Source organism: Molothrus aeneus, unplaced genomic scaffold (assembly GCF_037042795.1).
Source record: "Molothrus aeneus isolate 106 unplaced genomic scaffold, BPBGC_Maene_1.0 scaffold_71, whole genome shotgun sequence".
In the NCBI taxonomy this organism is placed as follows: Eukaryota; Metazoa; Chordata; class Aves; order Passeriformes; family Icteridae; genus Molothrus; species Molothrus aeneus.
Window position 1 is genome coordinate 295690 of NW_027099223.1, and position 72089 is coordinate 367778.

At 41.4% G+C, this 72089-nt stretch overlaps 1 protein-coding gene across 1 annotated transcript; it reads right to left on the bottom strand.

Moving 5' to 3' along the window:
• Positions 1-13886: 13886 nt before the first annotated feature.
• LOC136571150 (SWI/SNF-related matrix-associated actin-dependent regulator of chromatin subfamily A member 5-like) lies at positions 13887-28584 on the bottom strand. The gene is given in 21 exon segments (XM_066571510.1): positions 13887-13960; positions 14839-14949; positions 15400-15606; positions 16725-16843; positions 17804-17936; positions 19165-19287; positions 19350-19353; positions 19906-19954; positions 19957-20014; positions 20553-20663; positions 20897-21016; positions 21401-21545; positions 22001-22137; positions 23383-23535; positions 23624-23745; positions 25186-25412; positions 26246-26355; positions 26731-26799; positions 27068-27199; positions 27316-27471; positions 28540-28584. Coding segments are annotated over 21 exon segments (2382 nt in total). The 5' UTR covers positions 28570-28584; the 3' UTR covers positions 13887-13894.
• Between the last annotated feature and the right edge of the window lie 43505 nt (positions 28585-72089).

Genomic DNA, 72089 nt, shown 5'->3' on the forward strand with positions numbered 1-72089 from the left:
CTGCTGAGGCTCTGAAAGGAGCTGAACTTCTGCAGGGAGAGATGTCCCCCCCTGGGCACAGGGGCTGCCTCAGCTCAGGCTGGGAGCACATCTGGCCACTGCCTTCTCCTGCTCTAAACCATCCACTGGATGTTCTCCATCCTGGAGCTCAGGGGGGTGAAATGGGCTCCATTCCAGGCAGCTCTGGCCAGTGAGCCCAGGGACACCATTGGGCTGAGGGTTCCCAACAGCCACTTCTATGGAATAGAACCCTGGCCTTGTCCCTGTGCTGCTGAGCTTCCTTGGAAGCTCTGCTGGCTCCTGACACAGCTGCTGTCCAAGGCAGCAGCTCTGCATGGGAATGCCCACACTCCATGGGGCACTGGGAGGTTACTGCAGCGGGAATGGAGCAGGGAATTTGGGGCTATGGGTATAACTCATCAGAACTGGCACAGCTGACAGGGAACCCCAAATCTGGGCACCACACAGAGAACAATCTTTGTCCTGCCCTGTCAGCTCCAACCCCTGGGCTGAGAGGTTTTGGAAATTAAATGGATGGAATGATACAAACCACAGCAAGTGGCATCACCCAGAGGGACAATCCAGGTCCCAGACAATTGCTCCACAATCCACTATGGGGGAAAACACCCTGTGCCTGCCAGGAGCTCTGACTCTGCTTCTCTACCAGCTCCTGAGCAGTGTCAGAGCCACCATGAGGGCTTTAAAATCCAAACAAACCCCATATCCCACACAGTGAATAATCCAAATAAAGAAATGCATTCTTGTCATCAAAGCTCAAAACTGTGTCAGGAGCTCTGCCAACAAGTTAATGGGATTCCCAGGAATCTCATTAATGCTCTTGGTTTCATTTTCATGTATTTTTAATCCCTCAGTGGGCAGCCTGTACAACTTATCCTGGGATTTAGAGGCTGAGCAGGGCTGGCTTTGGATTGACCTCCACCTCTGGCCCCAGCCTGTGCAAACACACCTTGTGCCAGGCTGGGTGAACTCATCACCTCAGCGTTTCCCTCCTAAATATCCCCTCCTTATCTCTCTGGAGATTGACTGACATTTTGCCCAAACCATGCACTCCTCACCTCCATGTGGCCTCCAAGTGTCCATTCTGTTCCTCACAGGTGCCCTGGTGCCACCGTGTTGGTCCCTTTGCCTTTCTCCAGCCCGAGGCTGCTCCTCTGCTCGCTCTCTGCAGTCTCATCCCACAGGGATCCTCTTCTCCCTTCCCTGCTGGCTGCTGCCAAGGAAGGAGGACACAGGGACTCTCCAGTGCTGCCCCCTCAGCCCTGGAGAGTCCTGGCTGTGGGCTCGAGGGGCCTGGGATTTCCCAGGGAAATTGTCTGCTGGTCTCCCTTCAATGACCTCAGCAATTCCCTCCAAAATGCCACCTCACTGCCCCTGACATCCCCTCACATTCCATTGCCCTACACAAACAGTTCTTGGATCCCCTCTAGATCACACCAGGTTTTCAGCCACATGAATGGCATCACCTGTGCCCACTGCTTGTTATTGACCCAACCAAAATCAAGAGCAAATGTTGGTTGGGCTTTAATAACAACTTGAAATAACTTTACAGCAAAATAACTCACCTTTTTCTTCTGTGGGTTTTTTTCCCTTCAGCTGCTGGGCTTCCCTGTGAGGATGTGTGCTGAGCTCTGGGTGGAGGGGACTGTCAGGCTGAATGGCTGTGGGTTTGTGCTGTTCTCCCTGGGCATCAGCCATTGCCCCAATCCCTTTGTCCAGGCTGTTCCCTGTGCCTGTGCTCAGGCTGGGGCAGCACAGGCAGACGCAGCTCTCAGCACTCCCTACTCCAAACACAGCTCTGGCCTCCACTGCAATCTGGCTCTGCTGGGAGGTTTGCTCCTAGAGAAATCCAAGAATTGCTCATAGCAATGTGGAGAATCAATCTCCACAAAGGGAGGCAAGGAATAAAATCCTGCTCTGGGAGCCCTTGGGATCTGCAGGGCTGCTGAGGGAAGGGGACATTCCCTGCCTGCAGGGCACACAGCCCCACCTGCAGCAGCCAGCCCAGCCTGCCAGCTGGGCTCTGCCAGCCCCTCTCTGAGCCCCCTCCCTGTGCTGCTCCCTCTCGGTGCCTTTGGCAATCCCAGCCTGAGCAGCCCAAAGCTCTGGCTGGCAGCCCAGGGACAAAGGGACGCTCCCAGGGATGGGGCACATTCCCAGCAAACGCTCCCAGCAGGGCACAGAGGCACCCCTGGAGCTCCTGGCTGGGGCTGGCAGGAGGGCACAGCCCCCAGCTGGGCTGGCAGTGGCAGTGACAGCAGCAAAGTGCCACGCTCTGGTGGCACAGCACAGACACCCAGGCCAGCACTGCCCGTGGCAGGGGCACAATGAATTCTGCTCCCTGTGCTGCCCCATGCCAGCAGGAAAGCTCCAGGGGCATGGAAGCTCCTGCCCCTTCCCCCCAGCCCAGATGAGCACTCCTCAGTTCCCAACACCCAGTTCTCACCTCCAGCCTGCTCCCGGGGCTGCTGCCACGTTCCTGACAAGGTGCCAAAGGCCCCTGGGCACAGGGCTCCCTCTGTGTCTCAGGGCTTGGGCACGGCAGGGACCAGGCTGCTCCAGCAAGGACAGCCTGGAACCAGAGCAGATGTCCCAGGGCTGGCAATGGGCTGGGGACAGCAGCTCTGAAACCCAGAGTGCTGAAAACAGCCCCCAAAGTGTTCTATGGTCACACCTTTAACATGGCTCCAAAGGGCAGCCGCTCTGGTGCCAGAGCAGCACCTGCACCATTCCCTGTGCCAGCCCCAGCTCACTGAAAAACAAAACAAATCAACCACACCCAGGCCTTGTTTGCACAATTCCTGATCCAAACCCTCACCTTTCCTGCCCAGCACTGAGGCAAATCTGACACAGCATTGAGAAGTGACCTTTGCTGAGAGCAGCCATCATCCCAGTCCTCCAGCCTTGGCAAGATTGTGCAGTGAATGGACCTCAGTTCTAATCCTAAACCTCAATTTCTGTCAGTTTTTGTTAGAAAGATACTGGACAGTAACTCATGCAGCAGAATTTGCAAATTGCACAAGGAATAACAAGGCCCAGAGCAAACGCAACCACCCCCATCACTGCTGCACCCCAATTCTGGGAGAAATGCTGATCTCATTTCTAAACACTGCACTTCCCTCCCACTCAGTCCTTCCCTGCACATCCCTGCAGAGCATTGACTCCATCTTTTGCTGCCAACAGCACCTCTCCAGCCCAGAGCCCACTGCTCACAGACACAAACTGAGCAAGCCTAAGGCAATGTTCCCAGCAGCAGATGCAATTCCTGAACTCCCTTTTCCCTGGATTCTGAGCCCTTGCAGGAAACTCAGCTCAGCCCAGAGTCTGTTCTGCTTTCCCAGAGGGAAATACAGCCTGCTGGGCCCCAGCTCTGGCACCACATTGCCCTTGTTCCTGCTGCCCTGGAAAGGCACAGGCAAACCCAGTCCCTCAGAGCCCATCCCTGGGCCCCAGGAGAGCTGGAGCTGCTCCCAGATGCCAGGGCCCTGCAGGGCTGTGCTGACACCAGCACAGGCTGACCCCTGTGCCCAGCACCACCCCTCACTCTGCTCCCATGGCTCCCAAATGCTGCCAGCCCTGCCCCTGCCCCTGTGCCAGGGCCGTGCCTGCCCCCAGCCCCAGCAGAGGCTGTCACCCAGCCCTGCAGTGGCTGCCAGCCCTGGCAGAGCTGGGCATGCACTGAGAGCTCCCGAAGGAAGGCCCAGAGCAGCCCTGGGCTGCACAGACAGTGCCCAAGCTGCCCTCAGGGCACAGCCAGCACCACAGCTCCAGCATCCCCAGGGAACTCTGGCACTGCCTCTGCACCTCTGCCCTTCTCCAGCAGGCACAGCTGGGGCTGGGCTGGCAGCAATGGCATTGCCATGGCAGCTCATGCCAGCAGAGAGGAAAAGGGGAGCCCTGTGTCCCTCTGACTCACCCCACAGCGTGGGCAGGACCAGAGCCCTCCAGCGCAGAGCCCTGCTGCTGAAGCCTCTTGCCTTTGGCTGCTCCAACACCAAAGCTTCGGGCAAAGATGGGAGGAGTTGGATGATTTTTCCTGCCCTGAAAGAGAGGAGAAAAGAAAATTAAGTCCACTGTGGAAGTCCAAGGATCCCAGCTCTCATAGCTCTGCTCTGCTGGCTCACTATGGGGTTTTACCCATGAGAGGTGACACCAATTCAAACACAAACGTGTCCTTTGCCAGCACTTTTATTCCTGACTATTTCAGACAATGAAAGGATGCTCATTTTTCATCTTGCATTCTCTGCCTCATTTGAACAGAACCATTTTTATCCCAGAGCCCACGTGGCAGCCATTCCATCCTTTCCCATTGGACTTTGCACAAAGGAAGGGACACCCGGGATGCTGCACCACAAGAAATCCCAAAGAGAATCCCCTCCAAAACCTCCCAGGGAAAGGTTCTTTGCTTTTGGGACACAAGAAAGGCCTTGGGCCATTTGCACCCACATGGAAAGCCCACACTGAGCACTTGCTTTTAAAGATGTTGCACTTGAAGTTACAGACATGGAATTGCTTTGGGATTTGGCATTTCCTGCACCCACACAAACACATTCAAGGAATTAAGCGCAGAGTCCTGAAGTTTGGTTATTCCAATGCTGTTTTGGTAGTGCCACTTGACACACCAAAATCCACAGCAACACTTCAAAAAATGCCAAGCAACTTTCACCCCCACAGCCCCCTTCCTTTCCATTTTGCAGTTTTGGGCTCCTCTTAAGAACAGGTTAAAGAAAAGAAGAGAAAAGGCCAGGACCTGCTCCCAGCCAGTGCCCCAGCCACCTGTTTGCCAGAGATTCTCCTTACAGCTGATGGCTTTTCTAAGAAAGCTCCAGCTCAGCCTTATCACAATCCCCTGGCAGCCCTCACCATGAGCCCCAAAGGCCAGGGCACATCTGTGTGCTGCCTCAGGAAGCTCAGTGGCTCTCTGGGGGACAAAACCTAGTTTGGGCCCAGAGCTGACTCTGCTCCCTGCTGGCTGAACTGTGCAGCTGTGGGATGCAGCTGGGTGCTGCAGGGCAGAGTGTATCACCCTCTGTGCCAGCCAGGCTCCAAAGGCAGCCCTTGGTGCCCCAGCAGCGCTGCTGGAAGCGCTGGCAGCGCTTGGCACAGATGGGATGGAGCCTTCCCACAGCTCTGTGCCCTGGCACCGAGGCTGGCACAGCAGAGAGGCTGATGGCAGCAGAACAAACGCTGGGTTTCCATGGGCACTGATGGGACTGAGAGCCCCAGGCCAGAGCTGCTCCCTGCCCAGCCCAGGAGCTCCCAGTGCTGCTGCAGGGCACGGGCTCTGAGGGAACCCTGCAGCTGGGCCAGGAACGCAGCAGCGACAATTCCCAGGCACAAAGAGATCCCCACCTGCTCCAGCAACTGAACCTCTGGGGCTCAGCCCCGCGGGCTGTCCCTGCTCCAGGCAGGAGGAGCCACACAGCCCCCGAGGCTGGGCTCACACCCTGCCCTGCCAGCAGGAAACAAGGGCTTCATGAAGCTTTGGGGACACCTTCTGTCCCCAGAGGGCTCTGACACAACATCCAGCAGTGTGGATCTTTAATAAAGACAGCTCGGACCTATCCTTGCCACAGACTCGCCTTTGTTATTGCCTCACAGTCTCTGCTTTAAAATATTTTGCTATTACAAGTGTTTAAACAAGACTGACCGTGAGCCCTGCACCCTTGCCGTGCTCCAAGCCCTAAGGCAGAGCTGGATATCCTCACACTCATCCAGCCTGAGGAAGCTGCTGCAGCATTTAAAACATTTACAAACCACCCCTGCCCTGAGGGTGTGCAGCCCTGCAGGTGCCTGGGTGCCAGCCCAGCATGAGAGATGGGACATCAGGAGAGCGAGCAGACAACGCCTACTGCAGCCTCTGCACTCTCGGCACTGCAGCTGCACGATCCTCACTGCTCAGCAACTCTCAGCTCTGATTCCAGGACTCCCGCCAGGAAACTGAGGGCCCTTTCCAGATGCAAATCCCCACAGAGCCACTGCTCTCCTCTCCACCCACCCTCCTGCTCCAGCTTTTACCCCTTTGGTAGCCACCACCCCGCCCAGGACACAGAGGAGGCTCTCGGGTGCCAACTGAGACCCAAATCGATCCAGGTGCCTCAGGAAATAAATACAAACAAACTCGTCCCTTCTAGGCTAACAAAATGTCCTGGTGCCCAGTTCCTGCTTCCTAAGGCAAAACCCACGGATCAGGGGAAAATGGCAAGTCCCAAACCCAACCAAACCCGGTTTGGCATCGGTTTCCATCAGGACTGTTCAGGTTTCCCAGTGCCCCTCAGCTGCAGCCACAGGAGCAGCTTCTCTCTGGGACCCAGGGGGGTGGGCACAGGGACACCCATCCCGCTGCTTCCCGGCAAACAGAGCTCAGCCCAGCCCAGAATGAAACATAACAAATGCAGTTCTTGCCCTTGCCATTCATGTCTGAGCTCTGGCACGGTGTTATTGACCACAAAACTCCTGAGAGGGGACAGTCTGTAACTACTGCTCTGGATCAAGGATAATCTGTCAGTTCGTGTATGCACTGCACAGCTTTCATAAACAGCACTGTAACAGACACTAGTTTAGACTGCAGCATCATAGAGACTGTGAAATGTTCAAATGCTGTTACATGTAAGGAACTCAGAAAATGGTGTCAGATAATGAGGTGATTTCCCACAGTTGGGGACAATCTTATCTGAAACACAAGATAACAGAAACAGAAACCAGAGCACTGAAAAAAAAAGGAAAAATTTACTGACCCTCGTTATCAAATAACGAGGGAGTGAAAATAAAACAGGATGGCACCACAGGAAGAAATAAAGTATATTGGTGTAATCCACAAGATGGCACGAAGGTTCAAACCAAGCAAAAGAACATCTAAACTGAAAAGGACTCTTTGAATATGTATAAACTCTAATGAATATGCACACACCACTGCAATGGAACAGAATCTAGAGAACACGGTTTAAGGGAACCGGGTGCTCCTGGCAAACAGCCAAGCACCCCAGCGCTGCCTTTTATCCCTTAACAAACGTGTAAAAATTCTAGAGAGTGAACTCTGTTTCTCACCCAATAAAACGCTGTTCCCGCAGCTGGGACGAGCCCCAGCTTTATTCCACGGCACACGATCCCAGAGAGCCGCAAGGCCCGGGACAGAGCCGTGCCACCCGCAGCGGGTCCCACGCTGCAGCGCCCAAAGCAGCCCCGGCCTCCTGTGGGTGCCCCCGGCCCCGGTGCCCCCGGCCCAGCTCCCTCCCCTCCGGCCGCTCACCTGAGGGCACCGCCCGCTGCCTCCCGGCGCTGCTGCCGAGCCGAGGGCATTGTCCCCGCTCCTGGCCCAAAGGCCACGTTCTGCGCTGCAGGGCGCGCTCCGGGGGGACGCGGGGGCGGGCAGGGACAGGGTGACCCGGGCTGAGGCGGCTGTCCCGGCGCTCTGTCCCCTCCCGGGGCTCAGGCCGGGGAGCGGAGCCCTGCCAGCGGCCGCCATTGCAGCGCGGAGCAGAGTCAGGCAGGGCCGAAGAGCCGAGTGTGGCCGAGTGGAGCCGACAACAGCCGAGTGTGGCCGAGTGTGGCCGACAACAGCCGAGTGTGGCCGAGTGGAGCCGACAACAGCCGAGTGTGGCCGACAACAGCCGAGTGTGGCCGAGTGGAGCCGACAACAGCCGAGTGGAGCCGATAACAGCCGAGCCTACCCGAACGGCCGACTCTGGCCGCGATTTGCCGAATCCATCCGACCTTAGCTGAGGTGAACTGAACGGAACGCGACGGAACCGCGTTCAGCCCAACCGAACTAGATAAGCCCGACCGAACTAGATAAGCCCGACCAAACTAGATAAGCCGAACCAACGCGAGATCAGCCGAACCCACCTGAACATTACAGGGTCGCTCACTCACCCGTCTCTCAGTGTCGGCAGGCACCCTCAGCTCCAAGGAGCTGTGCAGAGCGAGCGCTTGGTCCCTTGGGAAGCACGGAGTGATCAGCCCCAGGGACAGGAAAGTACAGACAAATGCCATGGTCAGCCCTGAGGATTCAGGAGGATTCAGAGCCAGTGGCCCAGAACCTGCCACAATTCTATCTACAATTGCAATGTAATTACGGTGGGACAGTGCAAGGCTGGAGTTCAGAGAGCTCAGCCGTTCCACCGGGGCTGGGGACATGACTGAGGGGGTTTTGTGTCAGTCTGATGGCCCTGAGCAGCATCAAGAACCAAAAGGAAATTTTACAGAAATGTTTTGAGACGAATTGCCCCAAACACTTGGGCTGCTTCTTTCAAAAGATTGAAAAAGATTTCTCTTGAATTCTTGTCAGAAAGTCCAGACCCACAGCTATGGAAGGGATGGATATGATGCACCACAGAAAGAGACAAAAGCAGAAAGGTTAAAAAGTCTATCTCCCATCCTTCCCCAAACACGCTCCAAGGAAAAAGTTTCAGACAATGAAATAACAAAGAACTGGTTCCTACCTCTGGAGTTCAGTCCTACATTTTGTCCAAGTGCTGAGTGGGATGAGTGGCAGTGCTGTGCAGCCCTCATCAGTGGAGACTCGCCCTTAAAAGCTGCCACACATCAGGTGCCAGCGGGCACATCTGCAGGAGCAAGGTCTGGCACAGAGCTGGTCTGGAAAAGTTATCACCCTGAGCAGAGGAGACAGGAGCTGCCTGAGCAGTCTGGCCATGCCTGGGCTCCTGCCTCTGTGGGCACATCCATGGCCTTGTGCTGCAGAGGACTTGGATGGGTGCCATTGCAGACACTGGCTTAAATGGTGTCATGTGCTTATCCATATGGGGAACGGCATCTACATCCCTGGAATAAAAGCATTGGCATATAAATTCTGTTTTGTAGGAGGGTAACTATATACTGAAGTCATACAAACACGTAAAACTTACACTGCCCACAGAAAAAAAAGGAAGCACTGCCATTACTGTCAATAATACAGAACATGAGAATATGCACCTCACCTGTCAACATCTAAAGGTCAGAGCATTTCCATCCTGGAAGTGCTTCCCAGATGGATCCTTGGAAGATTTATAGAAGCATGCTGAAGCAAAATACAAGCTAAACATATTTGGGGTGAGAGGACAAAAGAAGGAACTAAGACAATTATTCCAGCTGAGCCTCATCTAGTGTCACTTCTGGGTCTTAGGTAGATCTGGAGGAGCCCCATTTCTGCTGCAATCCTCTTCCTGCACGGCCTGACGTGGTGTTCTGTGGCTGCCTGGAAACTCTGCTCCTTCTGGGCTTTGACTGAAACACTGCACAGTGTGCAAGGCAGCAGAGACTCATCCCGAGACGTCTGAGTTATTCCTGTTCAGCTGGAAGCTGACATTCCTCTGACAGGCAGCTCCTACCTGCTCTATGCTCACAGCTTTTCAGTTTCCCATCTTAGGGACACAGAGCAGAGCAATGCTCTTTTCTTTTTCCTGGCTTGTGCTCTTTGTTGATTTGTGAAAACATCTCTCGGGATAGTTGATAACTTCTGGCTTTGTATTGCAGGCACAGTTTTTCTCCTGGTATCAGCTCCTTCAAAGCCTGAAAGATTAACTTTTTTTTCCCTCACTTGATAACTTCATGGAGGTCACCCTTCCTGCTACTCAATTAGATTGCATTTCTGCCATGTTGGATAGACAGGAATAGAAAGGAAAGAAAGCAGAAAGAGCCCCCAAACATGCCACTGTTTCCCATTTTTGGCACTTCACATTGCAAAGAAATCAATCAATTCCCGTAACTCCCATCGTGGCAACACCAAAAATCTGAGGCTCATCTAAGCTCCACTGAATGAGAATTAGAAACAGGGAGTTTAATTTTAATGCAATTTTAGGATTGAGACATAGGTTGAACTTAGATGAATCTGATTGTTTTCAAGTTCCCTGATGCATGAGCCTTGACTTTTCACGTGACACGAAAAGCTGTGATTGATCTTTGCTTCTTTATTTTGCCCTTCAGCCAATTAGGTACTATGAGCTCCAAATTCCAGAACTGCAGCTTTTTGCCTTAATTTAGGGTCAACAAAATTATGCTGCAGCCTCTGACTGTTTAGTAGAGGTTACTACATGAAATGAATGACACAAGTGCACAGGCAGAGTGAGATAAAGGCAAATCAAAACATTTTATCTACAACTTCTCCCCTTTTACAAATCACCTTGGAAGAATGCAAATCACCCTGCACTGCAGCTCACTTGTCTCTCAGCTTCTGCCCCATTAAACAGCGTTGTGTCCCTTGAAGTCTCTTCCAGTTCCTTCCTTCCTTCCTTCCTTCCTTCCTTCCTTCCTTCCTTCCTTCCTTCCTTCCTTCCTTCCTTCCTTCCTTCCTTCCTTCCTTCCTTCCTTCCTTCCTTCCTTCCTTCCTTCCTTCCTTCCTTCCTTCCTTCCTTCCTTCCTTCCTTCCTTCCTTCCTTCCTTCCTTCCTTCCCCCTGTGTCTGCTAGAACACCACTCTCCTGCTCCATCACTCTCCCTGCCAGACTCCTGCCTGCAGCTTTGGCAGAGCTCTGCTTTTTGCTGTAGCTCCTGTGATCTGTTTTGGTGCCCAGGGTGTCAGCTTGTTCCTGACAGGACAGATCTGATGGAAGTGAAGATCTCTGCTCCCTGAATTCCTCATGTAAACAACTCAAACTCTGCCTGTGGAGGGACTGGGAACCAGACCTTTCTTTCCTTTTTCCTTCACTGTGCACGAAGGAATGTGGGTGCTGACTCCCAGAGATGGGGAGAGAGGGACAGGTTTATATCTGAGCAAAGAAAAGTAAGGTGGGAGGAGGAGACTTTTCCTGTCTGACCGTGGCTGGACCCTGTGAGAGCGCTTGCTATCAAAACATTTCCATCTCCGATGAGTCTGAAATTATTCAGCCCCTGTGAGTGGCACAGGAAAAGGTCACGGGGATTATGCAGAGTAAGAGATTTTCTGGGCCCAGGATCATCAGATGGTTCAGGCTCAGCCCCTGTACAACACATGGGCAGTGACCCCACCCTGTGGCCCTGGAGTCCCTCAGAAACGGGCAATCAGACACTGCCTTTAGAGTGGTGTTTTGGGGATAAAATGTGCATTGTTACCTCATGCTGAACCAATTCAGAAAGTTTTGAAGATCCCTTCGTCTGTCTTGAGACAGTGAAATACTCCAGGGAATATGCAGGAACAACTTGAGGTGTTTAGGCCTTACTGAAAAGGAAGAGCCCTGGGAACCAGGAATGCTGATTGTTAAAAGGAGCACCAGGACTCACTGCAGAATTGATTTGTCCTTCCTGAGATCAGTCTTCAAGTGGTGACCCATCATCCTCAGGAGGACATCCTGCCCAAAGAGAGGGAAAAGGAAAAGGGATTTTTCTGAATGGCTACTCTAAGTTTTAACAAAAGCATGATCATATAAAAGGAGAAATACCAAGAGAGTAGGGAACTTTCTGGGGGGAAAAGAGATTGAGCATTCCAGGCCAGACACTGTCAGAACAGACTTGGCCACCAAGTTCAGCTGCAACTGCAGCAGTTGAATTTGCTGGATAGAACACTTGTACACCGAGGCTCCTTGACTTGGATTATTCTCAGTTGCAGACTGGATGCAGAATAACTCACCTAAAAATGAAAATAGTTCTTGATCTCGGTTTGATTCTGGCCCAGGGCAGGTGCTCACAGCCACTGAACTCACTCACTGATGGGAACTGTAATCAGGGAAACTTCCGGTAATGGCAGTATTGGACCAGAAATAATTTGGTTTTAATTAGTCCCTCATTTATCAGTCTAAAACTCAGTTGTCCTGTCAAGAACTTTATTTTACTTGCTGTAATGTTAGCAGATTGGTAGTTGCATATGTATGGTTGTGGGGTGCCCTCTAGTGAAGAGAAGAGAGAACTTTGCTTAAAAAGAGCTGCACTATAAGGGCAATAATTTAGGATGAATTGTAACAGAAAATGAGACTAAAACTGAGCCTAAAACCCATGATAAACCAGTAGTGATAGTCATGGAACACACTGTTTTCACATACAAAAATAAATACACCTAAAGTTAGGCAATTCCTCTCCTGAGAGTTTTTGATAACAGCTTGGTAACAACTTGATTTAGTAATTTTAGATTGACTGGCATAAGGTGAAGGGTGTTAATCTGCTTTACCAGGATCTGAGATCTGTGGGTGGATCCAGTTCAGAATCTCTGTGACTCCTTCAGCTGCAACACGGAGGTGTTCCTCTGCCCTGGGCAGTGCCTAAGTACAGTCAGACCACCAGGAATAGGGATGGATGTCTGTTTGTTTGCTTGACAATAACATCAAAATACAGGCAAATACTTATGAACAGGCAGGTTTTTTTTTCCAGATGACACTCGGAAAACACTTAAATAACCTACAAGCCAAATATTTTCATTGTTTTCCTTACTTATTGAAAGCAAACACATTTTCTCTAACTTGTAGAACACCACTTGGGAGAGTAAAGTTTAGTTCCTTTCACTTCCTGCATGTGGAATTTGACAATCATTACAAATGAAGTGCTGCTTAACTACATAATAAATCTTTCCCTTCTGTTTGCTCCTAAAGTTTTTATTTAGACTAATTTAAAACAAATGCTCATGGTTTCTTTTGGAGTTTTTTTGATAGTATTTGGTTGGCGTTTTTTTGGTGAAAATGGATGCTTTTAAAGGAAGGCTTCAGCATTAAAGCATTTTTCTTTAGGGTATGCTAAGTTCAAGCAGGTAAACTGATTTCTTCAAGGGCTGCCAGGACAATTCAATGTGTGAGATGCTGTGGCCTGGCTGTTAACACTGCTACACGTTATCATGTTGTTGGACTATTTGAAGAGCAAGTGTGATTACTCATCCTGTTTGCAGCAGGTTTGCAAACCAGTCACAGACAAACAGAAACTCATGTCTCGTGCCAGTAAGAACTGTGCTGCATCTGGGACTCCTCAGCAAAACTGACTTTTCATAATTTCTGTTTACACAAAGCTGCTGCCTTTTAGATTTGGGTTCTTACCAGGCCAAAACTGAGCAGAGCTTATGAGCATTCGCTCCATTTTGGTTTGTTTGTTTTCTTAGTAGATTCCAAAATTATGCTACGTTAGATGATGGCATCTCAGTCAGCAGATGCCAGATACAGCATCAGGAAGGGACAATGTAGGGATCACTCATGCATGGCACTGTTTGACTGGCTCAGGGCAGAATGAGAGTTGCAAACTACAACTGTGCACAGCTGGAGTCAGCACCAGTTCCTTTCACTCCAGTCACAACCGTCACTGCACTTACCACAGCTGAGTGTGTGAGAGAAGGGGTTGTTTCCCACATTTTCCTTGTTCTGTCCTGGTGGTTGTTTGCCAACAGACCCAATTCTGCCATGCTTAGGCCATTCTAATGAAGTGCAGACCTCAGCCTGACTCACCTACCTTTCTTCTGACTCAGATGTTAAGCAAAAAGTGTTAACAGTTTTGTTCCAATCATTATTCTAAAAGTAAATAACCAGCCTTTCCACAAATTTCAAGGAACTGAATATATTGGTACCATAAGTTCAGTAAAGGTAAAGTCAGAGCCACAAAATTTCCAGAAATAGAGTTTGAGTGGCGGCTGGTACCAAGAAAACACCACTAAACAGTTCTGTTTATCATCATGTTCACAGCAACCCAAGATGAAACAAACTGGGGGATGACTAAATAACTATGCATTGAAGTGGAAACAGTAGTGAAAAAAAGGCCACAAGAAGCCTTATTAATAAATGAAGACAATTTATTACTTCAAGTGTTAATGGTAAAAAAAATTCAGCACAGCTGTTGCATTTAAAAAAGTGAAACTACAATTAAGTACTATGTTCTAGTTCAATAAACAGATGAACCCAATGTTCTTCAAAACAGTTAAGCATTATACAGTACATCTTATGAAGACCTGTAAATTAAAGAACTACTTCTTAAATTTAGAGATTTAAAAAATTCTGCATTCACAACTTTAGCTTCTTTTTTCTCCCACGCCCATCAGGAGTGCCATCCATTTTGCGCTTCTGTGCCTGCAAGGTAAGATTTTATACTAAGTTGTTGTCATACAGAAAGGCTGTGAGCAAGCAATGTGTTTCAAAACAAAGCAGATGGAGAAGATCAACACCCTGGCAGCTTTAAAATATGATCAATTGCAAATGTGGCATTTAGCAAATATGCACATCTTTTCTGTTGTTTTTCATGCTCCAAATCTGGAAGAAAGTGTATAAAAAACAAGTAAGGATGGTATAAAGCTTCCTATTATGAAAAGGTATTTCTAAATACCCATTTAAATATTCTGTGAACACGTCTAAGAAACTTAATATTCCATCACTATTAACCTTACTGATTTCTGCACATCTGTCAACTAAGTTGTGCTTCTAAGTTTTTGCTTCAACAGCTCTAGGCAACAACCTGAACAAATGGAGGTAGGAAAATACATAAAGGTGATATTTTATTTACAAAATAGGCCTATTTGCATATTAGGAATACTTTGAATTTAGTCAGCAAAGAGCGCTGTCAAGCATTTGTGCTATTTTCCCAAATCTAGCTCTACAGGCCCATTTGTAAATAGATCTGTGGATGATTTAGCAGATTCTATAAATCAAAATGCCAAATACATCCCTGATGTACTTACCAGGGTAAATCTATACAGTGTACCAACCCAGTGATCCAAGACCTAACAAGTTTATCTGCTCCAAAGCATGTGAGCTACACTTAAGAACCTTTTTTCTTCTATTTGACATCCTCAACTGGACTAGATGAACACTGACATGAACTTTAGGCAGCTTTTAACATTGCTCTCTAAGTTGCTGGTTTCAAATAACTTTAGATATCACTTGTCCTAGACACTTGGAAAAACGCTGTTTTCAAGTGAGCTTTTTCACAGAAATGCCTTTTTAAATCTTACTGAAGATGGTTTTGGTCCACGTTTCTTCTTTTCTGCCTTTTCCTTTTCTTCCAGTTCCATGTTTTCTCTTTCAATGAGTGTGATTAAAGTATTACACCTCCTTTGTAGCTCCTGCATTACACAACATATTCAATCAGTACCTTAGGCAGCCACTTAATGTAAAAATCCTCTTAGAATATTAAAAATGCTGGTGAGTAGGTAAGTAGTTTGCTGGATCTTGTCAGAATAACAAAGAAACAATTAAATGTTTCATGCTACTTACTTCCTGGCTGGCTTCACAGGGATGGATTTGATTGCAGATGTTTGCTTTGTAAAAGACATTTATATTTAACTCAAATTGGAAAAGCATACCTTAGAATTTTGAACTTCTCCTCCCATTTGCCACGGCTACATTTGACACCCGTACAGTTGTCAGAAAGTTATTAAGAGGTAAAACCTTGTTCCCATGCACCTACCTCAGTATTTCAGCAGCAATTTAATTAACTTAATTTAATATTGTGATAGGCATTCATGAACAAAAAGGAGCTATATATATATATATATGTAGATATATATATACACCATTGCAGTTCTGGACTTGAGAAACCAGTCAAATCTGAATTGCGGCGAGTTTCGGATACATTGTCTTAATTCATCATAGACATTTTCAAATCCTAGTTTGTGAAGCATACAGATTAGGAAGCGATCCTCCTCTTCGGTGTAATTCTTCCCTTTATTAGTACCATAGGATATTCTTAGTTGGTGGAAAGGGGCTTTATATCTCCCAATCTGAACAAAACAAGTAAGACCACATAAAGCTAAGAAATAGGTCAGAATTAGCATGGAAGTCTTTTGTATAAAAGCATTAAATCACATGAAGACAGAAAACTATAACTTTAAGCATCTCCCATGCTAAGTCTTCACAAGAAAATGACTTTAGGTTCAGAACAGTGCATTTATCAAAGCTATCTAAACAGGCAAATTCTGGTTTCGACAATAGACAGCTTTGTCATCTTCTGACTAATGGCAGGCTTTCACTACACTTAAAAACAGGCAAGACTGGTCAGGATTCAAGTGGCAACGATCCTTTTGGACAAAAATCTTCAGGAACCGGTAAAGTCAGAGTAAGAGTAAAAAGGTACATGACAGCTGGCACGTGGTTTGGCTGCCTTCTGGTTTATTGACTCTGACACTTCTTCCCTAGAAGACAACTAACTCAGCAAACCTGAAGTGGGGAGAAAATTGCGACAAAGTGTCTTAATTAACTATAAATCTCTTCACTACCAACTACTTGGTGAAACACAAAGAACAAAAGCTTCCTCTGTTGGATTAGTCTTTTTTAAGTGCTCTCTAATCTCATGTTTCTAACTCCCTCTGTCTTCTGCCATCTCTACCTGTTTCTACTTTACTCCAATTCTCTCCACCTGTTTTCCTATGTTTCTCTCTCCCCCACTGCTCTACCCACCTACCTCTCTCCCTTCTCTTCCTCCATTTCTCTCTCTCCATCCCTCTCCATTTTTCTCTCCATCCCTCTATCTCCCCCATTTCTCCCTCTCTCCATCCCCCTCTCTCCATTTCTCTCTCTCTCTCTTAATTTCAGTTCCATGTGTCCAGAAGGAACTGTGCTCCTCCCCAAAGCCTGTACTATGTGGAGTTACACAGCACTCTGAACTGTGTGCTGTAATACAGAAGACTGTTACAAACACCAGGGTAGACCATAGCTAAGGGTGTCATCACAGCACTTCCGTGGGATGGAAAAGCCATAGGAAGAAATTGCTGAGTGTTATGCAAAGAGGCCACTGTCATGCCCAAGATGTCTTCATACATCAGCAGCACTGGCCAGACAGGGGTCATGCATCTCCCCTCACTGGCACCAGGAAAAAAAAAAAGAAACTGAGCAAACCCACCTTTGTATCGAGAGCCTTTTTTATGCTGATTCGTCTCTGAATTCTAGCTTCTCCTCTTTCAATCTGAGCCATGATCTTCTCTATGTCTTGGAGTTCATTGCATCTTTCCCAGAACACAGCTAAGAAAAGAACAACTTCTTAGTATCTTATCATGCATTGTAAAAGTCAGAGGTTTAACCTTAAAAAAAGGATGTTAGCTGTTCCTTCCTTTTACCAGAGCTTACTGCTGTGTGACAACAGACACGCCTTGAGCTGGTAAGAAACCTTCCCTTCCAGCTACCATGTGCTGCAGTAGTAAAAATGCTGTTTTGAAGAGGGTAGATATAGGAATCTTCAGTTTAAGTGAGGTACAATAGAGGCCAGTAAGACTTTTGTGTGTCAGTCTCCTCAAAGGAAACAAAGCTTCTTCAAATGAAAACGGATGTAACAGAATACAGTTTTATCAAGAGAAGCAAGAGGGCAACTGAGTGCCCGAAGACAAGCAAGTGCCTGAAAGACCATTAGGTGTTTAAATAAGGGGTTTTTGTACAAGATTTTTTCACATTTTCAACTTGCTCTATACCTCTAGAAATGTAGTGCCAGGACTTTGCAGCTGCACTACAGTGGAAAAAAAATCTCTTCTAATGCGAGGTTAAGACTCAGGTTACCAGTGGTGGCTGTAGGTTCAATCGTGATGTATCTACTGTGTTCTGCTCTCGAGGAGCAGGTAAAGGTTAACTTCTCATTAATGAATACAAGGAAAAGGGAAATCTCTTCAGCTAAGCAGTGTTTCTCAGCATTTCCCTTTGCAAAAATTAACAAGAACTGAAGACAGTGCTACCCAGTTAGATTCAGGATATAGTGAAATGGCTCAGCAGGAGTTTATGTGTGCATTTTAGTACAGCCTTAGTTGTGCAGGGGGTAATGATGGTAAAAGACAGAGCAGCAGATCCAAAATACATCAATATAATTCTACCCCAAAAATCTTAAAACAGCAGTGTAAGAAATTGTCAGCTGTAGGATGTTACCATGTTCTCAGGCAGTTCAAATGAGCCAAGCAGAGTTAGATACTCTCAGAGCTGAGTACAGAATTAAGTTACCTGAATACTCAATGACTTCCTCTGGGGTTTTTCCTTCGACTTCTCGTGCTATATTTTCAATGTCATCACGGCCCCATTTCTCATTGGCTTTGATGAACTGGTTGAAATCTCTCTTATTCCAGTTAGTGAAGCCCTATACAGCAATCAAGAGGAAACATTGCACAGAGGTTCAGGATTTGTCCATCTCCGAATTTGATTCAACTGGTTTCTTGAAATTGCCTGTAACACTTCCATCATTCCACAGTGTTAAACCTTTTCTTTCTCTGCAGTTTAATTTAGTAGAACTCTTTTTATGCTGCAGTCACTGTAGTCTCCCTATTTAAATACTGCAAAATGACTAGCACTACTTCTTTATTTACCTAGTAATTTCTGGTAAGTTTTCAGCTGAAAAATTAATCCCTCCTCCTAATAGTCTCTCTGTGGGATTACTTTCTAAGAAAAAAAAATTGCTCAAGTGAAAGTAGTGTAATGGCTTTTGTTTTGTCAAAAAGGCCCCCCAAGTGCCTCACAGACACCCTCAGCCATTGCATCATTGCAGTGACCACTGCATGGTCACTCTCCCTCAGAAGGACTAAAGCCATCTCGTGATGCTGATTTTCAGCAGAGACACAAGTAGCACTGCTGAAGTCATGAGCCAAAGTAGGTTCATTTCATATTACCAGTAGCTTTTACAAGTAGTGGGAAGTAGCAAGTTCTGCCAGCCATGTTGTGATTTAGCCACAGCTTACTGGACTGTACTGATTCCTGACCTCTGTGATTCTGGTGTCTCCACAGTGAGCTGTTCCAGCTCATTACTACGCAAGCAAGAAATCCTGTCCTGTAATTCCGATCCCCTGCCAAAATACAATGTGTAAATAAAATATCCAAATAAGGCATATCAAGCATTCACCTGGTTTTAAATTATTTAAATATACAGGCTTCCTAATTATATACCTATTCAGCTCACACCCTCTTTCAGTGAGGGGAACTATCCACTACCAGATGTGGTTTAGGAAAATTAACTGTTCAGACTTCAAGATTCACTTCCATATGGGTGTGAAAGTGAGGCAGAATATGTGCATTAAATAATGTGGAATGCAGCACACCCAGCTCTGCAGCCATTCTGCAAGGTCTCATGGAAAGACATCACAGTCTATAGTGAATGCCAGACTAGGATTCAGGAGAATCCTTGGTGCACATTCCTCAAAGATATCCTATGACATAGGCCTATGACAAACCTAATGCTAGAAACTCTTTTCAGTCAGAACCAAACTTTGCAGATGTGGTAACTACGGCACAGTGACCAAGAAATGTTCCCATAATGCTGTGAAACACAAAACAAGCTTTGGCTGATTTCAGTCTCACTGAAGACCCAACAATACCTGGGTTAGAAGTTTCTCTTTTTCTTCCAGTTCTTCATCATTAAGAGGTTCAGCCTCATCAATCTTAAGCTGCTCTTCCTTTTGTGCTTGGGCTGCATTTGGGAGATCAGGATTACGAGGTACCTGAAAGGTTTTGCACTTCGTAAAACTGAATTAATTTTTCACAGATAATTACTAATTGTCACCTTTCTGTTAATATAACCTAATAGCTTCTACAGCTGAACATGATTTTATTTCATTTAAATTACTGTGAAAGGCTGGAAAAGTACATATTCTCCTACTGTTGCATTAAACTGCTCCATTGCAAGAATTTAGGGAATAACACAGAAGGGACTGGACCTTAAAGATCACCTCTTTTCCAAGCCCCTGCTATGGGCAGGGCCACCTTCTGCTTAGACAAGGATGCTCAAAGGCTCATCCAACGTGGCCTTGAACACTTCAAAGCAAGTGGAATGTGGGTCATCCACAGCTTCTCTGGGCAAATTGTGCCAGTGCCTCACCACACTCACAGTGAAGAATTTCCTTCCAATATCCAACCTAAATCTGCCCTCTGTCAGTTTAAAGCTGCTCCCTTGTAAAAAGTCCCTTTTCAGCTTCCCTGCAAGCCCCCTCTAGGTACTGAAAGGCTGCAATCAGGTTGCTCCAGAGCCTTTGCTTCTCCAGACTGAACAATCCCAACTCTCAGCCTTTGCTCTTAAGAGAGGTGCTCCATCCCTCTGGTCAAGGAAATTCTTCAGTTACCTTGCAATTGTTTTCCTGTAGTAGAGAATCTCTTTTTCCAATAGTTCAACAGGCGAGGAGGAAAGAACTGGAAGTCCTGTACATTTGGCTGTTTTGGAGGCCGTGGAGCCTGAAACACAAAGTTTGCATTTGCTCCCTTTCACATCCAGAATCTGCTTGCTTGTAAGAAGTAATTTAAGTTTATGAGCAAACAAAAAGCATTATTGTTACAAAAATGCACTGTCTTAACTTGGGGGGAAAAAAGTCACACCATGCAAGACACACCAACCACCACAAAGAATTCTAAAAGTAAAAGAGCAGTGAGAGAAGGGGAAGAGAGGTCTTTTGGGAGGAGGTGGCTGGTGAAAAAGTCACACGTGTTTAAAGCATTAATCTTGCACAGGAAAATTTACAGCTGCTTAAATAAGAACTAGAAAAAACTTGATCTTAGCCTCCCTAACGTCTTACAAGTTTCATACTGTTCTTATTTTTTCTCACAGAAGTTTGTCTCAAGTCTTTTGGAAATTTTTTCTAAATTTAGATAGTCCCTCCACTTTATAAAAGTGAACAGAGCAGTTTTTATGACTCAAGACCTATTTGTTGCTTAGAGCTTTAGCCATTTACCATACATATTGAAAAAATTTACTTCTTTTGATTAGTCAACTCACCTTGGGTGCTTTTGGTTCACTGACTCGAAGAGCCTCTCTGAAGTAAGCATCCACAGCATAATTGGCTTTTCTTTCTCTTTTAGGTGGTTCAATCCACTCTGTAAATGCCAACTATAAAAACAAAACCCATCACCCCCAAAACCAAAAATTAAGTCTTGCAAGATCATGAGACCAGCTACAAGTTTTATGTAAAATTAGATCTACATCTACTTCATTATAAGTGTTATAAGTGTTATTTAAACTATTTTCATATATGACACTGTATTTTACCCAATACCTCTTAAATAAGTATGACTAAAACATGCAATTCAGTGCATTCCTCCAAAAGAAACTTAAAACATTACCTTCTGTTTTTCTCTGTAGTCTTCCCCTTCAAAATTATACACGCTAGATTCAGTATCCATAGTAAAATTCCTAAGGGAGCTTTCACCCATCTTTGAAAGTTTTTCGTTCATTTCCGCAGTCTTGGACAGGGGATACAGAAAAGAATAGCAGCCATTTGGATGGTACTTCATTATTTAACATCTCATTCCCAGATAGAACGGGAGCCATTTTGGAAGGCACGTCATTATTAAACACCTCATTCCAGAAAGGAGCCACTCTGAAAGGTACTTCATTTTAAAACATCCCATTGCCAGAAAGAAGAGGAGCCATTCTAGAAGGTACTTGACTATAAAACATCTTATTGACAACATAGAAAAAACAGACACGATTGAGTAACACAAAAACCCTCTACAGCAAAAACCCCTTTTCTCTCCAGCTTGGAACCAAGTTATCATCCAGAGACTCACTATCTTGCCATCACATTTAAATCTACAGGTGAGCTTCCCCTTTTCAAACCTTCTCACCTTCTTTGCCCCTCTTTCCAAAATGTGATCAATATCTTCATCTGTAATCTCACTATCCTTTGAAGCAAACACGTGTGTTGCTCCATGTCTGATCATTTACAGCATTTCATCCTTTCCAAGTTTATTCAGGTTTTGATCCACCAATCTTCCTAAAGATAAAAATGCTTGAGGATAGCAACTCACTAAAGAGTTTATGTTATGGAAGGAGCAATACAGGATTTTCTCCCCCTTATATTTCCACATACAAACTACATATTACTGATTCCAAGCAAGTCAACTAAGGTTACCTTACTTTTCTCTGTCTATTAGAAAAAGGAAAGGCATTCATTTAAATTTAAAGTGAAAGAAGAAACTGAGTGCTTTAAAAAGTCAAATCTGACTATATCCCACTAGGCAGGTAAGCAAAAAGTTAGTGAGGAAATGCCTACTCCTACAGTAAAACAAATTTCCAAGTGGATGAGGCCTTTGCACATGAACTCCCTTCAGAGCTCAGATGAGGCAAAAGCAACACTCCCACTGGTTCTTACTGGCTGATTGCACCATGATTTACAATGGGAGAAGAAGGGAATTTCATCCTAGATCCGAAGTGCCTTCCTATACTTGCCTTGCTGGATGACTATGGAATCCAGGCGCAGTTTCATTTCTGCACGCTCCACTATCCTTTCCTCCACGGTATTGTCTGTAATAAACCTGAACACACGGACAGTCTTGGTCTGCCCAATTCTGTGCGCTCGATCCTGCCCAAAACAGTAACAAAAAATTCAGCACTTGCCTTCCAGCATGACTACATAATGAGGTTTAAGATTTTCATTATTTACAGCACACAAATTTACAAAACACAACAGCACAGGTTACTTAAATGTTTACAGCCATCCATGGCTACCCAAGATATTACATTTTTATCTACATTGCAGGTTTGGGGTTTTTTTTTCAATAACACTGACAGTGAGTGTGTCTCTATGTGTCATAGCTAAAAACCAGCAGGATTTGGGGTTTTTCATTAAATCGCACAGAGGAGAAGATTTGGATGCTTCTGACCTTAAGCAACCTTCTGTAGAATCAAAGCGTGAAGAAATCATCTCTCTGCTGACCAAAAGCTGCCTTTCTCAAAATCCTTCAGTAGTGCCATGAATAGTTCAAGAAAAATACAATACCCTGCCTCTCCTGACTAGTGAAACATGAACCACTGTGAGAATCAGTATTCTCAACACACACCTGTAGTGGTAGCTGGTACTGCCTCATTTGAGCTATTAGACACCAGTTCCATCATTCTTTTGAAGTGATTTTTGCTAGAGTCCTTGAGACCCACAGGTTAACTGAAATAATTTAAGACATTTCCAAGACTTGTCTCTGAAAGGCCTCATTTGTCAAAAAAAAAAAAAACCAACAAAAAAAACCCAACCAAAAATCCAAAAATCCACTGGCAGTTTTTAGACAGCTTTGCTTTCTTAGGTGGTCACTAATGTCCTTGACATGTATCCAGGATGGAGATGCATCCACATGTACTTAAAAAAACCCCTAAGGATAGTCGCTAAAATGAGATCCTTTCATTACCATCACCATAAAAGCAGTTTTTGAAAACTTTAATTCAACTTTTCTTTATCTCATTTTCAAGATCGCAGGAAAAACAGTGAAAACACATTCACCTCCACTCCCCACAACAGCTTTATAGTTTTGGGATTAACAACCTAGATTTAATTCATTTCTGCTTACTCAAGTAGGCTATTTGCATTAAACAATACTATGAGGTGTAGCACACACCCAGCATTTCCCACTACATAAAACACTGTATAACCCAAATGTGACTGAGGACTACTGGTTCCACACAGTGGAAGCTGCACTTGAACTGAAAATTAGTCTTACAAATCCTGCTCCTGTGCTAAAATGGGAAAATACCAATTTATTTTGGAAGTACACATTTCTAGCAAAGTACTGTGAGAAAAAGAAAAACAAAACCCCATAATTTCCATCTGGAATCTTACCATAGCCTGGAGATCTACTTGTGGATTCCAGTCTGAATCATAGAGAATTACAACATCAGCAGTAGCCAGATTGATTCCAAGACCTCCTGCTCGTGTACTCAACATGAACACAAATTTTGAGCTGTCAGGATCGTTGAATGCATTAATGGAAGCCTAAATAAATGAAAAGAATGTATCAGTTAAACAAAATGTTTTACAAGTAGTATTTTTACATAAATACAATCCCTGAAGTTGTAAATACCTGTCGCTCATTGTGAGGAGTTTGTCCATCCAGTCTGCAATATTCGTAATTTCTCCACATACAGTAATCTTCCAAAATATCTAGAACTCTTGTCATCTGACTGAAGATTAGAACTCTTGAGCCTGTTTGGGTAAAAAGGTTTCTTATGCTTTCACCAAAATACAAGATTAAACAAACTCTCCAAGTCTGCACTACCAGAAAAGGAAGGAGGGCAATTCCATGTACTAAGAAGAAAAGTCGTTTGAATTTCAGACCCAAACTACAATGCAGGGCTGCAGCTGCTGCTGCCACAGCACATCCATGCCATAGGACACCTTTGTCTTACCCTGATATGTCACTGTCTAATTAATGGCTGGCTTCTCCTTTTCATTTTGTGTTGTACTCCTCAAGAAAAAGTTCACAGACATGGCAGAGTAAGATGGTAACACAAACATAAAAACATCATCAAGTATAAATAATAAAATTTTGAAGTATTTGATTGTTTTGGATTTAAGATCTCTAGAAATAAAGTGAATTCTTCTTAAGTACTTGTCAGTTTACTTACCTGCCAAGAACAACTTAAATTTAAAAATAAGGTTCAGTACTTTATGCATATACACTCAACCATTTCCAGTCTACTGGAGAAATTTAAGTAAAACACAGGATATAACAAAGTTTCTACTTCCTTTTGTCCTTTGGACTCAAGGGTTAATACTGAACTCTCTTGTTTAAGATGCTAATTTGATTTGAGACCAGTCCAGTATTAATTACAACACCTCATCAATAAACCTGATATCAGGAAGAAACCAAGATCAAAAAAGCACAGTAACCACTGAATTGCTTGGGTTTTAGTCTTGAGTTATACAGTCACAGCTGCCTGGATGATACCTAGATAGAAAGTACAGTTTACTTCTATACTACAGAAGGTTGAGGTTTGGACGTGGTTTTGTTTTTCTGCAAAGTGTCCCCACTCACAAACCCGCATCCAACTTCTTCAGCAAAGTTACTACTGTAAGCATACTCAAAAAATAGTGAGCTAAAAATTTATTCCAGTGTCAAAAACTCTGTTGCAAGTGACCTTTACAGTAACCCATTTCAAAGCTCAAATAACTTTAAAACAACTCATGAGTTCCCCCATGTCTGAGTGTTTATAGAATACACAGAAAAACCTCAGGTACCGTTCAAAATCACATCCAGCAAGAAAGACCAACGTTTCACACAGGATTTGACTTGAACTATGTATGAGGACTCTGAATCTGAAATGGTCCTTCATGGCAAATCAAAGGTGTAGCTAAAATACTACATAATTATATTTCAGATAGCTAAGAAAACTATGAAAGAAAATCTAAAGCCCCAATCAAATGATGTTTTTATGGTGTGAACTTAGCTGGGATGAAAAAATGGGAAAAAAAAAGAAATCAAAACACTTCAGCACAAAAAGCCATAATGGACTATTGATCCAAGCTGGTATCATACTAGAAACCAACAGTAATCCTGGCTAAAGTCTGCTGGGTTTTGCTCAGAATACACAAAAACGTTACTGAACCAAAAAACTCTCAAAACCCCAGAAAGGAGATGCATACCTTGTTCTTTCAACTTAGGTAGCAATTTGTCTAGAACTACCATCTTGCCACTGTTAGTGACCAAATGCATGTCTGTTGTGTAAGGTGGGCCAGGCTCTGCTCCATCAAAGAGGTACGGGTGATTGCAGCATTTCCGCAGCTGCATCAGGATGTTCAGCAGTCTCATCTTGTCCAGCTTCCCAGCTGAGTTCAGGATATCTATATCCTTCATCAGGATTCGGGTATACCTACAGCAGGGAAAGAACAAAACCCTTCTGTTCACTCTCAAATGAAGTCTAAAATGAAGCTGGGGGATGATTTACAAGCTGCATCTTTCACTGGTGCAGGGGGAGGAGGAGGAAAGGTTTGAATACATGTAAGCCAGGAAAAGCCTGTGGGAGACAGAACCTGCCCTCAGCATCATGGCAGCCATGGGACATGGTTTGGGTGTCATTCTTCTGCCTCTGGGCAAGTCAGAAATGTAGCACAGACTCACAGAATTGATTGGGTTGGAAGAGAACTCTGAGATCATCAGTTCCAACCTTAGGCTAAACACCACCATCCACTGGGTGCCACGTCCAGCTGTTTCCTAAATACCTCCAGAGATGGTGAATCCACCACCTGTCTGAGCAGCCTATTCCAATGCTTGACAACCCTTTCCATTAAGAGATTCCTCCTGATGTTTGACCTGAACCTCCCTTGGTGTAGTTTGAGGCCATTTCTTCTTGTTCTGTTGCCTGGGAGAAGAGGCTGATGACCCCCTCGGCTGCACCCTCCCATCCAGGAGTTGTGCAGAGCAAAAAGGTTCCTCCTGAACCTCCTCTCCTTTGAGCAAGAAGTTAAGCAAGTTTTCCTAAGTCTTTAGGCTACAAATACTGTCTAAAGCTCACCCTACCCTTCATTTAATCAGGTAAATCTCCCTGACATGCATGGTTCTGTCATAGCAGTGTCAGAAAGAAACAGGTATAAACTGGGAGTATACCAGAGAGAATAAATTGAGTTCTACACAACCTCCAAGTCACAGACAGCACATTCCTTCTGAGCCTGAACCACAGCCCAGTCAAGCACATGCATTAATTACCATTCTCGCTGCATTTTGCTGAGGCCCACATAAATTTTAACTTCCTTCTTTGGAGGCAAGCTTTTCTCCACATCAGCCTTGATGCGACGGAGAAGGAATGGTCGTAGCACCTGAAAGAGGTTCATCATTAAATGCATTTTGGAAACTGAAACACTGATCAGGTCAATGGATGAATGAAAGAGCAGATATTCTCTATCACAGATACATGATCTAGTGTTAGACAATCTGAAAAAAAAAAGCGCAACCTATATGGAGAAATTATTTGCTATACATAGGATATACATGTGCTTTATTTGAAAGACTCAAAGATTAGGTCAAAATGATCTTTGACATGGTTCTGTGTCCTTGGACTTAATTTTGCTTGACTGAAAAGTTGTGGAATAATCTCTCTCATCCTAATAGTCTATCATAGGAAGCATGAGAAGAACTGTTTGGGATTTAACTTAGGTAAATGTAACCCTTGTATAAAAGGCAAAAGGACTCACCATATGAAGGCGCTCCACCAGTTTTTGATCCCCTAGACAGTTGTTGGTATCAAACCACGAATCAAAAGCCTGTATCAACAAAATCATTGGTTTATAAGAGGCTTCCTTTCAAGGTACAATAGCATCACAATGGTGAACAAATACAACTCTCATATGGTCAGGAAGTAAAAGAACAAATTACCTTATTTGGCCTATTTTATGAAAAGCTTTATAACAAACATTTCCAACTCAATCTATCACTTATCAGTAACTGACACCACTAACTATACATATCCAGGTCTACTTTCAAATTGGGAAAACCAGCAAAATTAATTTGATTCAGAAACAAAAGACTTACTTCAGCTGAGTTAAAGACATCTGGCAAAAGGAAGTTGAGAAGTGCCCAGAGTTCATGTAAATTGTTCTGAAGTGGAGTTCCAGTTAATAGCAGTCGGTTGGTAGTCTTGAATTCCCTTACAATTTCTGATAACTGAAGGACAGTGAGACATGACCAAATATCACACACATATATATAAACATTACTAGTCCCTACACCACCACCTAAATAACCCACACAGATCTCTTGCTTAGTGTAAAATAAATTACCTTTGATTTTTCATTTTTAATCCTGTGGGCCTCATCTATAACAAGGTATCTCCAGTTGAACTTTTTGAATACTGACTTCTCTTTGATAAGCATTTCATATGATGTTACACAGACATCCCATTCTCCAGGCAGCAACACATCTCTCACAAAGGCAGCCTAGGTAACAAGGTGACAGCTGGTTACTGAGGCTTTGTCAAATTTAAAGGGAGTTAAGTTCCACTTTTTCCACAGGGAGAAGTCTAAGTACATGATATGATGTCCTCTGCCCTATGCAGGTCCATGATGCTGAATAAATAAGGGGAATTTCCTCAGTCAGAGACATAAAATCAGAGTGTTGCACCTATGCAAGGAGCAAATGATGTTTTGAAAAATGGGGCTCTTATACTGTATTATGTATAACACTTCTCCCCATCGCCGTTCATCCATCCAGATAAAATGGAACCTCTTTCCTCTTCAAATGTCAAATATGTAATAGATATTTGGAAATGGAAAGGATACCTTAGGGTACATGCTAATGTACTTCCTTCAATTAGGTTTTATGATTATGACCTTTATTCCAACAATAATTTAATATTTTAATTAAATTTGCAACCATTTTCATTGCTGCAAGATGTCCTTCATCTCCCTCTACTGTAATTTAATGGAGTGGTTTTCAATCACAATCAGCAATATCTAACAAGAAATTTTAATACCTCTTTTCAGGGATCTAAAATGGATCTTTCATGTTTTAAAACAAACTTCATACCAGTGCTATGGCAAGGAATAATTCCCACCTCTACTGTAAGCAAATAATACACATTTTCCATTTTGGCAACCAGATGTGGAATATTAAATGTTAGTTACAAAAAGAAAATGAAAAGACTTAAACTCCTTTAAGTAAGAATGAGGAAAGTTGAAAAAATTAAAAATTAAACTAATAATCGCACCTTGGTAAAGAATATCCATTGGTAATTACAATGTCTCTTGACTTATGACATGTTTCTGACTAAACATCAAAATCTGGATGCAGGTTACTGCGTTCAGTCTTCATATATCTTTAATATCTCTGATTTTCAAGAATCCACTTGCTCAGAAAATATCCATTACATTTGAAATAATAATCATATTTGAACACCTTTTGACAATATTGTGATCTGCCCAGCCACAGACATTCAAAGGAGTGACTTACACAAAGCAAAAGATTTCTGGAAATAGGTTACAGCAGAATATTACTTGTGCACTTACCAAAAATGCCAAAAATGTTGAAAATAGCATTTATTCTTTTGAAAACATCAGTCTAGCATTTATTCTTTGCAGCAATTTCTGCCCAAATCCAGTCTTCTTGTTTCTGTACAGATGATTTCTTTTCAACCAGGGTTATGTTGCCTACAATAACAGCAACAAGGATGTTCAGGAAAGGGGAAAAAACACCAGAAAAAATGTACAGAATATTTAATTTGCAAGAAGAAAATAAACTACTGCTTTGCATTCTTTATGTAACAGCAGCAACTCTGCACACATTTGCACAGAAGGGGGAAGCACAGCAGCAGAAACAGGAAAACAGTTAATATTAACTCATCACCTTAGAAAAATAAAAAAATAGACAGTATTTTCCTCTTTCTTGCACATAGATTTAAAATTTCCTGGAAGGACATCCTAGACTTGCACCTCTTCTTTGGGTATTTTAACACAAATCAGGGAAATCTGAACTAGTTTCTAACTAGAAAAATGTATCACCTTGGAAACAAAAGGTAGCTGAAAGGGGAAAGCAGAACACCTAGATCTGAGGAAATTTTGACAGTGTCTGCTAACATGGATTACATGGATTTTAAATTCCAGTCACAATGCCAGACCTGAAGCCAAACCTGACAGCAGCTGCTTTCAGTTCCTGTCTCTATATCGGGCACAAGAAGAGATCTATCTAGTCTGGGGCTGTAGATGTGTGGAGGCTTGATGGTGGTCAAAACCACCTGAAAGTAGCTCAAGTACAGAACTGTAGCATTTTGCAGAAGTAGGATGAAAGAGGAAGGTTTTCTGAAGCAGGGCAGGGAACAGAAATGCCAAATGGAAATGAGAAGTTTCCACGGGAGGGAAGGTGTAAAGCAGGAAAGCAATGGTACATGTGGTGACAGGAGAAAATCTGGGCTGCAGTGAAAAGGAACAGAACAGAGTCAGAATCTCTATTCGGAAAAAGTCTGAGGAGATGCCAAGAAATATAACCTGGATTTTGAGAAAGCAGAATGAGCCCTGTAATGCTGTGAGCCCTATATAATGTCAGGTAATTTTTTCCCCTGCATTCTTCTAAACCTTCTGTAGAAGGAAGGAACCTTCTACCATGGATCTCTCATGTCTTTCTTTCTTGGAAGGTGGTGAGTAAATTTTATCAGTTGCATCAATGCAGCCTGAGTTTGCACAACAGTGATGTGGGATGTGAACCTCTGGTGGGATTTGATAAAAATTGCCCTGGCTGGGTAATGAGAAAGAGGGCTGGAAATGACTGAGTTTAGTTTTATCCTGACCAAAAGCACTCAGGAATTTACTGAAGCAGTCATTACTTGTGGAACGTTCTCTATTCACTGTGTGGTCACTGCTTTCAGTGCAATTATTATTTCCAGCCATTACCTGGGAATGAATAAAGAGGATTAATTGCTGTTGTCCTTTAAAAGTTTCAACTGTGCTCAAAATTCTTTCGTGACTCTTGGCAGACAGGGAATGTTTGGCTTTTCAATGGGTTTGAGATGCATCCATATCTGTTAGCAAATGATAATCACCCCTACTGCTTCTTGATTTTAAAATGCATACAGCTCTCAGCCTGAGACTCCTTTGGTTAAGAACAGGAGTGATTTACCAAGTGTCTACGGCTTGGACTGCTCATCTTGCCCAATGACATGAGATACATGTGCTGCTCTTGACAGAACAGCGTGACATTTTTCTGAACAAACTCAACCACTGCTTTGCCTGGCCATGTGCATATTTGGATTATTTTTGTGCCAACAATGGAAAATATTTTTGCCTTAATGACAGATTTTATTTTTTATTTCTGCTGCCTCTAGTTATGAAATTCTCCAGAGAACCATTTACATGAGGCAAAACTGATTCTCAGAAAATATATCAGAAATACCAAAGTAAGGAGAATGCATAATCTAGTGTATGAAAAAGATAAAATACCTTATCTACTTTGTGTCATATTCTGGCAATCAAATTATTGCACTTGCAGCATCCATCTCTGTCAGTAGGATGGGTCACTGGCTTCTGCATTAAAAGCTCAGTTTAGCAAAATCATCACTATTTCTCAAAAAAAAAAGTTATGATCTCATTGAAGTCATGTAGGACAAATGAAATCACTGTTTTTTCAGGGAATTATTTGTCTCTCCCTCTTGGTGTGATGTTGCCCCTTTTGAAGAAATGTATCTTAAATACAGTTTATTTTCTTTCTCTTTAAACTTGCTGTTATGGCATATGCTTGCATCCCAGACACTCTTCATTAAACATTCCTGTGCTGATGCACAAGCATCATTACTCCCAGAAGAGTGGAGAAGTTTTAACTACCTCAAACATCACAGCAATTAAGGAGATCCAGAAAAGCTTTTCATTTTGAACATCAAGTCTCATTATTCATATGCAATCAGCAAACCAGGTCATTGTTGCATTTATCCAACCAAGTTCTTGTCAAAGGGTGGGAAGGAAACTTGGAAAGGCTGAACTTGGGGCTCAGGAATCTGCTCCCAGCCTGCCTTCTGCTCCAAGTCAAGCTTGAACACCAGACAGTCACTGGTTACCCTTCAAAAGGAAGGTCAAGCTAATTAGTTGAGAGGATCTATAGAAGCATTTTATAACAACCAAATTAATACGAAATGAGTTCACAATGATTCATATTATTACTGAACAATTAAAAATGACAGGGCCATTATTTTAAGTCTTGGTCCAGTTTACAGCTACACCAGGAGATGTTCTGCTGAGCTAAAAATACATTTCATCATTGGGAGCAAGGAATCTTGGGAGGAGTGGTATTTAAACCATCAGATATTTATGTGCAGCAAAAAGTGAAGCTCAATAAGTTTTCTGCCCTTTCTAACAGATAAACTTGAAAATCCTAACCCCAGTCTCTTCTGTATAAGTCTCTTACAACTGAAATTTATTTATTGATTTTTGTTGTTTCTCACCAAACTGGGAATAGTAAAAATTTCATGGTTTGCATTTAAAGTCTGAATACATTGGACTTCAGCTCCTAGCCACTGAATCTGGTTTGATAACCAGAGATAATTAGTAGCTTACATATTTAAAACAGATTTAGTGAAATCAGCAATGTAAAAAACATTCAATAGAAATTTATCTATTTTTCAGACAATTTTTTTGTTTTCTTGGGTCTGCTTGTTCATTTGTTTGTTTGTTCCATAAGGGATAACAGATTTTGTAAGAAATTGAGAACTATATCATATATTTCTCTTCAATGCAACATAACTCAGTAATTCTAAGTTATATTCTATTCCATTGCTGGTTCAGACTTTGACAATTTTTTGCAGCTCTGAATAATAATTTTAAATACAATTCTGGTGTCTCTTTCTAAAGAACACCTTTATTCTTTCAGGCAGGTGGAAGGTTAGTGCAGCCTGCCTGAACAGCAGATGGCCAGCAGCAAAGCTTTTCCCTGCTGACATGATTATAAAGGGAGCACACTGCTATGAAAGTGAGTTTGCTACTGCTCATAATCATAATCTACTGATTGATTTATAAAGCTCCACCTGAACATTTGCAGAATTTTACATCAAAGACATTTTTTCTTTCATATAAAAATACAGGAATTATTCTGAAAAAAGCATGATCCTGCAACACAGACCTTCCAAAGCATCCAAAGTCAAATCTCAAATGTTCCTGGTTTCCATCAGTAAAAATTTTTATTTTTCAGTAATACCTATCATGAAGCTGCCATTAGTTTTACCAGTTCTGATACTGATTTTCACGGCATTTTAAATAAAACTGAAACATTGTCCTCTAATTTTGCTTCTCTCAAGTAGTAGGACTAAAAACCATATGATTGTACATGTGAAAAAATTATGTTCAACTCTCAGTCACCCATTGTCCTTTCTCAGGTTGCTGTTATGTGACATGGTATTTTGTTACCATGGAATATCTCACATTGGAAGGGACACAGAAGGATCAAGTCCAGTTCTGTGCTCCTCACAGGAGCACCTAAAGTTAAGCAGCATGACTGGAGCATTGTCTGGATGCCCCCTGAATTCTGACAGGCTTGATGCCTATTATATTATAGAATATATATTTTAATGTAATTTGCATCAATGTATACTACAGGCCGATCTCTAAGTCTGACCTAATTGTCAAATATGGTATTAAGAATCTTCTGACCTATTATAAGAAACACTTTGCAGATGTTTCCCACAAAAATTTAAAGGCAATGTTAGAGATTCCAATAAAGCTTATTCATAGCAGCTATGGCTCATATTTAATTTCATATTCTTCTAAAGCACCAAGTGCCCTGGCCTATTCTGTTTTCTTAGGAGTCTGTGGAACACTACATTATTTATAAAATGTAATTAATTTTCGTTCAATCTATCCATTCATGGTGGCTTAAAAGAAAAAGCTATAATCCACCTTACTGCTTTTGTTGCATGCTCACTATTTACATTTTTGTGTAAAATCTCATTATTCAGACTGCTGATTGAATAACTTTGAAGTGTTTTGTGTCTCATTAGCAATGCTGCTCATTATGCAGGGTATGATGACTAATGGAAAGCCTTTGCCTCACAGCTCTAGGTGATGGAGATTTTTTTTTATCATAAGCTACTGTTCAGACATGAAATGATTATAGAAGTAATAATAAATAATTAAAAACTTAATTACAATTTCCTTTCAAGGACTGTCACCACTTTGCTGGTGTTTAGGTTTTGTTGTGATGCTGAATGCAGGTGTTCCCTTCTAAATGCACATAGTCTGGTATGACAAATATCAACTCCAAAAATGATACATTTATATCAGTGACACAAAGTAAACAAGGGGGAGAAACCTCTGACAAAGGTTTTGAAAATGCTACAGTCCCTAATCCTTTAGATCAACACAGGCCAATTGCCTCAAAGTGGGAATCCTAACCCTAATAATGTTTCCTTTAAACCAAATAATGCTCCAGATCGCCTCAAGATATGGAAAACTTGCATTCCTTACATTAAAAAACATAATATTATATTTTTTCTTTTTCTGCATGGAAAAATACATCCCAACAAGGTGATCTATGCAATAGTACTAATAAAGGGAAAACCTCAGCCCAAGCAGAAATAGATACAGTTACACATGCTCTTCATCAGAAGTCATGTGTATGATTTCTTCACACCAGATAAATAAGGAATCCAGTGGGGACATAATAAATGCTCTGGAAAAAAACATCATGATTTGCTTTTCCCAAAAGGTCAACCATGACTTCCTTATCCATCAAGTTTGTAATAGATTATGAAAATAAGAATTTCCAGTTGGGTTTCACGGCGTTTAGTGCATTATCCAGGGTTTCATCTCTGTGATAGAGAGCATTTAATTTTGCTAAAGTATCTCTAATTTCCATCATTAGGAACAGCTCCTTTTTAAGAAAAGAGGTGAATTCAATTTTGTTTTGCTTGTTTGTTACATATTGTAGTTTTTGATTAATAGCTACTTTACGCACAAAACATTCAGTGCTGTCCCTCTACAAAAATTGCATCATTAAATGTTAAAAATCATGGTCCCTGGAAGAATTTGTCCACTTGGATTTTATGAACTATTTCCTGAGTTAAAATGAAAAACAGGGTTAAGCTGTCAAAGAAAAATGAAAGACGTCTTGAAAAGACACAGAACTAAAAGGAGCCTATTTTTAGTTTAAAGGAAGTACAAATGTACCACACTTGAATCATTATCCTCATCAGGATGACAGGTGATGCCAGGATAATAAATAAAGTCTCTGATTAGAAATGAAATTGCTATGACAGAATCCAAAGGCCACAAAGCCTTCAGATTCCCCTCTCTGTCCTCTGCATACATTCTTCCTCTTCCTCCACAATAAACTGTCTATTGATTCTAATTCGAGGAATACACGGCAGGGAAGAATCAGCAAAGATCAACATGAGAAAACAAAGCAAACAAAAATAAGACATACAGCTGTCAGTATAAAATTTTCTAGCCACAAAGTGAGCCTAAGGAGGAGACACCAACTGTACCAGTGAGAACACAGGAAAGCCTTTTGGCAACAGTTGGTTCTGGTTTACCAAAAGACCAAAGTGAGAAGATTGCCACTCTGTGCTACAGATCTCCACTCTAAATCAGGAAATGCAATAATAACTTCAAACACACACTGCAGATTCCCTTCTCAGTAAAGGAGAGCAGCCCTGCTGCTATGCTGCTACTACAGCCACAAAAGGAGCTACCCATGTAGGTCCCATTTTCAGGAAGCAAAATGCAATTGCAGGGATATTCCAATAGCAGCAAGCCCAAGCAAATGTGTCTCAAATTATTCTTCCTTGGCTGTGTTGTTTATGACTAAACTGCATCACAAGTAGCAGTAAGTGCACTTCGAACAATCATGTGACATTTAATTAATTAACAATAACCATTGTTTACATGTAAATCAGGTACTCATTAGAGAATTAGAAAATCATTTATTTTGAAGTGGGATTATTTTTATCCATTTGACTGATAAACTTAACTCTTCCTTATATTACTCTTTGCCATCTAAATTAGTATCAGTAGGATTTGATATGACCACAAAACACAGATTGCTGCAGAAGCTAAGAACAGAGACCACCTTCTTATTTAAACTGAAGTAAGTGAAAATACTTCTTCTGTTTCTCAGATTTTGCCTTCAGGAAACACAAATCTGCAAGTTCCAATGGGTTAGATGAGATTGAAAGTATATTGAGCATCTTTGACCTAAGGTGTGGGCTTTTCCACCTATACTGCAGGGTGGCTTTGCTTATTAATTGCATTTACAGCCCTTTGTAAATGTGTTTGAGGATTGCTCATTTCCACAGTCTAGGGCTGGAGAAATGAAATCACAATAAACTGATCTTTTGTGCCTCACCAATCAATAATGACAAACCACAGAAGTCCTTGTACTACTGGAATGCACCAAGGACAGTCCTGAGCACTCAGCCAGGCTGCAGCATGGTTTAAATGGCTGCCGTGGTAAGATCTTTGTGCGTTCCTTTATTTTCCTAATAGAGACTCCTACAATATCTGAAGCTAATTTGTCATAAAATACTTGTCTTCTGTCTCAGTGTGTCTTACAGTACCCTCTTCTCTCCTAAGTATTTACACAAGTAATGATTTGAGGGGCAGAAGGAGGCAGAGATTTTCCAATGCCTTTCTTCTCTGCCTGGGTTACAGTTTCAGCCAGCAAAGCAAGGCTTGTAACAAAGAAAATTCATATGAATTCAGTTCCATTGTACTCCACCTATCAAAGCTCAGGTCCCAAAAAAATTCAACCTAATTTTTAAATATTCTCTTCAAAGCTCACAAAGCTCAGGGTGCAACTTTCTTCATTCCTCAGTTCTCAGAGTAATAAAATTCAGTGATATTTATTGGCTCGCCTGGAGCTGCTCAACTTTTTCTGCTTTGGTTGCTGTGGGACTTGATATTTAAAAAGTTTTCATTGACTTGAGTGCAGAGTTGTTACCTTTACTGGCAATAGCAATCTACAGCCAAATTTATATAGCTATGATGGTAATTTCAATAGCTAGCCTGTTTTCTCAGTTTCATAATATTACTCTGTTATTAAACTTTTATAGCAGAAACTCTTAAATAAGTATCTCCAGCATTTCTACACACCTTAGAAAAATGGCTCTCATAACAGGATACTCAATACTGTCACCTATCAGAATGTGGCATTATTATTTCTGCTTGGTTCTGTTCTATTTTGCTCTTTCTTTGTACATTTACTTATTCTACAGCTACACAAAATATTATTATTACCACCCCTCCCAATGTTGTGAATCTAGGCATTCAGTCCAACACCACATCATGTTGCTCCTTTCATGACCTGCCCATTAGAATGTAATTTGCAGTGCAATGCTGGTAAGAACATTAAGAGTTAATAATTTGTCCAGCCCTCTTTAACAGCCTAAAAATATGGATGGTACAGATATGACTTCTGTGCACTTGTTGACTGCTGAAAAAAAAAATGAATTATTGTCCTTAACGCATAGGACTTACAAAGGAATTGGAATTAAGGGAGGAATCTGACTTGGACCTGAGGCCACTGCCCTTTGTGTTCAATGATTTGGTTTGATTTTGCACTGGATGTCTAAGAGTCAGGAGCCCAATGGTGGCAGCTGAGCCAGCGGCTTTTTTTTCAGCTGACTGGGTTAACAGCATGTGTATTTTTTTTTTTATTTCAAAAAATGAGGCTAAAGCACTTCTATTTTGTAGCCAACCTGCAGAAGAAGACCATGTCCAGGAGCAGCAGAGATTCCCAGGCAGCAAACTGAGAGCCAGTGCCTTCCCACAAAGGTGTACTTGGCACACATGTGTCATTCTGTGCACTGCTGGCTGCGTTAATTTGCTGTGACTTTGCAGCCCCCTATTACAAAGACATTTTACTTTTCACACGACATCCACTTTAAATTAGTGGAGAGCAGGTCTCTGAAACTTGGAACGTTTCCCAGACAAAACACAATGCACAAAGCTGTAACTTGTTCAAGAAATGATAGCAGAAGTTAGAATATGCTCCTGATGAAGCTGTAAACTTCAGCTGGTAGACTTCTCAAAATAAGGCTCAATGCTCCTGCTTAGTGATGAGTGGGGTGAAAAGCACTTGCAGCTGTTGTATTGTGCAGAAATAACATCAACTTCAGAGAGGAAGCTCTTAACCTGTTTGCTTTTGCTGGAATGAAAATACCAATTCAGCAATTGATATTTTGGAAACAAGTCTCCAGTAATCATAATATTTTATTGGATGCCAGATGGCCTGGCCTGCTCTCCTAGTCTGTGCATCAGAATAACTAAACGCTTGTATTTCTTTACGTGTCCTTTTAGGGGTGAAAATGAATACATGAACTCATGAAAATCAGAAGCTCTGAGATGAAACCTCAGTCCTGCTGAACTCATGGACAATTCTGCCATTGATTCAGCACTGTTACATTTTCATCACTGCTACATCCCAGAGTTGAAAATACATCTGGTTTATTTTGACAATGGCATTTCCAGACAGATAGATTGTTTCCTCATATTATTGCTTCAACAGACAATCTTTAGGAACAGAGAGTGCTCTAAAAATCATTTTACGACAGTAGGCAAAGGCATGTCCAAAGTGGCAAAATCAATCTTTTTTGGACTATTATTTTGAGTGACATATTTTATAATGCTTTCTTTGTTAACCTGTCAACATACATACTGCATTCCTCCTATTTACAGGTCACTACCTATGCAATATACAATTGATAACCTGTAAACAACCAGGTGCTTTAAAAGCTTCCTGAAACAAAAGTTTCATTTCAAATGTTTCTCTTGACAATTTCTTGCAAATGAGCATCATAATCCACTCATCTGAAAAAAATGTAGTGTTTTGGAGGTGTTTAGAAATGTACCCAGATTTCACCTAAATTTTATGTTCCCTAAAGACTGGGGCAATGAAAATAAATGTGAGCATTTCATAGGCAGTCAGCAGAGTAAGAAATGTCTTTGAAAACTCCTTGCTGTCTGTTTACTGTAGAATACTCTGGAAATTCCTAGACTTTAGGAAAGAGAAAGTCAGCTACCTACATTAGTTAAAAAGGTTCTTTCTTCAGTACCTTCAGTAAACCAGTACATCTTTCTTCTTCTTTGAATTAATGTAGTGACAGTAACCACTAAATGGGTACCAATTTCTAGTGGTAAATTGCTGTTGGGTTTAATTTCAGCCAAGCCCACCTTTCCTCAGTGTAATTTCATTGGCCTGAATAGATGCACCTTTCCCTCACCTTGTATATGGCACAAAGACTGTGTGGAATTATTTCTAGATCAGAATGGTCTTACCCATGGTTCCTGTCTGCCAGGACATGTTTGGACTCACAGCGTGTGACACGTGCCAAAACACAAAGACCTCCACCAGACCAGTGCTCCCAGTACAGCGCTAACCATTATCCAGGGTGTGCCTGTGAAAAGCAAATGCTCCTGACACTGCGCTCTTTCCAAACAACAAACATTTTAATGCTGATTCCAAAGGGACTGGAAACTGGACGAAGGAATTATGCAATGAACTGCTGTCATTTTTGCCTATTCTTTCAGCTAACAAGACAGTGCTAGAGAAGGATTGTGCACATTTTCTTGTCGTGCTGCACTGTTACCATCTGGGTTGTGGTGCTGATGTAGCACTGAAGATGAGCTGAAGAGTGACTGCTGGATATTTATAAAGAATTCTGCGGCTAACTTTGCTCTAAATTGGGCATGTAATGAATGCATTACTGCAAAGCAGGGAAATAACACCTATTAGAGGCTAGACATGAATCATCACAATGGAAAATCATTTTTTAAGCTGCAGTATTTTCTCTGTTATTGCTTTGCTTTAAATTTTAGTGAAAAGCAATTACTTTATTCTTTCTCTTTACTTTTATTGCTGGTGATTCTTATGCTAATTTTTCCTTCTATGTTTGATTTGATTTTGAAAAGGCTTTTAGAATTGAAGATTAAATTGAATTGGTGATACTGCCCTACCATCTTCACCTCCTACCTTTCTTATCCTCTACCCTCACTCTGGGATATCAAGAATTCTTAAGAAATCAGACTGAGCAAACCAAAGCTATCACATTTTAAAATGTTTATTGTTCTAAATAAAGTAGACAAATCAGCATCCTCTAGTCATCAAAATAATAAAAGTTGGGGGGGGTTATATTTAGCTTATTAATTATTTAGTAGTTTCAAGAAACAAAAGTTCCCTGCATTTGAAGTGTTACCTATTTGAATTTTTCCCCTCAAAGAATCACACATCTCCTGCAATTAAGTGAAATATATGTTCACTTGTGGTACCTTGTTTGTTCTATGCCAGTGACTTAGGTCTGTATAAAACATGTAAATCTTCCCCTTACAGTGAATTTAGTCAACAGAATGTGCTGTTTTTCAGAGGCATCAATAATTGCTTCAAGTAAACAAAAGAACCTGAAAATTAACAACTTACCTTTGTATCCACAAACCTAGAGGTAATTGTTTGATCATCCTTTTTTTCTTAGGCTACAGTATTTTAGAAAAAAAAGGATGCTTATTTATTATCACAAGTCACTGTCAAGACACAGAACTAGTGAAGATTCACTTTGTTGAACACTTAGAGCAGAAATTAAGCAAAGAGCTGTCCAAGGTCCCCTGTGATCAAATGGGAGACAAACTCTAAGTGCAAATCTAGAAAATCATCTGTATTTGTGATCTTTGCATTAGTTAGAGTTAGGTGAGATTAAACTTCAGCTTCCTTTTAACCAAGTGAATTCATCAGTAGCATTCCTGGAAGAAATCTGCATAGTGTGCCTACAATGACTGCAAGGGTGCTTTCAATTTCCTTACCTCAGGAAGATCAAATGATGCAGAACCAGAAATGGAAATTATTCTTTCCCTAATGCTGGATCAAACATAAAGGCAATATTTTTTAGAAACCATAAAATGTTACAAGCAAGTAATGAAATTCCTTCCTGCAGGCTTGGGGGCAATCTTTGATGTAAGCAAACCTGAAAATGTATGAAAAAAAAACCTTTGAAAAAGGCTCCTTGTTTTTCTCCCCTTTCCTGAACTCTGCCCTAAGACACCATGTTCTATTTACAGCTGTAATGTCAGCAAACACTGGGTTTTCATTCAATTTATTTTGGAAAATTTAGAACAAAAACATATTCAGACTCCTTGCATAGGCCTCAGGCAATTGTGTCTATTTCATTATTTCAGAGCAGACATTGCAGGTTAGCTGGAAAATTGCACTAAAAATGATTGTCCCAGTCACAAAGGTGGCAGTACCATATCTTTTCTTTCTTTCCAAACAAACCCAGGTGATTTAAAAACATTTAAAAAATCCTTTAAAATTATTTACCTAACAAAGTCCAGGGACATAGGTAAGGCTTTAATTTTTTATGCCTCTGAAAGCTCAGAAAATACAGCAATACCCACACAACAGCCATGGGGAAAAAGAGAAATATGTACTTAACATTTCAAGAGCTTCTGTCGAGTAAAAATCAGACAGTATTTTTTTTCATTTCTATTAACAGAAATTGCTTTAAATGCTCACTGCTAGTTTTAAGATCAAATAAAAGACATTGTGACTGCCGATGAGCCAGGAGATGAATGATTTAAAATAACTTGCTATTCTTACTACTGATATAATGAATTTCAGCATGTTACATGGAATAACTAATTCCCAGCTTGTCTGGCCTAACAAATGAGTCACAGTTTTAGAAAACAGGAGAGTCATTTAAAGCTGTGATTCTGACTTAATGTTTCTTAAACTGATTAAACCCTGAGCATTGAGCAGTGGTGCTCAATGCATTGTCACATGTATTGAATCCACACAGACCTACTGAAATCCTATGTTTAAAGTCACACTAAAGCAGGCATTGCAGCAGGTAAGGAGTTAATGTGCAAAACATTAAGAGCCCTACAATTCCTTTCTGTCAACAACACACAGGCTGTCCTTCTGAAACCTTCCAGTTGTAAATAGCAGGTGTGACAGGAAGGGGAATGCAGCCCAGGCATCTCGCACTGCCTCTTCTGTGGGCTTGAAGTCTTTGAAGGCTGGAGGCTGTACAGAGAACTGGCAGAGATTACAGGACAATTTTTCAAAGGCATGAAGAGTTCTGAGGGACCCAGCTCCTCTTCCAAATCCATGAGTGCTGGACACCTAATTAGCAAGGGTACTTTGAACAACTCCCCCTCCTTCTCTTTTATGCAAGTTCCTTGCTATAGAAACTGTACCGAAATAGAAATCTAATTGGGAAACATTGTGACCAGGAAACAGAGGTGAGGAAGTGGATTAACTGCACATATCAGTACAAAAACTTTTTCTCAGGGACGTTTATTGCGCTTTCTGGTTGAAATCACAATCAGCATCTTCACCAGTGCGCAAATCCTTTTATTTTTCTCCTTGAATTTCAAGATTTGGACTCTGAAGATACCTTGTGTGTTATTTTTCAGCAATATTACTTTGCTTACTGTTATGTTGATATCAGTGTTGTTTTCACGAAATAATACAAAGGCCCAGATCTGTGATTAGAGGGCAGGACATGTTCAGCTTGTCTGTGCTAGGCCTGATGAAATCCTTCTTTGATGGGCACAAGTCCTGCCTGATTTGACATTACAAGGTAGCAGCTACAAGCAGGTGGATGATCACTGCATTCCCACCACCCTCCCTTCTCTCCCAGGTTTGTACTAAGGTCAAGGAATGATTGGCCAACCACAAAATTGCATCTCCATTACCTTTCAAAACGTAAACTCAAGCGCCAGCTAAAAGCAGTGTGAACTGGGAGCTGGAAGCTGGCAATAGGAGAATGGAGAACCCAAAGATGGTTTGGTGAGACCTGTTGTGTGTGTGTCTGCATTATTGTGTTACCTGCAGTAATAAACCGATCCTCTCCAGAGTTTTACATACTGCTGGCCTTGAAACAGTCATTTTTTCATTTCCATTATTATTTTCCTAACCATTCTCCTGGGCTATTTCCTACATGACATTGCAGGTGATTACTCCAAAGCAATGCATGTTGTGTGCCATCTAAGTCAGCTAGGACCACTACAATAAATCATTTGAGTCTAACTTCTCAAAGTTTTCCTCATTTTCAGGTCAGGTACTCCATTACTGAGGCTCTGATTTCTGAAGTGACCTATATCCTTGGTGACAGTACATCTTTGTATAACCACTTAAAATTGCTGAAAATATTTTATTTCTATTATTTTGTGCTCTCCTGATAAATGAGGATCAGCAGGTCACCTGACAGTAAGGAGGCTTGCAAAGCATTACATCCTTTTATTGTCATATGCTTTGAGAAAGGACTCTATTTTCTCCCTTGGGGAGTGGAAATTGAATAGAAGTGAAAACAGATCAGGCACATGGACTACAGAATGGTTATTAGGAGTTTAGAAATGGTTATGCACAAGTAGAATATTTCAGAAAAGAACCAGGAATGGTCATTCTCATGGAAATGATTAGAGGATTAAGGCTGTTTTGATGAGAAGGACAGAGGCCACAGCGGCACGTATGACTCCACAGCAGAAGAAGCTGTTACAGCCGCACCAGACGTGCTGGTAGCTGAGAGCAGAGATGGGCCTTCACATCTCCTTGGCAATAGGTATTTCTCTTGCCAGAAATCATTTTGATCCTTCATCCAAGAGAAACTTTACTTCTTTCCCTTAAACATAATTCTGCTTTTTGTCATTCTGCCAGCTGATTCAAAGTCTCTGGCTTAGTGCCTCAATATGACACATTTTCAACTTGCCAAAAAGAAAACTCCTCTATAGATCCATTTTGGCAAATAGTTACCGTCATGAAGCAGGAAAATCAAGATTTGACATATGTAACTGATTTTAATCAATGTATTAGACTCTAATATTGATAAATTGGCCAGGAATGGCTCCAACAGTGACTCCTGCCACACTGCCTGTGTAACAATTAGCTTAATGACACGAATTACTGTGATTCAGCATGCCAATTTCCCCTTTGTCTTGGCAAAAAGAAAACGAAGTAGGCAATATCTAAACCTTTGTTAAATAACTTTAAAACTTCTGAAATGCTTTAAAATACTTTTTGTTTACATTCCATACAATTCTTCCTCTCATCACTTAAATATTGTACAACAATTAATTAGGACATCTTTCATAAGGGGAGTCATCCTGAAATTATTCCTTTCATCCAGCTAAGTTTTCCTTGCTTTACATCATTGTTTTCTCACAGAAACATTTGAAGATATAGAAATGTCAGTAGCATAATCCAGCATGGATTTATTAATTTCTTTCACTTGGAATCTATTTTCACACCATGAGTTATGGTTCTGATGGCAATCTTGCATCTTTCAATGCATGCAACTAATTGTACCCTATGAAACAGGTAAGTATGTCAAAGTCATCTTACCTTTTAGATTATTTTTTAAAAGAATAATTGAAATTAAAAGGGTACTGGCTTGCCAAAAAGGCTTTTATCTTTAACAGAAGGATTGAATATGTGAAATCTGGAGGGAAATGCTTGCAGATCCCAGTATTTCCAACACAAGCATAATTCTGATATGTGTAACTCTCACACTTAGGAAGGTCCCTACTACTGAGTGTGATATCTCACCAATGCATTATCAGCACAAAGCCTTCAGGGCAGGCTTCAACAGCTCCTTTGCCTTACACAGGCAGCAGAATTTTGATCAGCAAATTCCATTAGGAATTACTTGTCATGGTGATATGCAGCTAGATTTCATTTACCATCATTTTATTACAGCCTCCTGCAGCTCAGATCCTTTTGTTTTAGTTCTGTATGCTGCTACATTTTGCCTTTTAAGCTGGAGGGTAGCCGAGTGTACTCCCCACAATCCATTAATGTAGTGAAACTTCTGTTTCTCCCACTCCACATTAGTGAGGGAAAAAACGCCTGGCACGTGCACTCTCCGCAATACAATAGATGTTAATGGGTCTAATTTAAGAATACTTCTTGCCAGGAGGAAGAAAAAGGAAAAAAACTGAACTGCTTTGTATAAGTTTGGTTTCTTACAAAAATTCTGTTCAAGAACTGAACCAGTAAAACAGCAAACACATGGAAAGTAGATCCAAAGGAACAGGGGCTCAGATCTGGATCCATTTTTACTTACACCAAGTGTTTATGCAGCCAAGGCACTTAAGCAGCTGCTGTTAGAGACAAACATCTATCAGACTAACACAGGCCAAGTTCTCTGTTTCTCACATAAGATGTTTAGCTTTAGACAGAGGGAAGAGGTGGTGTCTGTCACTTCTTTATGCTGAGAAGGTTTGAGGATCTGCACTATGCTGCTATACAGGCCAATTTTTCAGAACATGTCAGATGGCAAAACTCAATCTCCTAACATTAGTGACCAATTCTGAACTGTAAAAATGCTCAGACCATCAAGAACTAAGACCTTTCAGTTGAGGCAAGCAAAAAGAATTCAAATACTTTCCTTTTCTACACTTGCAATTGGATTTTGGTGTTCCAACTAAAAGAAAACACTGTTCTCTGATGTGCTATGCACAGAGACTACAATTTATAACTTCAATGCCTATAAACAGTTTGTCTTGTCATCCTTCCAGTTTCCCCTCGCCCTCCACTCTCAATGAAAACAGTACTTACAGGAGCTAAGCCAGGAGTCTTTCCAGGAGCCTTTTCAATCCATTAATTTACCTTTCTGATGTGAGGCTGTGGTCTAGGTCCAACATGGCAGGTCAGGGTGGTACTTGAGGAAATAGAAGAGAAATACACTGAGAAGAATGATACTCTGCAAATGGCAATCCTCAGAAGGAAGACAGTGTTTCATCTGTGAAATAATAAGCCAATTAACACATGGAGAACATGTGGAAATGTGTAGGAGTAATTTAAACAAACAAGGGAATGGTAGAGCAAACACACAGCCCCTAAGGTGAAGGCTTTAGCTGAGATAAACCACTTATGGCGTACTCTGCACTCCTTGCAACGAAACAAAGATAAACTCAGGCACCCTGCACTTTCCAGATCTTATTACTAAACTCAAAACCACTGAAATTCATCAGTCACTCACTTGAACCAGTTTTGAATGAGACTCTTAAGGAGAAAAAGTGTATCCATGAGGATATTCCCCACCTTCAAGCAGTTTGAACATTTGCCTTGACAGAGAGCGTAACCCATCCAATCACCCATGCAACGCTGTACATGAATAATTATCAGTTTATGCTGATAATTAGAGTCCCAGAGAGTCCCTGCTCTGGCCCCTGGTAATGACACTGTCAGCAAGCAGAGCTCATCTGTCACTCCCCAGCCCTGTCTGCAGGTTGGGGAATAAGAGTTTTGCTTACCTCTCCTGGAGTTACTGGAGAAGTACAGAGCACATCTGCAGCATTATTTAAATTAAAACTGTTGGCTCCCAAACTCCACTTTTTAGGTAGTGAGAAAAGTTGAAGAGTTGAACAGGATGTATCTTTGGCACCCTGAATATTTCTCCTTCAAGTGTTTCTGTCATTCTCAATCATTAACACAGACCTACTTGAATACAGAGCTGTTTAAATACTTTTAAATGTTAGTTGCTGTCTTTTCTCTGTTAGCTTTTGGGAATGTAGGAAAGAACAGGAGAACAAAGATTTCATCCCCTCAAATACTACAGGCTTGAAACACCGCACGAACCTCCTGATACACTCACTTCAGCTAAGATGGTCTCCTCTGTTTACTTGCCAGAATATTGTGTTCAGCTTTACATTTTATATTTCACACTGTCATAACAGAGTGATATTTTTATTTGTGCTTGGCCTGTAAAAGTATATAGAGATCATACTCTGATATTATTTTCTCCTCATATTTCACTGAAATCTCAGCAGCCAGCTTCCTGGCACTGAGCACATTACCTATGAAGCTCAGTGTACGTTCTAACAATCTCTTACTCCAAAGCTTACACTTCCAGCCATAACTCAAACTTGCTTTTTTCCCTGCAGTGCTCTCCCTCTGCAGATTATGGAAGTCGAGTTCTATTAGAGGATTAAAGCATTGATAATACTTATTTACATCTGCATTGATATAATTTCTGGGCAGCTTTACTGAGAACACAGAAAAGTACCTTTTGATCAAAAGGAACACTCAGGAAATGAACTTTGAAGGGCTGTGGAGTTATTTGGTGCCATTATTCCTAATCTGTGAGATGCAGGAAGGTTTCTACTTTCAGATTTCTACAAGTAAAATCAGTTAAAAGTACTACTTGGCATTTTTGGGTTTTTAGGACCTAAGTTCATCCTGATCAGCATTTGCCAGTAACAAGAACCCATCTGAGAAAATATCAAGGTCAATCACAACACACAAAGGAGGGACTTCCCACAGACAAGAATTTAAAATCACACTTCTCCTGAGAATCCCAGAAATCGTGGGTCTCCTAGAAAATATTACTGACTACTTTCCCTTGATTTTACTTTTGCTTACCACACATTCCCTGGTCAATCACTCACTGACATGTCAGATTTGATACATCAAGTCTGTCAACACTGCTCACACGACACAGAAATCGGGAACAAGTATTCACTTGGTAACCTCAGGAATAAAGGGAAAACTTGCAGTTTAACCATCTCAGCAATACCCCACGAGCTTTTCTGTCTTTGCTGTACTCAGTGAGCCTCAGACCACCATTGAAACAACACTGGGTATTTCTGGGAGGCCATAACACCTTCTTGTTTCTGCTAAGGATCTAATCATGTGTATAGAAAAGGTCATTAAAAATCCCTACTGTGGTAAATGAGAATCACTTTATTAGTTTGGTAAGGCTCCATTGCCTCAATTTGGTTTTCTTAACATTCAATACTACAACACTGAATTTTATTGTTTTCCCCTAGTTCGTTTCCAACTTAAGCTGTTTAAAAACTGGCATTAAAAAAATTAATAAATTTCCAGAAATTGCTCTCAGGGCTCAAAAAGGAAGCACAGACAGTATTTTCTCTCCATCACAAGCCATATTTGTCTTCCTGTCCAGGATGCTATCCAGAATAAAGGAGGGTGGTCAGAAAGGGAAGAAGGACAGCAACTCCATACTAAAGGAAAATTACAATGCAAAATGAGGGAAAGGCAACAGATGGAGACAACTGCTATTATAGATCTACACTGCTTCCTCTACTCTAAAAGAATATTTATTGACTATCTGCTGGCTAAAAAGGTGAGCATTTCCTTCAGAACCTAAAAGGAAGAGGAAAAAAATTAAATGGGTTTTTCCCAGTGCTCCAAAACCAACATGAAGCACACATTGAAGTTTATTTCTTTTGTTCCTTCCTTTTTTTCCTACTTTTTCAGTGAGGAGCAAAAATGGACCTACCTGGCTTTGCCCATTAGAGTTATCACACACCTATCATTTTAGGGCAAATAATGCATTTCAGCTGTTATAGGAGCAAAGGAATAAATGAAAGAATCCATCTTACTCAAAGCAACACCAACCAAGATAGTGTTGACTTAACCCTTGTTTTCAGTATGAAATTCAGCCTGAAGAAACTCGGTTTATAAAGACAAACACTAATGAAACACAAACCCATTATTTGAATCTTTCCTCCAGGAGGATGAAGCCCGGCTGAATTTGTACCTCCTTGGATACCAGCCCAGCCTCTGATTTTGTACTTCCAGAGCTGGGGAGGAGAAGCAAAGGTATGGAAGAAAATTGCTACCCAGTTTAATTGGGATTTCATCAACTGCAACTGCTTACCACCTATGCATGTTACCATTCTCCAATGTCTCACTGGCTGCTCTGGGGAGGATAAAGTATCACAGGCATTGGGAAAATGGTTTCCCTGGTCAAAACCTGGAAACATCCAAGAAAAGGTTTCACTAAAGTTCTCTGAATACTTTCGCCCACCTAAGTAACTTATGATTTGGAGGGAGTTCTACTCAGACTGAGCTACTGATACTCTGATAATGAGCTACAGAATACATACAGATACTGATACATACTGATACTCTGATAATGAGCTACAGAATACATACAGATACTGATACATACTGATACTCTGATAATGAGCTACAGAATACATACAGATACTGATACATACTGATACTCTGATAATGAGCTACAGAATAATACAGATCAGAGCTGCTCAATGGAACTGGAAGGAAAATCAAGAGCTTCAGCAACCTGAATCCCTGAAAGCCCTTTTTCTACTGAGAATACCACCTCAAGACTGAAAAACTGTCCAGAAGGAAATGAAGACCTAAAACCATCTGCAAATAATATTCTGATTTTTCAAGCCTCTGTGACATTTCTGCATGACTACATTTTAGGAATCTTTGTTGAAAGTCACTTTTTGGCTACAACATCTTGTAGTGGCCTCAGTCTCACACAATATTAATTATTTAAATAGAAGCTCAACAAAGTGATTTACCTGCCATTAAAAGTCAAGTCCATGCAAAATGAGCTTCTCAACTGCTCATCCTGGCCTTTCAGGTGTAAAACACAAGACAAATAGAGAATATAGAACCAATTCCAGCATAACATGAAAAAACAGATTTCTTAAAACATTTTTGTATGTATAAAATGCATGCACTTCTACAAAGTGACACAGTAACATCTACAGAAAAAAATAGACACCTGGTTATGTTAATTAGGTGAGAGTGACATAAAACCAAACAGGTTTGGGTTTTTCCTTTCAAATTCACCCATAGGTCTTCCACAGCTTGTGAGAAATTATTCAGGGAAATAGCAGATGTTTCAAATGGTTAGTCTGTTATTACAGTTCAAAGAGCAATAATCTTTATTAGATGATTTTCAAGACACCAGTAGAGCTGCATTAGGAATATTTCAAAATACAATATTGGTATACTGTCAGTGATTTTCATTTTATAGAGACCATTTTCTGTATTTGCATCATCTGCATCATTTGCAATGCTAACACTGCTTGTTCACAAATTAATACAAAATTGCCTATTTGCTTCCAGCTAACTACCCAGATAATGCGATGAACATGGATCATCACTGGATGTGAAAGATATTTAAAAATATTTTGATAATTTCTACTCATCCACAAAAACAGATTAACAACTCTAGAATATAATTCATTCTATCAACTTCAGAAATAATGGAAATATGTATAGCCTTACAAAATCATTCTCTGTAAATGGAATTAAAAGAATTTAATGGAATTAAAAGGATTGGAAAATTTCTCCGAACCTTTAGTAGCTTCTTCTGTCATTTCGAGAATACCTTGATACGGAAGTGAGTTCTGATTTTTGGAATTATATCAGAATAAGCAAGATAAAATTAAAACAGAATAAGCAAGATGAGATTAGAAAGATTTTTAGACTGAATATTACTTAGACTTTTTTCTATTATTGCAAAATGATGAAAAGAATAATGCATGCGCTTAGATTGATGACACAACACATTCTCTGGACAATAAACCTCAGTAAGGAATCAAAGAAAAGTTATCAAGATGAAAATTCAGATCTAAAAAGTTAACACACTGGAAAGCAGAAACAGATTCCATTAAGTGGCAAATACTGTTTTGCAACTCCCTGATTTCATATTCTGATTTCGAGAAATGAAATGATCCCATTCCAAATCCAGACACTTGTGCTGGAATAAGTACTGATTCCTGAGAAAACCCTAACTGTTCATGAGCGCTGAACACTGGCAAGAGATTTTTTTTTTAATGAGTAACATTGAAAATAAACTCAGGTGAGTGTGTGCATACTTAGATAAGGAAATATTTCAAAGTGCTTTTCTTAAAGCCAAGTGGTTGCAAAATACCAGCATTGTGAATTAATTTATTGATTCCTATCTCAGATGTGACATCTTGAGAAAGATTTAAGAGATAAATAAATTTTGATATCAAACTTAGTTTTCCATGACCTTAAATTAAGGTGAGGGTTAACTTCAATAATTCACTAAAGAATTGATTGAGTGATCATTATAACATAGCTTGAGAATATCTGTCTACCTGAAAGTTGCCATGTTAGTACACTACATAACTTTTTAAACACTAACCTATGCCTTATTGTCTTTTGAGTTTTAGAACAAAAGGTGAATTCATTAATGTGTGACAGACAGCTGATCCTTCTCACAACTGATGGTCCTCTTGGCACGGGCTAATATCAGGGGAAGAGAACTGGAACATGCAGACCATGACACACAGCAGGAAACAGCACAAAGCAAGGCTCAATCACTCCAGCAATAGTTCCAGCACACTTTGTATAGTTTAGGTACCACAGAGGACAATTTCTTGTCTGTCAAGTCCTTATTGGAGAGAATAGAAAGGAAGAACAGGCTGCTCACTTATCCAAGTGATGGATTATCCGGTGCTGTCTACAGTACCTGCTACACCTTTCCTTCTATCTATCTTGAGGTGCTGTAAATGTCCCTGCTAAATCCTGTGATCCACTGTTAGGGCCTACATAGGGCACAAAGGAAGAAGGATGATGGTTTTCCGGATGGAAGCTCATCATCTACCTCCAAGCGGACTGTGATGTTAGTAGTGAACAAATTTCTTCCTGCTCCCATGCCTTTCATAAGCAATTAGCTTTTACTCTTGAAAATGAGAGCATGCTCCTCATTTCAGTTTACATAACTTCAAGTGTTGATTATCGGTTATAAAATTGCCCTTTTTAAATATTACACATAACTATTTCATACTATAAACTTCTGCAGCTCTGATTTCAACAGACAGATGTTGAGTTACGGAGCATCCTATTTATTTTTAGATGTTGTAGCTTTATTTTTGAAAATTTCAGTCTTGCATTTAAGGATCAAATAGGTCTATCTGTGTCTATGTCAGTATTAGTGGCATAAGAACAGCAGGTCAGCTCTTAGCTAACAGAGGGATAATTTCTATAGTCCTGCCACTGCAGAAATCTGGAAAACACAAGTGTACTGCTGCTCTGAATCGTCTCTGATTGTGTTCCCAAATCACAGAACCTTACCTGAGCACCATCAGACTGCTCTACAGCTCCTTTAAGCCCTGTCTGTACACAAATATTTTCAACTGGCTGCTACCATACAGGGCAGAGCACTGGGTTCCACCGTGTGAGCTAAGTTGATAGGGCTATTTGCACGCCAACGTGCATGGGCAAGGATGGCAGGAGCCTCCTCTCTCAAAGTCAGCAAATCCAGACTAATTTACAGCAGACAGGAGCTGCTTCTTAACATACTTAGCTGCTTATTTACCTAATTTATTTGTCAAAGACTCAATAACTCTATCTGCTGAAAATCAAAGTGCACATCTAAGCATAACAGAACAACTCATTGTTTTTACAGTCAAGATGCCAGATTCAGCAAGATCCAGAATAGGATGTTTGTTAATTAAATACCTGCGCATATGGCTAATTTATGCTTCTCAAGCAACTCCTGTAGCCCAGCTACTGTGACTGTCATGAAATATATAATTGTGCAATTTATCTGGCTAGATTAAAATCATGAGGTCATAGCACATCAAAGACAGCTTTATACTTACGCTGTGGGTCTGCACAGCAGAGACAGACAATAGAATTTCACTAACTCTTATTCAATTAAATAAAGGAGAAAGAAAAACAAGTGGAGCTGCTGTAAGGCTATCAATCCCACGTGACTTAGAGAACTGTCAAGTTGAGTCAGATTCAGTGCTAAGCACATCAGAACTTGCTGAGAATCAATTTGGCTCACTGGCATCCCAACGGGCAGAACAATCTGTGTGAACTCTCCTGTTGAGAAGACACTGCCCAACCCCCTGTAAAATACTATTTTTCATAGTATAAGACACCTAAGCAATTTATATAATTAGAAGTATTTTAATAATCTGTTCCTCAGCTAGAAGGACCTACAGTCAAAATGTCAACTTCAATCTTATTCCAGTAGTAGGCATCTTCTTAAAAAAGATTCTACCTACACTTCTACAGCAATCAATTTGTTTCTGAAGGGAAAGAAAGAGGTAGGGAGATTATTTTAATCACAAAAAGACTACATGAGATTTTGTTACAGGTCTTGAGCTTACCTCTGAAATCTAATTCAGCAGACAGATACATGCCAGTAATGACCATGACCAATCACAATCTAGAGAGGACGAACATTTACAGCGAATGAAGAAAGCCAAGTAAACCTTAGCTCAGTCTCACAGGGTCACTGGTGAAACGGGACTGTCTCACCCCAGTAACTTGCAGAATATTTACCCTGGGTGTTCCCCCAGTGCAGCTGTGTTTGTGCCATTATTGCTATCCCTGCATCCCCTTGCAAAGGCTCCTTTCAGCTGCTCTCCACAGTTTATGAGAGTTACCAAGGAGTGTCCATGATCTGTCCTACAGGGAATGGCTCATCAGGCACAGGCAGCCCAGGAGAAAAACACAGCCAGGTGAGGTGGCCTCTGTAGGCTCAGGCAGAGCTGGAGCATGGCTAAGAGCAAATGACAGCAACAGGCTGCTGGCTATTTTCAGGTGCCACTCTGTAACACCTTTGCCCTTTCTCTCGCTGGAGACAAAGGGTTCACTGCAGAGGGTGAAAATAAACGAAAATTTGCATGTTCTGATACAAAAATCTCCAGATTCTCTCAGCAGTGCTTGTATATTTTACATTATGATGACAGAAAATTTCTATCTCAGAGTTCAGAGGCCATGGCAGCCCTAGGCAGAGACAATTCATTCCATCACTGACACTAATAACATCTGCCCATGTCAGGAAGAGCTGTAAAAGACCTTGCTGAAACTCTGAGGGGCATTAACACTTGGTAATGGCAGAAATTTGAGCTCTGTGACAAGGGGACAGTATAATATATTCTATCCAGCCATACAATATATTCTATCCAGCCAATCCATCTGAATGCTGGTGTTTCTCAAAGCACAGTTCCCTTCCTCCAAAAAAGAAGTGAAAAGTTCATAGACCTTCGAGATTGTGGCTTCAAATAAAAGAGTGTGGATTAGATTGCGGTCATTTTGGGATAAACTGCCCAGAATCATACATTCTGGGGACAACCCACCTGCTCAGTGGTACCGGTGCTCTTGTCAGCTTCTCTGCTAATAGCAGCGCTACCTGACAAGAATGGCAACGAAACAGCAGGGGCTGCTTCATTATGTGTTTTTGTGTTTTGGTGGTTTGGAAACTCTACCTGCTCTCAGTTAATAGGGAAAATTGAAATGGCAACTTTGAGCAGATCTAGACCAAAACTGAAAGGAGTAGAAATCTAAAGTTGCTGTGAAACAGTAATCCTGTTCCTTCCATTGGCTTTATTTTTCAGATCAATAAGATCTGTGGAAACAGCAAGAACAAACTTCCACATCATCCTGTCATAGGGCTGGGTAGAGTTGCAAGTTTCCACGTCATGTTCTTGTCCCCATGCTGAACAGAACAGAGTTTACCAGTGTCAACAGGAAATCACATTGAGAAGCCAAAGAAAATAACCCACTAAGCCATACCTACTCCTGAAATTTGAGATCTTTATATAAATGTTTCTGTAATATGTCATATTTACAGGGCAAACAAATTGTTTGCTTGTTTTCAATCATATTATGCTTGGCTTTTGCTATTAATTAGCACAAGCAGTTGATAAATATAAAGATAACATTCACAAAGCCTCTAAGGGAAAGATTTCAGGAGAGACTCCTGCAATTATTACACACTGATATTACAGAGTACATCCCACACACCCCTGTACAGTAGATTGGGAAACTTAATTTGCCATTCCTCTGGACTAGTGGAACACTGCTCTCTGAATGAGTATTGGCATAAGGAGAATATTACCACTAAGTGCTACCATGCAGACACGATTTCGCCTGAGAGCCTTTGCAACTTACCCAACCTACACAGATTTTCCACCAGATCACCACAAGGTGTATGGCTTACTTCAGAAATGTCTCCTCAAAGAGACATTTCAAATTCTGCTCCCAGAACGCTGAAATGCTGAATAGCTTCAATTTAAATAATATTACCATAGCATTTTCATCCTGTGTTTCCAGGTGATGGAATGGTTGAAAATTCCTAGAGCACTGACACTTCTCCCAGGCTGGGGAGACAAGGCTTTGCCACTGGGGCAGCACAAAACCTGCACTAACACCTGGAGCAGCAGGGAAAAGCTCCTCACTCACAGCCCACCTAACCCCACATGGACATGTAGCCTCACTTCCAGCCAGGGCTTCAGCACAGCAAAGCACTTGAGGAAACATTAAAAAAATTGCTTTGAAAACCGTAATGTCAAAGGTTAAAAGAGTCTAAAATGTAGGATTTATAAACAAGTTAATTTTGTTGGGGTTCTTTTACTTATTGCTCCCAGAGACAGATGGGAGCATCCCAAAGGCAGATGAATGCCTTTCAAAGGAATTCTGATGTCCTATTTGTAGCAGGTAGATTTTAATCATAAAAATAGCAATTTTTTCATGTTGCCTCAAGCCTACATAGCCAATACCATCTCAAGGAGGTATTTAGAGATGGATAAACTCCATAACCACTGGCTTTTGTAAGATGCACAAATCTGAATCTCTAGAAATTTGTTAAGAGGCCGGTAGTGATGCAAGCACTTCAGGTTGGTGTGATCAAGAAAAAAAACTTAAAATCATGGTTTAGCATTATGTACAGGTTTGGATTTTTTTAAAATATATTACTATTTTGTTAACTATTTGGGTCTTTTATGGAATTATAATGCCACATAAGAATAAACATTTATGTGGCTGTCCTTAGCTAGGAGTTACTCTCCTACTGAATTACTCAAAAGCCACCTAGATGTGGCACTTGGGGACACGGTTTAGCGGTGGGCTTGGCAGTGCAGGGTCAGCACACTTGATCATTTTAAACTGATAATCTTAAAGCTCTTTTCAAAAGTAAATGATTCCATGGGCTGCAATGTGGCTGAAATATTAACTTACTCAGCACTGGAAATGCCCCCCTAAAGATTGTGCTCCTTGTGCTCCTGTACCACAGTAATGTCACTGTGAATATATAACCTACATAGAACATATGTTTGCACAACATATTTCAGAGATCAGTAGGGGATTTGACATTAAATAAGCCTTAAAATTTCCAAAAGAAAAGTTAATCATTAACTACTTGAAGGAAAAAAAGAAAACACATTGCTGGAGCAAATTTATCATATGTTCATTTTAGGTAGGTCTTACATCTTTTTTTAAGTACTTTGTCTTTATTCCAGGGAAAAGAAATTCAATATACAGTTTCAGTTTTATTACCTTTGTACTATTCCCATCAAATAAATCTAGCTGTGTGAAGGTCTTTCTCTGTTTTTCAGAAGATCGGTCTTGAAATGAAACTTCCTTTTCATTTCAGTGTAACATATCCTGTTTTAATAAAGAGTTTTGCTTCCTATTGAGAGGATTTTGACAAAATAATAAGGTTGCTTTTGTTTGCCATTTAATTTACCAGTGGATCAATAGAGTTAGACATAACTACTTCTGGTATTAAAACTCACAAATTTCAGGGGAGCTGGAGGTTAAATCGTAAACAAAATATTTCATTGGCATTGATCTGAAAAGCAGACTGACAGCATTGCTAAAATTCATCAGCTTACAATTATAAATCTCCCCAAACTGACAAGAGATGGATTTGATTATTTTGCTTTGAAAGGGTCATTCCTTTAAAGCTGCAAGAGTTTATCAATTTATAAAAGATTCAATGAACCGCATTTTCCTTTAGTTCCTGTCACAACTCTTCCTTGTGATTACCCAGGCTAGGTCAGCTCATGAGAATGACTGATCATTTTGCTCTCGATTTTAGGCAACCTCAAATTTACAGGATTTATGACCCATACTAGATCATGTGTGATATAAAGATTACAGGTAACCTGAACTTACTTTATGTACTGTGATACCCTGCCAGAAGTACAGCCACTCATTATGCCACAAGTGCATGAAAAAGTGCCTGAATTTCATCCTCCTTTTGGGCCCCATCCACCAAAGTTACAGTGACAGCTTATTTCTTTAAATAAACAACAGTTTTCATGTACACTGTAGATGACAGAAGTACTGCCTTCTTTACCCGATTCCCCTCCCACACCTCTTTTCTCTCCAAGAAAAATCTGAGTAGGCCAGGTCTTTACACAACCTTAATTGTTCTATTTCCATCACTGACTGTGCACATTTTAATTGCCAGAGAAAATCCAAGACTAGCAAATTCCAAAACAAGCACCAGGCCTTATAAACCTCTGAATGGAAACTCTGGTAAAAGAGAATCCTGCTCTGAAAAGCACCTTTCAGATGTTCATTGCTGGGATTCCCACATTACCAAACAACACACCTGGGATTCTACTTTGACTGCTGGTATCCCTGTCCCTGGATCCCGCTGACCCCAGCCCCAGGAGATCAGTCCCTCTGCTCTGCTGATGGCCGAGCTCCCAGCAATGACAGAATTCTCTGCCTGGTGCAAAGAACCCAGGAAGCACAAACTTCCCTCTGGAACCAACGTTCCTCCTGCAGCTCTGACAGCCAGAACAAAGGCAAGGATCTGTGCCAAGCAGGAGACAGTAAGCATGGTGGGATAAGAGCTAAACCCCAGTTCCCTGTGCAGGTGTGTGCAGCCTTCAGACAGCTGCTCATTCCATTGATGAATTCCTGCAGCGCTTTCCTGGGAGCTCACAGGGCTAGGGAATGTGTGGGGGATTTTTGGTGGTGGTGTGCGGGTAAGCATGAGTAGGAACCAAGTCGGAATACCAGTAAGTAAGAGAAAGCTAATGAAGTAAAACACAAATATTGCTTTTAAAATCATTTTCACCTGTTCCTGCACAAGACAAGTTGGCATGCCTCCAACTCCTGTAGTCTAACTACATCTTAAAAAACTAAGCGGACAAAAATTTTTTTAAATGGTACCACTTTCACAACAATTGTAAGGTTGTAAAGGTAACTTGTTTCTTAACCTTGTACCAATCTGCATTACCTACCAAAACCAGAGCTGTGCTCTTTTGACTCAGATTGTATGCACAGTGTTAATTAATTTATTTTTTTGGCCAGGTTACTATATCATTTAGAATAAGGTACTGCACAACTTTCCCGGGTGTCTGTTACAGCAATAAATAAAGAAGCATAGCTATGGTGCCATATATACAGCGATAAACAGGAATATGGAAAAGAAATTATTATTATTGAAGTTATTATTATTGCAAAAAGGAACAAGAGCAATGGTAGGTTGAAAGTGAATACCTCTAAACTTGGTTTAAAGTACTAGTGGTCTTTTAAACATATTTTTGTGAATTGAGATTGTTAGTGACTCTTTTTCCTGATTTGGACAAAGTCTGCTAAAGAAATATTTTTTAGAAAGACCAGGACAACTTACAGCCATTTCTACCATGAACATCATCTTGCAAATGAAAATTTCAAATTATTTCTCTCACCCACTTCCTAAAAGGAAAGCACTTTTGCTACACAGACAGTTACCAACATGTGCAGTTCAAATCTTGCTAGAGCACTTCAAAGGAACCTTTAGTGACTTATTCTGGTTATTTTCTTCTTTACAAAAAATCCTAAGAGATAGCTTCAAATCAAAGATGTTCACTTTTCTCAAACTGTTCACCACTGACATTCTAGTCTTGAAACTTGCATTAAAGCAAAACCCTTCCTCTAAAAACTCCACTTCTACTGTTCAAACTGTCCTTTACTTATATTGAAATAAAAGATGTTGTGCTACAAAAAATAGTTTCAGTTACAATTTTGCTTTATTTTTATGCACTAGATGGTTTACAGGAATTCAGTCTACTAAAAGTTAGCTCAGTTAAAATGATAACTTTACCAGCACTTTAATCTGCCTCTTATTTTAAGCTTTATAGCTCCCCTTTTTTCAATCAAATGCCTTCCAGCCATTCTAAGCATTTTTGGGTCAAAGTTTCCTGTATTCTAAAAAGCTACAGATGAAGCTGGTGCTTTATAGCATTATGTTATCAACTCATCCATTTTTTATAATTACTTCCAGTAGTCTGCTCCCATCACTCCACGTGGAACTATTTGCCTGAGGCCACCACTCAGAACACTGTTATTTTAAAGCATATGTGGGCAAGACTTGGCTCTTGCTTGGCCAAATTTTTTTTCACTTACATTTCAATTTTTTTGCTTAGTCATCCATAAACAGGACTCTATTAACAGTAGTTTTGAATAACAAGTAAAAATGTACAATATTGCAATACTGCTAACCATTCAGCTTCACATTTACAAACATGGCTCAGTGCAATAGGTGCAAGTCAGAAACGAGTAGATTCCCAAAAACAATCCATACTTTTTTACTGCAAATTACCCCATACAGGTCTTGTTAAAAGGATCAAGCTTCAGTGGGAAGGCAGAAATCATTAAAAACAGAACAGTGAGGGCATACATACTTCAAGCAGTGAAAGCGAAGGAGACTCATGCTTGGCATCAGGAAAGAGCAAATAAAAATCAGCATTGATCCGGAAGTCGTTACTCACCAGCTCAGCCCTTGCTCACAGAGAAACAGGACAGCAGTTGTTCTTTGTTGACTCCTAAACAGCTAAGTTGTAATTTTTATTTCTAATGCACAGGTTTCTAGGGACCTGAACAAAAATATTGCTACTCTGCACAGCCCATTACAGAAGCAAACTTTGACTTCTGCTCTCCAGCCTGAAAGTTAGTCATCTCTGCTTTTGAAAAAGTGTGGGAACTGGCATCCACCTTCCTACACACACCGTACTGGGATGTATAACGCCACACGCTAAAATCCAAGAGTTTTTGCACTTCTACCCCTGATTCCTGGCACAGGAATTGCAGATATCACCTACATTTTATTCAACAGTTAAATTAGCCAATATAAACCATATTTGATAACCTATGGCTCCTGAACTTCCTAAAAGAGCTGTTGCTCTTGCTCATGTAAACACATCCCCAGCCACAGCAATCAGTGAGCCAGCACAAAGGACACGTGGCTGTGCAGCCACCCCTCGTGGTGCCAGCAGCACTAAGGGAATGCTGCCACCATCTCATGGCCCTGTGCCACTGGGAGATCTCCCAAGATCACTGAAGTTGTGATGGCCCCAGGAAGTGAAATTATTTGCTTTCATTCATTAATTCTGATGCTGGCTGAGAATACCTTGGTGCATTTTTGTGCAAAATTACAGTAATAACATGCTTGAGTTCCATCAATCTGGAAACCATATACATTTTCATTCACATAAAATCACACGTTAACGACAACAATTAAAGGTATCAATGTGAGATTGCTTAAGGATGGCATTTTGCAGAGTCACCTTCCTGAAGATGATTTGTTGTCATTATATCACAAAAGTTCCATATTGCTAGAGCTTTGTACCTCCTTGCTGTTTCTTGTAGGCAGCTCCTCTAAGTACTGACTCTTCCTTCTTCTCACAGCAGCCAACTGACTCCAGTTCCCCTCAACCAACCAATCCACTCTTCTATAGCACTCTGCTTATTATTGGCTACAGCTGTGGCCTGTTCAAGTCAGGACTGTTGCCAATCTCTAATAATTGGCTCAGCTGCAACTCCTTAAGGGCTAAGATTACTTTCTATACTACCTTTATTTTCTTATATTGTATCTCCCTACAATGTATTTTCTGGTTAAATTAATTCATTTATATCAAGCCCTCCGAGCTTACTGTGACCTCACTTCCAGCCAGTCAGCAAAAGCAATAAATAAAGAAGTTTTGCACAGCACATCTCCCTTTTCACTTAACTGCTAACAGAGCCCTCATCCATTGATTGTTTTGGAAACGCTTGTCTGACTCACTGAAATAGAAAGGAAGTTCTCTCAGGAACAGGAGGGAGAAGGAGCACCACAACACGCAGTTGCAGCTGGGAAGAGATGGAGTAGCTTCTGAGACACGTCAATGCCTATGGTGGTGTCTGCAGACTGACGGACAACTGACCTTAATGAAAGAATTAAACCCCAATTTTAAAATTACTGGTGCTATGATTGGAATTTTGATTAATATAAGTAGGTTTGCAGACAGCAATACAAACTAATCCTCTGACAGAAACCATAGATCTGAAAGCCTTTTACAAAGTAAGCAGCATCTTTATCAGTACTCTATAAATGGGGTAATTCTGGCATAAGATAATGAAATACTTAGGTTATTCAACAGGCAAATCACAGACTTCAAAATAAAAGCTCAAGTCTGTACATCCTCTATCAGCAATGACTTTATGGACTTCCTCTGTTCAAGACATTAATATGATAAAATTTAGATATATTCAATTAATCTCTCTGTGGTTGGGGTTTGTTTGTTTATTGTTTCTTGAGGTACATGTTCAAGCAGATATTTAGAAAGAAATCCTGAGTTTTCTCCCTGGAACAGGCCAAGGTTTAGGAATAAAAGGCAGCTGAAAGCAGCCTGTGTGTGTCTGGGACAGAATTAGAACGCCCTGTTCTTTAACAGGCAGGTTTCCAGAACAACACTGGGTTTGTGTGTGAGGGAATGGGATCAAGGTAGGCTCTCTTTGAAGCAGAAGCTGGTGAGAATTTCTGTTCTGCAAAGCTGCTGCGAGAACAGCCCCATCTTTCTGCCCCATGGGCCTGAGTTACACCTCCAAGCCAGAATTGGATTTATGTGCACACAGCAGAACACGCTTAGACTGTCATTTAAATACTTCTTATCAATGTTAATTATTTCTAAAACCTCCCAAACTCTTGACCTATATCTAATGTAACAGCATATCCTCTTCAGTTCTGGATAATTCTTTAAACCAGTTGTTCTTGCAGAAAAGACTCTTTCTTTGACAATAACATCAAAGCAACTCTCCTTTTTCACCCATTCCCCAAGCTCATTTGTCACTGGGAGCGCTGCAGATCAGGCTGTATCAATCACATTACACTACAATGCATCATGCCATGCACTGAGGCATGAGTGACGTAGCTAAGAGGAGACGTCACAAACACTCATATTACTGAGATGCTTGAGAAGTCAGAAGATGAAATTCTTGTCTGATATGAAGTGGCTAAACTTGATTGGGAGAGTCTGGGAGATTTTCTCTTTGGGGTGAAACTCTAAGACAGGATTTGCTTTATCTGCCAGCATTACACTATTCTATAGTAGAGGATATGTATTGTATTTGAATACGTGTATAGAGGCTTTGCCCCAGAGGTCCTGGTTGCCCTCGATGGGCTGCAGCTGCGATGTCCTTAATTGGGCTGCAGCTGTAACCAATGAAGATGACCAGGATAAAAGGGGGTGGGATAGCCAGTCAGGGAGAGCCTTGGAGGAGCCCTGACTTGAGAGAACAGCATGCAGAAGAAGGAGTCCATGCTGTGAAGATCTGCAGCCATGAGAATACACCAGAGAGGTATGGACTTTAGAAATCTAATAATAACAATATGGGACTCTAGAGAAATAATAGAAGAACAACAAGTGGTGACCCCGACGTGATAGTTAACCGAGCATAAGACAGCCGAGAGCTGTGGCGGCCAAGAGCTGCGACGATATAAGACAGCCGAGAGCTGTGGCGGCCAAGAGCTGCGACGGAACAGCCAAGAGCTGCGGTGGTTGCTAGCAGAAGATAAGACAGCCGAGAGCTGTGGCGGCCAAGAGCTGCGACGGAACATAGCCTTTGGGTCAGGGAGCTGTGAAAGAGTATGGCCTTTGAGCAAGGAGCTATGTGGGTTATACATGGCCTGTGAGTCATGGGAGAATGTGGGTGTTGTACATGACCTGTGAGTCATGAGAAAATGTATTGTATTTAAACATCTGTATAACTGTTAACTTAAGTAAAAACAAAGGGGGAAATATAGTAGAGGATATGTATTGTATTTAAATATCTGTATAGAGGCTTTGCCCCAGAGGTCCTGGTTGCCCTCGATGGGCTGCAGCTGCGATGTCCTTAATTGGGCTGCAGCTGTAACCAATGAAGATGACCAGGATAAAAGGGGGCGGGATAGCCAGTCAGGGAGAGCCTTGGAGGAGCCCTGACCTGAGAGAACAGCATGCAGAAGAAAGAGTCCATGCTGTGAAGATCTGCAGCCATGAGAATACACCAGAGAGGTATGGACTTTAGAAATCTAATAATAACAATATGGGACTCTAGAGAAATAATAGAAGAACAACACTATTCCTTTTGATTCCGTGTCATTTGCTGTACCACTTTATTGGCCATGTAACAGGAGCACATTCAGCCTGTGTTCCTCCATGGGTATTTGACTAGCATGGAAAATCCCCTCCTGGAAGAGCAGCTGGTGGAAGCTGATCTAAGCAAAAGTGAAATGGTGGTGTTTGGAAAAGAAAATGTTTCAGAAGTTTTCCCAAAGCTTACCATTTCTATTTGTTAATCCAGTGCATATGCCTGGGTCTTGTTGGGTCCCTCCCAAACTTGGACATTTAAGAATCATCCGTCTCCAAAAGGAGCCTTTGCCCTTCCATTTTATGAGTTTAATTTGGCCTGAGGACAGTTTCCCACAGCAGGGTCTATATTTGCCATCACATCTTTGTGTCCAAATCAAGAAGACACAGCATGACCTCCCCACTCACTGCAGGCCCATGCCTGTGCTTCTTATATAAATCAGCTGAAGGCATTCCATACAGCATGGCAGTACAATCTAACAGCTTAATGAGAAGAAAAAAATCCCAGAATTCAATATTCCTGTTAGGAAAGTCTAGAAATGCATAAATAAACTGGACATAACTTTATCCCTCCGTGAGGAATGAAATATATGTCATTTGTACTGTCAGATAAGTGAGAATACAAAAAACCCAAGAATATAAGACTATCAAAAATATAACAAAAGATAGTTAAATATTATCAGTACAGAAATGTAAACAAATAGATAGGAACAGTCTAACCTTTTCCTTTTTTTTTCACTTTAGAGCTAAGTTTATTCCCCACTGGAAAAATGTTCATTACAATGGATTATAATACTATAAATACACATCCAAGTCATACTCTTTGATGTCTTCTATAGATCATGTCTAAATAAACCCATCAAGATTAGGTGTAATGGCTTTATTTCTTTGTGTAAAAGCATCTCTCATGATAATGCCTTATCACAAACCCTGCAGAACTTCAGCCCAACACACCCAATAAATTATCACACCTTCAAGCTCCTGGATTCTCTCTCCAAATGATTCTGCATTTTTGTCATCTGATTCAAAGACCAATAGCATCAGGTTAGTCAAAAGACTCTAGGACATGAACAAATACTGCAATGGATAAAGATACCTTACCTGGGCTACTTCTCACATGAAAATTAATGAAAACCTTGAGAGCTGGGAACGGCAGTTGCTAAGGCACTGTGCCTGTCTGGACATCCTGGAGTCACTCCTGCACTGGGACTGAGGCCCCTTCTCACCTGTGCCCTCCACACTCACAGCCAGACCAGGTCTCCTCATCGGCTCCATCCCGGGATCCCCACAGGAGAGTCTCAGACATCACGACCCTTAAAATACTTTATTCATGGTGCAACAAGAGAAAGAGCGGCTCCAGTCTGGTGCCTGGAATGAGGATCCCCAAACAAAGGAACCCCTGGGTTTTTATACCCCCACAGTGCGAGTGCTTGACAGTCTGGAGTCCTCATCTCCTGCTGGGTCTGCGCTGGTCACCTGCACTGCTTGCATTACTCGACACTAGGAAGTCACCACTGCGTGTCACGTTCTCCAAGCAGCTCTAACAAAGTCGTTTGCCAAACAGATCTGGGATTTCTGTGCCTTAAAAGTGTCTCATTTTCCCTTGTGATGAGTTGTTTCTTACACACATTGCTAGTGACTCTCATAATGTTGCTGCTCAGGCTCCAGACCAGCTATGGAGAATGAGCGCTGTCCACCTCCACTAGGGTTGTTATTGTGTAGAGAAGGCTCCGAAAAAAGAAAACATGGGCCCCATTATACTTACCAAGGAAGAAAGGAAAACATATCTTTTCCAAAAGATATGGTTCAATAAAAACCAAATAAAGACAGAACTTCTGTGCAAAAAGCAAATAGGAAAGACAACACCACCATGACACCTGGACTGTGTGTCAGAGCACACATTCAAGAATGTGTTCACCTACCTTATGCTGTGTCTCCACTAATAACTACGTGCATGAATAAGACACATACAAAATGTGCCAAAACAGTGGCAAAAGAGGCAGCACCTCAAATTAATCCTCTAAAATTTTACCCTCTGAAATGCAGTCATTTGGTGAAATTCACCTATTAATTCTAGTGTTTAAATATAGAGTTAGAGTAAGGATGCTCTTGTGTAATACTTTAAATTAGGAATCTTTATAAATAGCTTCTCTTTCATTACTCTGTGGCTTCCAGTGAGGCGCCAAGGATCAGCAAATAAGTAAAGTAGTTGCAGATCATAAAAAAAGAAATAATTAGCTTTGTAATAGAAAAAAAGTCTGTAGTTAGTGTAGGATGCTAAAGCCAATTTCAGCTTCATTAATCGAAGTAGTTATTCAGCACCCATTAATTCAGTACCCAGAATTTACAAGTGCCAACTAATCAATAAAAACAAATGACTATTGATATGGCAGGACTTGTGCAATGTTGTATTCATAGTGCCCCTGAGGCAAGCTAGATCCTACGTGGACAGATCCATAAACTGATGCAAAGGCTAAGGCCCTGCATGCAGAGAGCCTCGGTGGTGGGGGATCAGGGAAGGAAGGTGAATTTTGGTCCCCGTGCTCCTGAGGGGGTTGCACAGCTCTGCTGGGACTGAGCCCGGACGTGGATTACCTTTCCGGCAGAGCCCGGGGCTGTTCCACAGCGCTCGGCCAACGTCCGTGTGTCAGGGAAGGGCTTCCTCCTGCCAAGGGTTCCAGCACTCCCCTCTGGTGCACTGAAAGAGAAAGAGAAAACCTCCCCTTTTTATCAGCAACAACACAGCTCTGTAAGCTTTGAGTACTGCCCGACTCACTGCTCTGCTCTCAAAATGATAGGAGAATTAGAATAAAAGCAGATTTTTTTTTACTACATTTAAAAAACAAAAAGAACCCCCAAAATCTAATCAAAATTAATCAATGAAAATTCCAGGCCAAATAAAGTCATACAGAAATTTTATGACAGCTATCAAATCAAAAAATCATAGTCAGCACCTTGATCAAATGCTAGATTTTCTCTGATACATCTAACACAATCTAAGGACGTAATCAGACATTCCAAAAAACCTGTATTACTGCAAAACTGCAGGAAACGCTCAGGGTCTCAGAATTTAAAGCAGGAGTATAGTAGAGGATATGTATTGTATTTGAATATGTGTATAGAGGCTTTGCCCCAGAGGTCCTGGTTGCCCTCGATGGGCTGCAGCTGCGATGTCCTTAATTGGGCTGCAGCTGTAACCAATGAAGATGACCAGGATAAAAGGGGGCGGGATAGCCAGTCAGGGAGAGCCTTGGAGGAGCCCTGACTTGAGAGAACAGCATGCAGAAGAAAGAGTCCATGCTGTGAAGATCTGCAGCCATGAGAATACACCAGAGAGGTATGGACTTTAGAAATCTAATAATAACAATATGGGACTCTAGAGAAATAATAGAAGAACAACAAGTGGTGACCCCGACGTGATAGTTAACCGAGCATAAGACAGCTGAGAGCTGTGGCGGCCAAGAGCTGCGACGATATAAGACAGCCGAGAGCTGTGGCGGCCAAGAGCTGCGACGGAACAGCCAAGAGCTGCGGTGGTTGCTAGCAGAAGATAAGACAGCCGAGAGCTGTGGCGGCCAAGAGCTGCGACGGAACATAGCCTTTGGGTCAGGGAGCTGTGAAAGAGTATGGCCTTTGAGCAAGGAGCTATGTGGGTTATACATGGCCTGTGAGTCATGGGAGAATGTGGGTGTTGTACATGACCTGTGAGTCATGAGAAAATGTATTGTATTTAAACATCTGTATAACTGTTAACTTAAGTAAAAACAAAGGGGGAAATATAGTAGAGGATATGTATTGTATTTAAATATCTGTATAGAGGCTTTGCCCCAGAGGTCCTGGTTGCCCTCGATGGGCTGCAGCTGCGATGTCCTTAATTGGGCTGCAGCTGTAACCAATGAAGATGACCAGGATAAAAGGGGGTGGGATAGCCAGTCAGGGAGAGCCTTGGAGGAGCCCTGACTTGAGAGAACAGCATGCAGAAGAAGGAGTCCGTGCTGTGAAGATCTGCAGGCATGAGAATACACCAGAGAGGTATGGACTTTAGAAATCTAATAATAACAATATGGGACTCTAGAGAAATAATAGAAGAACAACAAGTGGTGACCCCGACGTGATAGTTAACCGAGCATAAGACAGCCGAGAGCTGTGGCGGCCAAGAGCTGCGACGGAACAGCCAAGAGCTGCGGTGGTTGCTAGCAGAAGATAAGACAGCCGAGAGCTGTGGCGGCCAAGAGCTGCGACGGAACATAGCCTTTGGGTCAGGGAGCTGTGAAAGAGTATGGCCTTTGAGCAAGGAGCTATGTGGGTTATACATGGCCTGTGAGTCATGGGAGAATGTGGGTGTTGTGCATGACCTGTGAGTCATGAGAAAATGTATTGTATTTAAACATCTGTATAACTGTTAACTTAAGTAAAAACAAAGGGGGAAATATAGTAGAGGATATGTATTGTATTTAAATATCTGTATAGAGGCTTTGCCCCAGAGGTCCTGGTTGCCCTCGATGGGCTGCAGCTGCGATGTCCTTAATTGGGCTGCAGCTGTAACCAATGAAGATGACCAGGATAAAAGGGGGTGGGATAGCCAGTCAGGGAGAGCCTTGGAGGAGCCCTGACTTGAGAGAACAGCATGCAGAAGAAGGAGTCCATGCTGTGAAGATCTGCAGCCATGAGAATACACCAGAGAGGTATGGACTCTAGAAATCTAATAACAATATGGGACTCTAGAGAAATAATAGAAGAACAACACAGGAGTGTTTGTACTGAGAGACTTGGGCTGGATTTATTTAAGGATATATGAGAAATAATTAATGGTTTTGGTCCCAAAATATGTGACCAGATAATGGAATGTCAAAATAAGCATTATTTGATGAAAACCACATCATTTAAAAAACCTGCTTGACTTTGCTATTACTTTTTTCCCCACATTTTTAGTTGGATTAAATTTGGCTTCAAACAGTGAAATCTGATCATTTACTACTGTAATACATGTATTTTACTGTTGTTCATGAAAAGAGAAGGAAAACAATACAGAAAAAAAAAACATTTTCTTTAAGATGGATATCCTTCACGAGTTGTTTTTCAAAATGATTGTTTCAATGAATTTACCCTCAAGAAAACATTCTCTCTAGAGTTTAAATCAGATTACTTAAACAAAATTATTTTCAAGCTTTTCTAGTAAAAAACATTTCAGCCCTGCCTACTCTACCGTTTGTCTTCACCCGGGCTTTTATTTTCTGTTTTCCTTGTTTTGGCTCAGAACCTGGATTTCCAGGCTGATTTGTCAGCAGTGAGGGTGACTCAGTGAGGTGACATTGTTCAGTTTCCTGGGCTGCCTTCCAGTCCACACTATGAAGAGATTTTAAACTGTCTCACTCCCCTTAATTGCTGATTTAAAGGGATACACCAAGCGGAACTTCTGATAAAAATATATTCCTGCAGAGTCTTGTATTTCTCAGATTTTATAGTATCTAAAACAGAACTACCTAAGCACAGTAATTTGGCCTTGGTCAAAACAATTGAGCTAACACAAAAGCATTAATATCAGTGAAACAAACAGAAATAAGCAAATAAAAGATTTCCTGATGCTTCAAGCTATTTTTCCTTGGGATCCTATACCCTCTCTCTATTGCTGTTATAATTGGCCCTTCCCTCAAATCACAATTTATTTTCATTTTCAAAGCAATTGACCTGTCTGAAGATTTCACTGCACACCCGATGTACACACCCAACAGCTTTGATTTTCTGCACCACTGTGCTGGTTTTTAACTGGGATACAGTTTGCATGACCTCCTGTTCATTCAGGATTTTACAGCCTAAGTTAGTTTTGGCACAAACTATTCTTCAATGGCTATTGTTAGGTAATTAACTGTGATAATGATAAAGACAGTTATGTACATATGAACTTCTCAGGCAGCCTGGTCAGCAAATCTTACTTATTTAGTACTAGCTATGTATGGATTTGCCAGCACCACGGAGTTTAATCAGGATTTTTAGGTAGCTGTGATTGGAGACCAGTTCCCATAACTGGGTTCATTGGGGTTTTTTAAACAACAAGAATTGACACCTCTGACCTCAACCTCCTTAATTTGATGAGCATTGTAATCTGTCTTTAAAAGACCACTTTTGTTTAAATAAAGACTTTCAATTTGTGCCTGGAAATAATGCAATCAAAGGAAAAAGAACACAACCTTCACTTGAAATTCCAATGATTTGAGATGATATAAGAGCTGATTCTGTTGCTAAACGCTGGTATTCAAATTAAGATTGATGAGTAAGTATTAGAAGAAAATAACTTTGAGTTACATGCGATAGCATTTAATTGCATCATTTAAATTCTTAAGCATTTCAATTTTATATTCATTCAGGGTTTTTCATAATTCATTCGCAGATTTCCAGAATGCATTAGGATGAAACTTGTAAATGGCTGGATGGTTATTAATGGATGACATAAATATATTATTCATTGTTTGGGGTTGTCATGGTAAATGGCACCGAGTACTTCTCACTGAATATTAAATTAAACATCATCCCGTGAATTCAAAAGCAAAATGCATCCCAAGTAATAATTGGTTGAAATATAGAATACTCGAGGTGTCATCTTTTATGGAAAAGCCTTTCTTTAGGATTTTTCCTCCTGAGAAGCTGAGAGGCCTCAGGAACAAAATGTAAACAATGGTTATCTGCTGCTGTGGAATGCAACAAGTAAATCTGTGGTTGGTCTCATAGAGTTGTTTCTAATTAATGGCCAATCACAGTCAGCTGGCTTAGACTCTCTGTCCAAGACAGAAGCTTTTGTTATCATTCCTTTCTATTCTTAGCTGGCCTTCTGATGAAACCTTGTCTTCTATTCTTTAAGTACAGTTTTAATGTAATATCTATCATAAAACAATAAATCAAGCCTTCTGAAACATGGAGTCAGATCCTGGTCTCTTCCCTCATCCAAGAACCCCTGTGAACACGGTCACAATTTCATAATAAATACTCTGTAACGAAATGTTAAAAATGGCTAATGTCACACTTTGCTTTTCCCTAGAAAATGGCAGGATCACCCAGGCAAAACTGAATTTCAAGCAGCCAACCTTTTCAAAGATGGCAATGCCAGCAGATCTACTCCAGTCCAGAAATACATTCTCAAAGCTCAGATTACCTAAGCAATACTAAAACCTGCAGCCCAACTGAATGCTGTGTTGGAGAATAATTGCATTTATACCAAAAAGCACCAGAGAACATGCATGAGAAGATTGCCTCAGAGAAGCTCCACTGACCCAGGAACAAGCCCTTTTTAAACCTCTTACATCACACAGTCTCTAATGCACAGACAATCACCCTCTCAGCGCCAGTTTTATGCCCTCACTTTTCTCCTTTAGAGGATGGCCAAATATTTCCCAAGCTGCCACTTCTGGCCCATCAATCGATCCAGCAGCTTGGCATTGACACAACCGAGTTAAGCAGTGCTTAGAAGTTTCCTGTGTGAGGATGGCCTGGGTGCTGTGGCTGCAGGGAAAGCCTTTCCCTCACGTGTGGCTGCACTGCTCGAGCAGCCTTCAGGGACACCCACAGCTGAAGCCAGAGAGCTGCTCCTTACATTTCTAATTTCTCTTCTTCTCCTCCTTTTGGCACCACCCCCTGCACTTCTCATGTCCACACTCCTGACCTGCTCCACCTACAAGGGACTGTTGTGGTTTCTGTGCACAGGAAACGGATTCAGCAGACCTAGAGTGCGATGCCACTGCTGATCTGCACAGGTAACACTGGAGGGATGAAATGGTGACACGTTAAGCTTTCACAGGAAATTGTCTCACCGAGACTCTCCAAAAAGGCTTTCCTGAACCAGGGGATTCCAACATGGAATTCATGGACAGGGTTTCAAAAGGACATTACATATCTGTTAGTACATGATAAGGTTTTCGACACAACCAGTAAACAGAGGTAGACCTACTTTGCAACACATTAATTTTAACCCAAGTTTTTGTATTTGTGCATGAAAAGCAGATTATTAAACCCAGTTATCAATATAAAGTTGATCTAAAGGTCTTTCAGAACCTGAGAGAGTATTACACATTTCCTAAGATCTTTTCTCTACTGTTAGATGAAACTCATACTCTAGACCAGACAATTTCTTCTCTGGAAACTTTTCAAATCTAGCAAGAACCTTTGAAAACACACTGGAGTTATGTAGAATGTTAGGTCAGCAACATGCAAGCAAATAAAAACAAACAAACAAAAACCCCAAACAACCCAAACCTTTTTTCTACACACACTCATAGACCACAGCAGACTTCTTTAAGAGTGAGGAATTACCACAGACTTTTAAAAATAAGCTTTTTGCTTTAAACTAGCAGCCTTCCCCTCTGTTCCGTGCTCATTAGGAATGCAAAGAGAACACATCTCACAGTTCCATCAGCACACAGCTAAACTGCACTGGTTAAATGGCTGGGTAGAAGCTTCCCATGTTCCTACACTGGTATTTCCAGCTGTGTTTCCCATGTTTGGGACACATACAAGGAAAAACGATGCCTTGAACGACAGGGAAGCTTTAGAGTTACTAAAAGCTTCTTTGCATCTGCTCTTAGACACAGCGATCTGTCACTATAGCACTGCAACTCATTCTCCTGAACCTGGACCAGGAGCTCAGGGCAAAAGTGAAGAGACAGCACAAAAAAGAACAATGTACCTTTATTTGGAATTAGAGCAACGCCTTGGGGTAAAACAACCTACTCCATCTGTCATTAATACCTCAGCTGCTAGAAACGAGTGCTAACTTCATACACTGAGATAGTACTTTCATTAATATCTGGGAAATCTAAGAGGTGCTGGGGAATGCTTAGGTCAGGAAATGACATCTGGCTGGGAACAATCATGAATAAAACTACCCCTTTAAAAAGTAAAGTTAGTTGCGTCTGAGTCGGGAAAAACCACAAATGCAGAATATAATGGGTAAGACACTAACAGAGATGTTTGAGAAGCAATCAAAAGCAAGAGCAGATTTTTAAATATGTGAAAAGCAGCCAGACTGAAGTAAAAAGGATTTGCTTGCAACACTATCAGAGAAAAATGGGACATGCAAAACAATTCCTTGTCTTTTAGTAAAGATGAGACCCTGTGAGACTGCAACAAAGCAACTCTGCCAGGAGACTTCCACAGAGTGCTGCAGGTTCAGACTGAAAATGGGAACAATTGGGGTTTAAGTAGGATGATTTGGAAACCATGTAGAAGAAATCTCCTAGAATCCTCCAGACTACTAACTATATAGCAGTCATCAAACACGCAGGAGATAGATAATAGACACCACATATCAACATGTATTGGTTAAATTACTTAGGAAAGCAAACATTGCATAAGACAGCATTTGGTGTTGGAGATGCTATGTTAGATTTAAAGCGGATTGTCAGTTTCTGCTTTTCCCCATTTCTTCAGGTTTTTAAAATAAAATTCATGCTTTATAAATATAATTTGCTTTAGAAAAAAACCCTCAGAATAAACACCTGCACACATTCTATAAATCAATTCATTTCTTTTGTAAGTTTAACACCAATGCTGCCATGGTATTTCTCTGTTCCATTTCAACTATTTTCTATAACAAAGAAATGCATTCACAGTTTCTCTAGGGGACTTTGCACAAGCAATGCAAATGATTGTTATCACTCTCGTTCTATTTTCTCAGAACTTATTTAGACTGAGAATCTAGTGATGCCAGGTTGGTTTTAAACCACTTTTTGTGCTGACCAGCCTTCTACCACTTGAGGAACAGTTCTAGTACTTGAGGAACATGGAAAAAATTCTCCTGAAATATTCTAGGAACACTGAAAAGCCTGTGCTGTTTGTTGTGTTTAACGGGGCGTTCTGAAGGTGTTTTATTGTGGTTTGGGGTCTGAGGAAGGCACCCCACGGAAGGGCTGGTTCACACTCACAGCCCCGTCAGGGGACGGACCCGGCTCCCCCCACGGGGCTCTAAAAGGGTTTTGGGGGCCGAACTTAAAAACAAAACAAAACAAAAATCCAAACACGCAGAAAGAAAAGACACAAAAAGACGGCAAAAAATTAACTTGCCAAGCGCAGACACCGGGAGGGCTCCGCCGGTCCGTGTCCATCTGTCCGCCGACCCTGAGGCGAGGCTAAAGACGGAAACGCCGCCCCCTCACGGCTTCCCGCCCTTTTTCCGGCCTCTGAGGGCGGGAAGAGCCCTCCCCTCACGGGTGCCCGCCCTCAGAAATCCTCAG